The following is a 71531-nucleotide window of genomic DNA, read 5'->3' as shown; positions in this document are numbered from 1 at the left end:
TTTAGGTATAATCATATACAGTGAAATACACAGATATTAAGTGTAAAGGTCAATCAAATTTAACAAATGCATACAGCTGTGTAACCCAAACACCTATATGGAAAACCTTTAAAGGTTGGGGGGGTGGGTTAAGTCTCTCCACTTTCTTGCCTTTTCCCTAGTTTTTCTAGTAGTGACTCAGTGAAGGCTTGTGGAAAAGATATGATGGGTGAGAGAAAATGGTGTATGGAGATCTTAGGGTTTGTGAATCATTCATTAAACAGGCCTTTACTCAGCCTTTAAAAAATGTGCTAAAAGCTTAGCCATTTTCTTCTTAACTGCTTTGATGGCAGCTTTCCCTCCTCCAGCTGTCCTACCAAAGACAGAGCATCTGTAGATCTCTCACTTCTTGAATTGTAATTCATTAGGTTTCTTTGCATCCTCAACTCTCTTCTGTGCCCATAGCAGGGGGAAACCCACTATGAATTTGCAAGTTATCCAGATTGTTCTTAAGGTAAATATGATGCTTTCTTGTGACTTTCTATGTCCTACATCCCAACTGGACACAAAAGAGCTAGAATAAGTACTTAAATAACCTAAGACTCTAAAATCCTATACTATATTAAGTTCTTCAGATAAGTTCATTACTACTCTCCTGTCTCCGGGGAGGACGTTGATTACATTAGCTTGGCTTCGATCTCAGGGGTCTTCAATCTTTTCTTCATGAAGTTACTTTCAATATAATAGACATTTCATGCACTGTCATAGAGATTATGTCTAATGAACATTACCCTAAACAAGTCCCTCAATTGGGAATCCTCCTCGTCCTGCCAATGTCTCTCCACCATCCTACCCTGTCACAGGGGCTCCCTCCTCTCATCTTGCTTGCTCTCCGATTCACTCTGCACACTGCTGGGGGGAATCCCTAAAACAGAGCTGATAGCTAGCTTTGGAGCCCTTCAATGGCTCCCCCAGCACCGTTTACAATGCTCGTTATGCTCTGGCTCTGTGTTATACACTAGTATACAACCTCTCTATTCTAGATCCAAAGATGTTAATCCTATTTGCATCCAACAACACTCTGTTTGGAAATCATTGTTTAGTGGCAGAAAAGTTAATATGGTCAATTTGAGGTGAATCTAATGAAGTCATGGTTTTCTTGCTCCTCCTTTTCTCCCCTAGAGAGAGTTTCTCATTCTGGATTGTCAGGGGCGCATCTTGGAGCATTTCCGTTATCACCGCCCTTCTATGCTGGGAAGTCCTGCAACGTCTGAGTTTTCATCTAGCACCTAGTGGGTTTCACACCGTATCTGCTGCTGTGCCTCTTTCTTTCTCTCGGGAGGCCCCAAACCACAAATCCACAGGTTTTCAGTTCTATTCACAGAAAAATCTTTTGGTTACTTGTCTCCTAGTTGAGTCTTGGAAAGAATTTACTAGTATATGGCTTCCTACGATTCTTTTGTCTGCTCCTTGTTTGGTCATTTCTAATATACTCTCCAGTGCAGTGGTGGTATAAAAACAGAAGGAGGACAGAAGGAAGGCCAAGAGACCTATGAAAACATGCTCAAAGTCACTAATCATCTGAGAGATGCAAATCAAAACAATGCGGTACCATCTCACACCTGTCAGAATGGCTATCATCAACAAATCAACAAACAACAAGTGCTGGAGAGGATGCGGGGAAAAAAGGAACCCTGTGGAGAACAGTATGGAGTTTCCTCAAAAAATTAAAAATGGAACTTCTGTTTGACCCAGTAATCCCACTTCTAGGAATATATCCCAAGAAACTAGAAACACCAATCAAAAAGGATATATGCACCCCTATGTTCATAGCAGCACAATTCACCATAGCTAAGATTTGGAAACAGCCTAAGTGCCATCAGCAGATGGGTGGATTAAAAAACTGTGGTACATCTACACAATGGAATACTATGCTGCGGTAAAAAAAAAAGAAGGAATTCTTACCATTTGCAACAGCATGGATGGAACTGGAGAGCATTATGCTAAGCAAAATAAGCCAGTCAGAGAAAGATAAATATCACATGATCTCACTCATTTGTGGAATATAATGAACAACGTAAACTGATGAACAAAGACAGATCAAGAGACAGAGAAACATCGATCAGACTGTCAAACCTCAGAGGGAAGGTAGGGGAGGGTGGGGGTAAGGGGAAGAGATCAACCAAAGGACTTGTATGCATGCATATAAGCCTAACAAATGGACACAGACACCAGGGGGATGAGCGCATGAGTAGGGGCAGTGGGGGGAAAGTGGGGGGATAAGGACACATATGTAATACCTTAATCAATAAAGGGGAAAAAATAAAAAATAATAATAAAAAATAAAAACATCCTGCAGGGCTTGTCACCTTCCCAGGAAACCCGAAGGAGCAGCAAGGTGCAGGATTCCTTACCTCATTTCTAGTTTATACAGGGCTCTCTGTTCTTCCTTAAAGCCAGAGAGTGTTTATCTTAGAGGGGAGGGATAATTCCTTTTCATCACATATTCTTCCAAATATCTGTGTTCTGTTTCTACTGGGGCAACTCCCATTGAGGACAATTAAGTCTAACAACTTATACACAGAAAAGGGTAAGAGAAAGCAATGGGAGAGAAAGAGAAAAACAACAACAACAACAGTTAATATGTCAAAATATCAACTACTTAAGCTTGTTTTTATCCTTTTCAAGTTTAAAGTACTTGGGACCAATAGAAATAGCAAGAATAGAGATAACAGCATTCTCTGAGAAATAACACTTCTTAATATGTTTTTTATTGATTTCAGAGAGGGTGAGGGAGAGATAGAAACATCAATGATGAGAATCATTGATTGGCTGCCTCCTACACACTCCCTATTGGGAATCAAGCCCACAACCTGGGCATGTGCCCTTGGCTGGAATCGAACCCAGGACCTTTCAGTTCGCAAGCCAACGCTCTATCCACTGAGCCAAACTGGCTAGGGCTGAGAAATAACTCTTGATAAGTTGTTTATAAATGTTGCTATTGAACCTCCATCATATACCAGGGTAGGTTTTCTCCCTGAGGTCACATTCACCAATCTCCCTAATCCTGAACCTCTGATCAATAATGCACCTCAGAGGGATAGGGACCAAGAAATAGGCATATGACCTACAATGGTAGAGTCAACAGATCTAATTGATTATGTAGGATTCTCCTAAAAACTCATATTAGAAGCCACCAGTTTTTTAAAGTTAAGGACATTATTAAAATTATTGACAGTCTGCCCTGGCCAGGAGGCTCAGTTAGTTGGAGCTTCATCTCATACACCATACGGTTATGGGTTCAATTCCTGGTCAGGGTAAATACCTTGGGTTTCAGGTTTGATCCCCAGTTGGGGCATCTACAGGAGGTAACTGATCAATGTTTCTCTCTCTCTCCTCCTTTTCTCTAAAAATTAATAAACGTATATTCGAGTGAGGGTAAAAAAAATTATTGACAGTTTTACTACATTGCAAGAAATGCGTGCAACTTTTCCTGGACTTTCTTCTTTATGTTTCACTTGAAGTTATAGGGTTGTTAGGGATCAAGAGATATTCTTAAGATATGGCCTCCCCCGCCCCAAGAAAAAGATATGCCCCAAAAGGAAAGGTCTTTCTTTAAAGGATTAAAAGAAAAGATAATCACAACCCTCCATAGTAAATTTGTTCAACATTTCTCTGACAGAAAATATTTCCCTTAAATAAAAAATTGATGCAGGTGCTGAAGAATAGTTTTGACTATTATTTTCTAAATAGATTGAAGACAGTTTGTGGGGAAAACCTTAACATATTTGAAGGTCATTCCAGGAGCTTTCAGAGGTTGGTATAGTAAAATAAAACAAAACAAAATGCCTTAATAAAACAAGGCAACAGACATTTATAATATTTTAACATGTGTGAAATAAAATATTGGGATTTATGTTGTAAAACTGACTACTTAGGATAAAAGACTAAAAGAACAAGAAGAAATCTCCATCATTAATTCAAAGCATTTATTAATTGTGTAATAGTATATGGGGTTATGTTGCTTTGCAAAAAGTTCAGGGATCATTATGCATATCCATTAGCTTCTGTTGTATAGTGAACTGCTCCAAAGCCAGTGGCTTGGAAGAGAAAACATGAATTAACTCTTAAAGTCTGAGGGTTGGCACGGTAGTTCTTCTGGCCTCTGCCAGACAGGCCAGGGCTCACTCACATCTGGTGCTTAGCAGGCTGATGTGCCGAGGGTAGGGGCTCACTTATATGTGGCAGTTAGCTCTGAGTGGGCGAGGGGAATGGCCCTGGCCTCTTAACCAGCAAGCTAGCCTGGGCTCATGCACTCGGTGGAAGAAAGATTTTTAGCATCAGGAGAGGACAAGCCCCATGAATGAGACCTATTCCAGCATCCCTGTGCATCATGTTTGTTAATGATCCATTGACCAAAGCAAGTGATATATACCCAGATTCAAACCTCTCGCAGAGATGTAAAAATATATTCCTATTGTAAAAGGGCTGAAATTCTAACTAGTGTTCAAATAAAAACTCAGATTCAGTGTTGGGTTTCTCTTTTGGTCCCAATGGTGGAGTAATAGAGCATACCTTTTAATGATAAGGGGCATGCAGGGACAGATTAGAGAAATTTGTGGCCATGATACTATCTCCTCCATCATGCATCTTTGTTTATAGTAAAGAGGCAATGATTACAGCTGTATTTGAGTTGGAAAGGTCAACTTTTTATAGATTTTAAATATTTGTATCTTTTTTCTTTTAACTTGTTTTTGCTATTGAACAGAAAGTGTACAGACCTAAGGACTTACAATTCAACACATTAGCACAAAATGAAGATCCATGTGTAACTAGCACCTATGTCTGCAAATAGAACTATACCAGCACTTCAGTAATTCCATTTACCCCTTCTCTTAGCATCATCCCCTTCTCCTTCCCAATCTTAACCACTATTCTGACTACATTAGTTTTGCCTGTTTTCCTACTTCATGTAGTTGGGCTCATATAGTGTGTGTTCCTCTGGGTCTGACTTCTTTTGTTCAACATATGCACATTAGATTTATTAATGATGCTGAATATAGCTGTGGTTTTATCATTTATTTTCTGTATAGTATTTCATTGCATGGACAAGACACAAATTTACTTGTCCATTCTACTATTGATGCACATTTGGGTTGTTTCCAATTTTTAGCTATTAGAATAATGCTGTTCTGAAAATACTCATACATGTCTTTTGGTGCACATTTGTATGTATTTCTTTTGGGAAGGAAGAAGATTGAAAATGTTCAGAGTGTTCTTACTGTTCAGGGACATAGGAACCGAGCATGTAGTGTTTTGTTGTTGTTGTTGTCCAGCTTTATTGAGTACTAGTAGCCCTGCGCACAAAGCCGTGCACCAGTAGCTCGCCAGTAGCTCACTGCCGCCCTCCTGTAGCTCCCTCCGCCCCCGCACCCACCACCCCTTCATAGCTTGCTGTCCTGCCCCCTCCTGTAGCTCTCCACCACCTGCTTGTAGCTCGCTGCCCCACCCTCCTGCTGATCTGTGATCTGGTCATTAAGTGGTCAGTCGTTACGCTTCATGGCGTAACGACCATTTGCATATTACATCTTTATTACATAGGATAATTGGCAAATAAAATTGTAAGATAAAGGTACTAATATATGTATGTATACATTGTGACAAGATATCCCCCCATCAAGTTAATAAACACATCTATCACCTCACATATTTATTCTTTTCTTTTTGAGAGAACATTTATGTTCTTTTCTCTTAGCAAATTTTGATTATATAATAGTGTTATCAACTATAGCCACCATGTTGTACATTAGATCTTAAGACTTTATTCACCTTGTAACTGCAAGTTTGTACCCTTTACCCAGCCTCCCCTATTCAACATGAAGTTCCATTCTTCTGTTGGGCACCCAGGAGTCGACTTGCTGGCTCACAGGGATATGGATGTTCAACTGTCCAACAATTTTCTAAACAGATTTTACTCATTTATACTCCCACCACTTCTATGCATTTTTTTTTCCCTTTAACACAGTTATAAATATATTTTATCTTCATTTTGGTGCCTAGGTTTTAAGCTAATGCATACTTGCCTTCTACTTTCTCTTACTCTAACATAAAATACTTACATTAGGATTCCAACTAGGTTGATAGTAGCTGATCCTGCATTTAAAATTTCATAAAACCCGAAGAATCCCAAAGTATTCCAAAATATTCTGCCTAGCAATAAACTGATGTTTCCCCCTTCATTCATCAAATGCTTATGGAGCACCCGTAAGAGATTTTAGATTTGAACCTGGATATACAAAGGCGTGTAAACAACAAAACGTAAAATTGAACTTCTGACCTCCCAAAAGTATCTACAGTAGGAAATGGCTCATCAGTAACTGTCTTCTCTCTGGTGCCTCCCACGTCTCCAATCACTTTACCAGTACTTGCCTCCGGCCCAGGCTAGCAGTGCACCATGTTTCGTTAACCGCAAACACAATTTCCCTCCTCTATTTCCCCTCTTTGGATAACTATTCCTAAGAGTTTCATTTTCTCCTTTTATGGACAAAAATCATATTCAGGACAAGAGCAAAACTGTTCTCAAAACTTAAGGAATTGTGGCAATATACATTTCACATTTTTTTCCTGTATTTCAAGGAAGAGTCTCTGCATGTATTTGTGTATAATGGGATTTTCAGAGTACATTTATTTTGTGTAAGAAGATTAAAAATGTTCGCAGTGTTCTTACTGTTCAGTATTTCATATTGTAAATGATCAGGAGAATACATTAGTTGTTAAGGTAATGTGCTGAAGTATCTTCGTGGTTTTAAGAAAGTATTACTGCTCCCAAAATAGCTTCAGTTAGTCCTTTTCTCTGGTAGTACAAAACCAGTTTTTGCTTGTGAACTGAGCTGCTGCATCTGTGCAATAAAATTCAAGCTCTGAGGAGAGTGCTTTAGGGAAATTGAGATCCTCTGTTATTTTTAAAATGGAGCATTAGTAATAAAATTAACCCCACTTAAAATTAACCTTATTTAAAATCACTAGAAATAAAATTAACTTCATTTAAAATCACTGACTTAGCTGTTTCCACAAGTAAGAGCCACCAAAGGTCCTTTGTTGCATTGTTTTTCACAGGCCATTTCCATCTATCACCTAAAGAAAGGGCTGCAAGAACAATATGTGAGCGAAAGCACAGTAAGGTGGGAATAGCTGTCCTCACCACCCACATGATTCCAACCTGTCCATCCACGGGAATGACCCTGAATTAATATGGATGCTTTTTGTCCAAGTGCTGCAAATCCAAATCAAGAAGCTTAAGGAGAAAAGTGCCACTAAACTGAGAAGTCTAGCTTCAGCAAATTCAATTGAGGAACTCAAACCGAAGTTTTAGGACCCTCCTCCAACGGGGCTGTTTCCTTTGGGCTGCACTGACCCTCTCTACGGATGAGCTTTTTCCACAGTGGATGCTCCAGCTTCAGTGAACACCCTTCTTGGTCTGTGTGCCCTTCAACATGGCCCTGTGTCCCATGTTCTAGACTGAGAAACACTGAGGAAGGGCCCTGAGTGGCCCAGATTAAGTCACATGCACACTCCGGAATCCATTACCTTGCCCAGGGGGATCAGGCATTATGTATGGCCAGGCCAAGAAGGTCTTTCATTGGCAGGTTCAGAGAGAAGGAATAATCCTCAGACAAAAACAGCAAATGTTCAGCACAGCCCTCACAAGGGCTTCACGTGTATTAGTCATAACAGTAATGCTAGGGAAGGGAAGATATTGGGTTAAGCAAAACAAGGCACTGTATAAAGCATGGGACCCATAAGGACTCCTAATTCATACCAGACACACATGTTCGAGGATGGAAGTGAACTCACAGCAGATTCAATCCCATTTGCCCAATCTTTTAAGTCATGTAATACATGAAATTACTCATTAAATGGATACTTTATTCACTTTAATAACCACTTGACTGGCCCTGAAGTGTCTGATCAAAAAGTAAGGTGTTTGGATACTGAGTAATTGAATTATCTAGTATAGGATTAAAAATAATACAATACTCTCAGCTTGCTGTTTTCCATTTTGAAAATGAGTTAGTTATAATAAACAGCTACAGTGAGAACCAGAACCTACATGGAACAATTATATTAATAGGCCAATCATGCTTCAATCTGAAGAAAATCTACCTCTTAAAATGTCAATCAGAATGTCATCCCTAGGATGAGATATCAGAATATTTTGCCAAAAAGCGTTGAAATATCACTGTCCACCACACTATTAAATGATGGGTTCTTTGTTTAAAACAAAATCTTGCTCTCACAAATGCAAGAGGGCAATATAAGAAAACAATGGAGTCCAAATGAGTGGGCACAGTGATGTTCACAGAACAAGCACCATCACTGTGGTCCACTGAAGAGTATTTTCTAAGTGCTAGGTCCATGGCAGTGGTAGTCACATAGGAACAGATTTGCTCTGAGGGCGTATTTGGCAATAGACAGAGACCACTTTTGATGGTCAGGACTGGAAGATTGGTGCCACTGGAATCTAGCACGTGAGGCCAGGGATACTGCTAAACATTTTACAATGCCCGTGACAGCCCCCACAATGAAGAATGAACTGACCCAAAATGTCAGTAGTGCTGAAATTAAGAAACTCTGGTCTCTAGCAAGGGGCAGGCAAAGGCAATATTTAAGACACAACTCCTGCCCCTGATAAATGTATCATCTACATAGAGGGTAAGATAGAAAACAAAAGAGCTCACTGTGTAATATAGAGGTGCTAATAACAAGTCCTTCACCACATGTGCCTGGAATGGCATCAAGTGCTCTAGAAGGAAAAGCTACGGCTGGGTTCTCCAGCAGAGCACCCTTCAAGTTAGTTGCAAGGTGGATGTAAAGATGTGAACGATTTGGACAAGCAACCAGAAAAGAATTTTTTGTGTAGAAGATAAGAAGGAGGCAGAAATCCAGAGAGGAGGAAGAGCAAGTGTCTTTTCTTTGAGTAACCAGCCTGGCTACAGCAGGATGTGTGTGGGGAGCAAGTCTTAAGAAAACCATGCTTTCACCTGTCACTGGGATAATATGGCCAGTGGAGTCATGGCTTTGCCACGTGTTAGCTGGGCCGACACCGGTGTGCAGGCTGTAAAATTAGGATATCCCTTACCTAACAGTTAATGCTGCAAAAATTAGGTACTGCTACATAGCAGAGTTCAAAGGCTGGCAGCTTCTAGAACAAATATTAAGAGACAGGTTGAGATATATTCCTAGGAGTATATCCCAAGAAATCAGAAACACCAATCAGAAAGAACATATGCACCCCTATGTTCACTGCAGCACAATTTACAGTAGCTAAGATTTGGAAACAGCCTAAGTGCCCATCAGCAGATGAGTGGATTAAAAACTGTGGTACATCTATACAATGGAATACTATGCTGCTGTCAAAAAGAAGGAATCCTTACCATTTACAACATGAATCTCTTGAAAACTAGGCAGATATATCAACCTTCAGCTTCCTTTTCTATAGGCACAAGTGGATAGAGCTGAGCAACTCTTGCTGCCTTTAAATACTCCCATTCACTACCCACTTCGATTTGTCTCATTCGTTTTATCCACCTGGCCCCTCTAGGTATTTGAGCTTGCAATTCCTGGTCTACTGGTACTATATCTGCTTTAATGACAATGACAATAACAATAAAAACAGTAACAAAAAATAATAGCACACTGAGCACTTAGTTCCAGGCCGTTCTAAGTAAGCCACAACCCACTCACTATTTGAAGAAGTTACTACTGTTATACCCTTTTACATATTAAAGGACCTGCCCAAAAGTCGACAGCCAGCAAGTGGGATAGGTAAGATAACCCATACATAAATGTGCAGTCAGCCAAAAATATCCCAAACTTAACAATAAGATTCTATATGAACCTTTTTCTAAAAATAAGCCCCTCCACTTCAGCCACAAAGACTTATGCTTTCCTGCAGTGGATGCACACGCACACACCCGTGCGGCTCTGTGTACCTACGCGAAACTAAGGCAACTCGAGTTTCCTATCCACAAGGCATGTGGTAGTGGTAAACTAGTCCTTATCTTTATCTGCAGAAAACATAAAATGCACAGATAGGATTAACGTCAAGAAATGTATGTTCTGACTGGAGATAGGCAATGCATTCAAAGGTGTTTAAGATTTAAAAAGAAACAAGTGGGTGGGTATAAACAAAACTTGTAGAGCATATATCCAAGGCTGAGGGGACGCAAGGAGCAGGACAAGGAGAGCCAGGAAAACGATTTGGCAGTGTTTCAGGAAGGGTTTGGAGGTGTGCATATCAAGATGTGTGTGTTAAGCAAACAGAGGTTTCCCAGAGGTCACTCTGGACTATCTTCTATATCATCATTAGCGTGAAAGTTGACTTGGCTGAAGAAACATTCAGTGGAATAAACAGGAGAGAATTTGAAAGATCAGAGAGTATCTGACTTCCTTGGAAAAAGCGAGGATTAGGGGGGAAAAGCATCTGGGTCCTAAAGATGTTGATGCATGAAAGCATAAAAGTACGAGGCAGTCACGAATTAGGAAAAAAATACTTGAGTCAAGATGAAAATGGCACAAAGTATTAAAGTAAGAATGTGGCGCTTACAGGAGATTTCAGAGGTGGTACAGACGGTGAAGTCACCGTAAAGGGGAGGACCATGGGAGCAGGTGGCTAGGGATGTAGTAGACACAGAGAAACTTTAAAGGCAAGGAAGCCCAGAAACTGAAAAATTATGAGGAATGTATGCAAAATATATAGAACTCAGCTAATCTTTTAGAAATGCTAATCCTAAAAAGTGAAAACTTGGAAATATAGGCAACATATTTGTTGTCTGCATTTTAGAAGGATTCAGGTGAAATTCTGCCTGACTGGCAGGCCATGCACACGAACACATCGTATTCAGTGCTGCAGGAACACGGCACGAAGGCAGATGGTCCAGTTCTGCATCCTGCCTCCCTTCACCGAGCCGACAGGAGTCACTTACACTCAAATACTTCTGCTTGAAGGTCGTTAGGTGTCTCGTTAACTACTTTTGTTAAAAGTAAATAAAACAGTGAGGAGCAAAAAGATCCAAGTAAGTAGAATAGGGGGGGCAAAAGGATTGGAGAGAGGATATTTCTTCATTTACATGGACTTTATTTTTCCTTATACTCAAGCTTTTAAACAACAAAAATAGAAAACATTTTGAATCAGAGTATGCCTGAAAGCCACACATTAAGATGGTGGCCCCACTATTTTTGAACCCAGACATGGGCTAAAATGGATTTTATAAACTTTTAAAGAGAACAATCACAAGTAATCTACTTAGTAAGTAGGGTTAAATGTCTGTCAACAAATCTAAAATTTCAGAGGCAATATTTTATTTCAAAAGTAATAAATAATATGGTCACATAATAAATGGTGAATAACGATGGAAACTTAAAATTCTTATAAAAACTTGTAATTATTTCACAATTAGGCTGTTCACATTTCTTATGACTTTGTTTTCCAATGATGTATTAATGCAGATTAAAAATTAAAAACCATAATTCCCCAACAGTGATATAACTTCAAGGCTGAGAAAAAGCACGAGTAACAAAGAATTTCAAGTAAACATTAATCTAGCAGTCCAGAAAGAAGAGCTGTTATCAATGCGAGAAGTCCTAATTATAAATAATATAGCCATGTATTTGTCTAAAGACCAATATAGACCTAACTTTAGCAAAACACTCGTGCAAAAAAATTATATATACCTCTTTTGTTCAAGACACAATATAAAACTTGAAATAAGTCCTCTAATAAAAAAGGAGACTCCTCAAGAAGGTTCATAGCATCTCATTAACGATGCAAAAACGTTGAACTGAAATGGTTTATATATTTTGGTCAGTAAAAATTATAACAGTTCTATGACAACTGGAAATATCAGAAAAAAAATCTGTCAATGAAAAAAAATCACTGATTCAGTAAGTATTTAATCATTTTATTAACAAAATATATGCCAGAAATACATCCCTCTCTGGTGAAACTTTTCAAATAATTTTATGTGGAGAGCCTTGAGATGTATCAATTATATAAACCATATTAAAATGAAAACATTTTTAAAATGTACAATACAAACCAGTACTTTGTACAATTCTCTATAAAGTTCGATAATCAATGTAAAAAATAATTTGTTTCAACTGAATATAAGGCATGTTCAGTTTCTGTAATTAGGTAGTTACTTTTTTTGCTTTGTTGGAGACTTTTCTCTTCGCCGGTCCTGATTTTTCTTTGATTCTCTGGATTGTTCAGAGTATCTGCTAGATTTTTCCCATCGCCTCTCAGCACCATTCTGATACCTATCTTCATCGCTTCTAGAGTCTGAATGTTTTCTATTCCTTTCTCTTGACTTTGATCTGTCTTTTCTTCTAAATTTTTCACTGTCCTTATTTCGGTATCTATGCTCATTTTCAGAAAAAGAATTTTTTCTCTCTCCTCTCCTCTTTTTCAGATCACCATACTCATTTTCCAAATCTAGATGCATTTCTTGGTCTCTATCATTCATGACCCTACTGTAACTATTTCGTTCAGAAGGAACACCTCGGTCTGAAGTGTATTTTGTTACAGGATCTCTCCGATTTGGGTCCCTTGAATTTTTATCTCTGAGTTTTTCTGATCTCCTTTCTCTTTCAGTCCTTGTTTCTTGGTGCCTTTGCTCTGATCTTCTTTCTTCTTGCTTCCTATCATTTATTTGTTGTTTCCTGATCAATTTATCTACTTCTTTGCTTCTGGTGTTCCCTTGTCCCTTCTTTCTTATAGCTTTAGCTGCACATGAAAAATGAAATATAGTTAGTTTTAACTTTAATCTTAATTTCATGATTTAACAATCACATTCATTAATATAATGTAGATTTACTAATTCAGATAAACTGGATGCAAAGCTAAATTTATTGAATGAAAAGCCTAATGACAGAACATTTCACAAAATATTTGAGAGTATACAGTATGTCAGCATTAGTTACCAAAGTACTGTTTTGATCATTAGACTCAAAATAGTGAACAGGAACTTTACAGCAAATGTTGTAAAATCTTTTATGAAGTAACTAAAATAGTACATTTCCACTTAAAAATTTTATTCAAAAACAGAAATTCCAGTCCATGTGCATTACTGATACAAAATATGTCATATCTGGTACATAGTCAAAATACTAATGATCACACACACCAACAACATCACTTCCTAAATGTAAGAGGGAGAGAAATGACTGGGTTTGCCTAACAGCATGAACATATGTATTTCAAATAAAAACTTCTTCCTATAAAAACAAGTTTTGCTCTCCAGTGCCATTAGAGAAGCACCAGCTGTACCAGTAGGAGGAGCCAGGGTAAGCTATACATCCCAGGCTCCATATGAGCCACTATGGCTTGATTTCGAAAAAGGCCTTGAACAACTTATTTTACTGATGTAATCACAAATATAAGTGTTAAGTAATTATAATAAAATAACTTACCATTTTAAGCTATAAAACAAATTTAACTGCTTTATCTGTGTTACTTAGTTTGGGTACATAAATCAAAGATGCTGAGATGACCAAAACTTCTGTTGCATTCATATATGTGTACAGAAAGAAGAACACAGGGTAGAAGATCACCTACCCTCATCCTACTCCACCTAAATCTCTGTACCAACCTGTATTTCCTCGGCCAAATGCCGACCCTTGACAGGTAGTCGGTTTGCCACCAAGGATTTGTTTCTCTGGTGCCTATCAAACCACTCAGCTGAGCTGCAGCTCCCCAAGCAGAAACCATCTGGCTCTGTGCGAAATCATGTCTCTCTGACCCTGCTCTACTGCTCTCACTGCTTTGTTGACATTAAAACCTGTGCCATATAATAATGTACAATCTCTTCTCTCTTTGGTGTCTGCTTTACAATTTTACAATTTGGGGGCAGTTTGTATTGCTTTTATGCTATTTAATATTTTATTAATAAAACTGGAAGCTCTCTACTGAAATTGTATGATGAGGCAAATTAATTTTGAATCAGCAAGCTTCCTTATTGCAGAAATTCATGCTGTGTTATCATCTGTTCTCGAAACAGATATCATGAAATAACAAATTCTTTAGAATTAAAAGAGGTGAATGTTAAATGAACAATGTTTGCATATTTCAATTCAAGAAGACTTCCTGTGAGCAAATGGAATCTTGCTCTAATAATATAAAACACCGAGAGTCCCACAATTCTGGCTGCCATGTAATATGTAAAATACTTTGAAGTGTAACAAGCCAGGAAATGAGAATAAAAAGACCAAGCATCCAACCTTCTAAGGCTATAGGGAAAAGTGCTCCCTCTCTAAAATAGAGATGAAAATACAATTAGAGAAGAAAGCAGAGCTGACCCTGCAGAAAACAACACAGAACTTTTCAGAAAATAGCACATTTGAAAAAATCCTTTACTTTAGCACTTCCAGTTCCAAGTAGAATGGAGAAGGCTGTAGACCAGTTGAAGAACAACTAGAAATGCTGGATATAAATTTAAAATCTCTGCTTAAAGGAGGTAAAGATCTTGAACTTGAGATGCTATAAAGGCAGTGCCCTTAAGAAAAGGGATAGGGGTATGACCAAGGAACACAGGAATCAACTTGAAGGAACTCCTAATTGCCAAAGCTGAAATGATTTTAACAGCAAATAAAATAAAGTATTGGACTTTAACCCACAGAAAACAATAAACATCCATGAGTCCACAGTGATAAAATATAGTGTAAAATTATTAAGTAAATGGGGGAAAGGAACAACTCTTTCTTACAGAAGAAATTCAACTACTAAATGTAGAAAAGAGACAAATAGAAAAAGCATCATTTGGCAAACACCACAGTATTAAGTGTTCCAGACAAGATCCAAAGATGGATGCTAAAACTGGAGAGTGAAAGTTAGAGATTTACATAGCATCAAATTATCTCTGCAAAATCTAATTTACAGAGAAAAATCTTTCCATGAAGAAATTCAGCAGATATCACCTTAACCAAGTCATCAAAGTTAATGTCACCAATAAGATACACCAATATTATGAATTCCTCATTGAGATGCACTAAGAGCACATCATTTCTATGGTATTCTAGCCAAAAACGCACATTCTCTTTATATAGCTGTACACTTATGAGATATGCACTAAATGTGTGATACATGTCAATAACTACCATAAAGTGTCACTATTAAAAAAATTAAAATTTCTTGAAACATAAACATCAGGAAGGCTCCTGTCAACTAGATTAGACATTATGAGTGGTATTTCAGTCGCCATTCAAATAAATATTTACCAATGAAATACCTTCATTTCTATGAAAAGGCTTCCAAAAGGTAATCTGAGCATTGTAAATATTAAAATATACTATAGACTGCAACAATGGTCGATGATCTTTTATATTAATTGTGGATTTTAAACATCTGAACTCTAAAATATAAAATGAAATTATTTACTTCTCTCATGGTAAACATCACCAGCAGTATACTTGTTAGAAAAGAGCACGATGGATGATGAGTTTCAATACCTGAGGCAGAGCTCTGACTGCTGGCAGATGAGGAATCGCTGTCTTCGCTGGAAGACTCTGAACTGCTGTCACTGCTGTCCGAACCAGAAGCAGAGGAGTCGGACTCTGCCGAGGAGGATGCGGAGGAGGAAGAGGAGGGGGAGGAATTATTTGGCTCAATTTCTGGTTTCTGTGCCACAATGACCTTTGGTGTATTTTTGAGATGCTCACGCAATTCATCCCTAATTAAAAATGTAATGTTAGATTTTGCTTAGAAGGAAATTATGAGATAATTTTGTAATTGAAAATAAAATTCTAAAAAATATCCTTACGTTAAACCTCCAAGACCTATAGAAGTAAAAAAGTTGATGGCAAAACGAGTGTTTCTGGGATTATCTCGGGGTAATAACCCTTCAAAGAATGGCTGTAGAGTTCTAAAAAAGAAAAGAAAATGAACAAAAAAAGAACAGATTGCTGAAAGATAAAATTCTTTACTTAAAAGCAAAATTCTCAGTCACTTTAGAGTTTCTACGTATTAAATTAGTAAGTAAAATACAACCAAGTAAATGATTTATATCATTTATTAGGTTAGGCTACATGGTATCTAATGAAATGAGTAAGGCCACTCATTAATTTACTAAACTTGATTTTCTATAATAATACAACAAAGGAAAAAAAACACTTTTTTTACACCAACACACACAGAGTAGATATATATATCATACAAACATATATCTATGTTCATATGTACATGTTTATATATGAATGAATATACAGAACAGTAAAAAAATTCTCCATATATATATATATATATATATATATATATATATCCTATCTAATAAGAGTAATATGCAAATTGACCATACCTCTGCTACACCCACAAGCCACGCCCACCAGCCAAATCAGGAGCGAGTATGCAAATTAACCCAACCAAGATTGTTGCCGCCACGGAGCGAGCAGGAGGCTTGCATTTCCCCAGCAATGGAGGAAGCCAAGCTTCCTGCACACCCCGGCCGGCCCAGGCCTCCGCTCAAGGCTACAAAGTTCCAATTATAGAAGATAAATAAATCCCAGATACCAGGCCTCTGCTTGGGTGGCCGGGGGGCATGGCTGGCCTGCAAACCACCACAGGCCCCTCGCCTAGGCTGCCCCACACCCCAAGGGAACGCCCACCCTGATCCAGGACACCCTTCAGGGCACACCAGCTGGCCCCCACCTGTGCACCAGGCCTCTAGCCTATCTAATAAAAGAGTAATATGCAGATTGACCATCACTCCAACACACAAGATGGCTGCCCCCATGTGGTCAAAGATCCTGCCCCCATGTGGACACAAGATGGCCACCACAAGATGGCCAGCAGGGGAGGGCAGTTGGGAGGGACCAGGCCTGCAAGGGAGAGCAGTTGAGGGGGGACCAGGCCTGCAGGGGAGGGCAGTTAGGGGCAATTGGGCTGGCAGGGGAGCAGTTAGGCATAAATCAGGCTGGCAGGGGAGTGGTTCCGGGGTGATCAGGCTGGCAGGCAGAACAGTTAGGGGCAATCAGGAAGGCAGGCAGGCGAGCAGTTGGGAGCCAGCAGTCCTGGATTGTGAGAGGGAGGTTTGACTGCCCATTTAGGCCCGATCCCTAAACGGGCAGTCGGACATCCCTCGAGGGGTCCCAGACTGGAGAGGGTGCAGGCTGGGCTGAGGGACACACACCCTGTGCACAAATTTCATGCACCGGGCCTTGAGTGTATATATACATACAGACATACATACACAGAACTGTGCAAGGCACTGGGGGAAGGGAAAAAGTATCAACAAAAGGAAGAAATCATGTTTAGTCAATGACTTATTGATAACACATCCTTATTATTTCTAGGAAGGGGAACAAACAGAAAATATAACAATATAATGTGGTTTTGCACATGTGGTTTTGAGTACCATAGTGAATGACTAACCAGCAGGGTCAGGAAAAACTGTTTCATAGAAAAAGGTGACAAATAAGAATGATTGAGAGTTTGCTGGACAGAAAAAGGGAGGAATTCCCAGCTCTGAAAATGGACGTAACGAGGCGCGAATGAGCCAGTCCTGCTTTACTCTCTGGGTAATGCTGGTGTGGCTGGAGCACAGCACACTGCAGTGGGCTTCATTAGGTGAGCCGGAAAGGAGGCAGGGATCAAGAAATGAGTATACAAAGCCCAGGAAAATGGATGGAATAACACAGAAAGCATGCAAAACCAGGACAGACCTGTGGTGTACACTGGAGAGGCAGACTGAGGATAAGAGAGACTGAGAGGAGTAAGTAGAATGGGAAGAAAATAAGGAGCCACAGTGAGCACGTGGTCAGCTCTGTAAGTGAGGCTGAGAAGTGAAGGGACATGAGGACTGAGGAAGACGACTTGACTTGGCAAGCAGTCACTAGAGAACTGAAAGGCTGATTTCAGGAGTGCGAATGGAGAAGCCAATGTGAGCAGCAATGGGCAACCTGAACAAATAGCAGATGAAGCTGGAATAGAAATTACATAATAGTCCTGGGACAAGACCCTAGTGCAGTGTAATGATACATTACATATTCATCTGTATATATTCACAATTGTCGATGATAATAAAAAAGTTATCATTCTAAGGCTCAAAATTAAGGTAAAAACTCTAAATACTCATCACTAAAGAACTCCAATGAATGTACAAAAGTAATTTTCTGGGTTTTAACTAAATTAAAAGAGGCATTAATTCTGTGTTTTCTCTATTGAACTAAAAACTGCATGCTGTCCTTGGCCACACAACATGAGATTCAGAGTGGTAACTAATGAAGTAAGTCCTAGGGGCATAACTCTTGCTTTACCAACCCAGGGTTGACATGTTACTGAAGTGAAGGAAAACCCTGGAGGACAGTAAGAATAAAAAGTGCTTAATGATAAACTTACTCATCCTTTAATCTTGCATTAAGTTTAGGAAGACCCATGTATTCACACAGTTCTTGGAAAAATATTTTAACAAAAATCCTACTGGAGGATGTAGTGGTTTCTTCACTCAGCTTTATACATTCAAGAACCTGAAAATTAAATGAAAAAGACAATTTAATTTTGTTCAAAAAATTAAGACAAAGTGACCAATATTCATACTCAAAGTTTCTCTTGAAATGATGATTTAGTCTCATCTTCAATCAGAATTATCTCTGATTATCTTCTCTAGTGGGGATATGTACGATTTCTTGGCAAAGATGAAGACAACTTCTCTGTGCTAATTTTTAGAATGTTAAAATGTTACAGCAATAGAGTTAATTCTCTTTGCTGAGTCTGTGCTTTTTTACAGCAGGAATCTATTGTCTTGAGTGTATAATGGTGCAGCTGAGATTACTAGCTCCTAAGCCTCATCAAAATGTGTGTACATGAGGTTTTGAGGCAAAATGCCATAGAGTGTTAGGCTATAGTTTTGTACAGCACATGTAATATGCGACAAAGGTAAACACAGGAAGAGTGATAGCTTATCCTGAATAGTAAGACTGAGGCTTAAAAACTAAAGCTCATGTAGAGATGTTTTACAACAAACAAAAATAAAAGCAACCTCCAGTTCGTTGAGTTATGTGTTCTAGGAGCCCTGGTGCTTCAATTGTAAAATTTTAATTTCATTTTCTCAAAGAGGGGAAAAATAAATTTAAAAAAATTACGATTTGGCTTCTACGTTAGCTTACAAAATGCCTATTAATGTAGCTAGATATACTTAGTACTTAACATATTACAAAAATCTACCCAAAGTTTATAAGCTCAATGATATTGCTTCATTCTTCCATTAGATTCTGGTAGTCAATAATGCGATCCTCTCCTTTGTTTCCTCCAGGATGCAATTTCTTTCTATTGCTGGCTGAATGAACAGCAGTTATACAATAAATGCCAGCTTAATGGATGCATTTCAAATTTGTAATCAAGTGTACATTGTCTCATTAAGATACCTTTCCTGGTTCTAACTATGATTATAAGAACTCCTCCCTAACGCTTACCTAAATTCATTGTCTGCTAAAAAGAATGTCTTACTAGGACAAATATTTCTCTCATGTCCCTCAGGAAAGAAGCAGTAACTCAGCAATGCATTACTACCAAACCTGGGTGCATATTAATAGCAGTGTGCACACATGTATGTGTACAAAGATAAAAATCTATAATCATTTCCATGAAAATACTCACAGCTATCCCTATTAAAAAGCACCGATATGTCTGAACTTTAATATCATCCAGAATGGTTACATTCATATATTTATGCACTTAGCTTTTTTATTCCATGTTATATGAACATAATCTCAAAGATAGCTATTATAATAAAAGTTTGCTACACATTTCATTTTAAAGTACATTTTTCTACATAGGAAAAGTATGGCTGTATTATACTTAATACACATTTGAGAATAACAGGAGATTAGGAAGGAAGTAAAAACACTGAGCCCCATGTACTTACACTCCATGGAAGTGAATCAGTGTATAGAAGATGAGCAAACATCTTAGCAACATTTCTCAACTTGTTTGTTTCCAAGCGATGGATGGTATCATACTGTTCTTTGAATATACTTTCAAAGGATTCCATGTACTCTTTTTTTAGCATGCAAAATCGCTATTAATTAAAAAAATTGAGAATCAATACCATTATGAGCATATTAAATCCTTCTAAATTTACTGAATCAAAAATAAATATTTTGTACATCTTTTTGTGCTATATGATGAGATGCTCAAACAAGAAGTTAATATATATTATCCTTATCTATCTGGGATTTATATGTTACAAAATTATACACAGCATAACTGTACAAATTATACAAAATTATACAAATCATAGACATATACATTTGTATACAATACAAATATATTTCTCTCTAGGTAGAGTTTGGATTAAAAAATTATTTTAGCTCATGTTCTGTTTGTTCTGCCTATAAACATGCATATGACTTCAGAAGCTGCTTTCAGACTTTGAAAAGACAGCATTTAATTGTCCTCTTCGAGAAATTTTTGTAAAACATGTAGAATTTCCGAAAGTTCAAAGGAAGAGTGATATGCAATGGTAAAGGATTACAAAAATGAAAGGGGAGAGGCTGGGTGCAGAGAGTGAAAAACCTGAAGAAGGGAAGACCAATTTACTTTCAGCAAAGACATGTTATATTAGATCTGACCATAAAGCAGACATTTTAATTCACAATATTCTTTATTTAATTAAATGTATTGCGGTGACACTGGATCATAAAACCATACAGGTTTCAGGTGTACAATTCAATAAAACATCATTCGCACAGTGCACTATGTGCCCATCGCACTAAGCAAAGTCTCTTTCCTTCTCCATTTTCCCCTCCTTTTCCCACCTCCACCTATCATCTCCAACCCCCTTTCCCTTAAGACACTGTTGTCTTAAGAATAGCCTTAGTGATTCCATTAAATTCCAATAAGAAAAAGAAAGTTAGAACTCACCCCAGCTAATAAGCCGAAAAATTTCTCATATGTTCTTTGTTGAGCACAGCAATCAAGTATCATGTTGCAGAGTTCTTTCTATTTGGAAAACAAATAACAATAATGATTCAAAACACAATGAATTCATGTTGTATGATAACTTATCAATATAACAGAGACAGCTAAAATTTTAAGTAAGATTTTAAAAACACAAAATTCTAAGACTGCGAATTTTAGCGATTAAGAAAAAAAAATCTATGCTAAGAGTTTTTTTAAAGCCTTCATTCTGGCAGACAGTTTCCATGTATCGTTCATGCTAATTAGACTGCTTATAAAATTCTAAATTTATATAAGTGTGAATCACCTTAACAGAACTTAGTACGTGTCCTGCTGGCGTGGCTCAGTGGTTGAGCATTCACCTATGAACCAGGAGGTCATGGTTTGATTCCCAGTCAGGGCACATGCCCAGGTTGTGGGCTCAAGTCCCAGTGTGGGGCATGCAGGAGGCAGCCAATCAATGATTCTCTCTCATCATTGATGTTTCTATCTCTCTGTCCTACCTTCCTCTCTGAAATAAAAATGTATTTTTTAAGAGAACCCAGTATGTATATGAAACAGACATACAAAAAAAATATTGAATAAACTGTATTCTAAAAAGATTCCATACAGAATTCTTTTAAATATGGGTCACCAATATATGACATCTCACTAATACATCTAACAATTAAGCTGTACACCTTTCAAAGTTTGAAATTCCATTATTAGGAAATATATTTAGTTTAGTATGGAAAAGGTAGAACATTATGAGTCTTTACAGAAGCGTAAATAGACAAAAGTTTCAATATTTACTTAAATGACACACTGGTTGATAAAGAAAAAAATATATTTAAAAGAACAAATAAAAAGATCTCTATGGCTGAATTTTCTAGCCTCAAAACAAATGTTATTCATACAGATCTATCTACAGCTTAATCTATACAAATAGATGGAATCATTTCGTAACTGCTGGAATAATATATTGTTCAATCAGCTATTTATATGCCTTGAAAACTCCTCTGTGAAAATTCTGTTAAGCTAATAAATCCAAGAATAAATCCAGGATCAGGAAATATCATTCTAAATTATTTATAATTAACAAATATTATTTATTAATTCCTAAAATAATCCTAATGAAATATGTATTGATTATAGCAATTTTATAGATGAAGACACTCAGGCAACATGGACAAATCAATGGAGACAAAATAAAAAAAAGGCATAAATTCATTTTCTGACCACTGCTGTAGAACTGACTCATTTTTTTCTACAAAACACTTCTCATTGGAAAGTTGAAAATTATACTTTTCAAACACAGTAACTGCAATATATTTACTTTCTATAAGCAGAAAGCAAGCTTATAAAATATAATGTATAACCTTTTCAGTTCATTTTTACTTTTACTTATCTTTATATTTTCAGTGAGCAATTTTGACATTTTCTCATATTTAATAACATGAGCTGCAACCTAAGTAGATATTGTAAACACTTTAAAAATTAGGTCAATATGTACTTACTACATATATTTATGTGCAAGGGAGAGGAAGGGGACCCCAGAGAAGCACAGAATGCACTCTAGAATGTGCTGTCCAGGAGGGTAGCCTGCAGCCACATGCAGCTATTTAATTTTAAATTATTTGATATTACATAAAGTTAACATTTTAGTTCTTTGGTCACACTAGCCACACTTGAAGTTCTCAAAAGTCATTTGTGAGTAGCAGCTGCTCACTGGACACAGGAGAATACGAATATTTTCAGCACTGCACAAAGTTCTTTGGGAAAGCTCTGTTCTAGAAGTTGATAATCTATAAATAAAACAAGCTACTCAAAGGCCTCACTTCACAATACAGGGTATTTTAGATATCTTTATACTGCCAGATTATTATTTTTTAAAAGATTAGTCACAAGTTACCTCAACTAAATGTTTATAAATGTATAAGTTTTGAAAAGATGTACTTTGTCAAAATTCATAATAGTACTGAAAACTGAAAGATGTTTTTCTGACTTCTGCCTTAGTATGTTAATTTTATATATTAAAAGGCATTTTCAGCTTTTCTACCAACATTGTATTTTACAATAACATAAGAGTTAATCAGGTTGTAAACATTGTAATATGGTAATATGCTGATAGCATTGCTAATAAAGCCGGCACTAGTTATAAAACAAATTACTTTCCTCCCTAGATTAAATGCAATTACAAGAGTTATTCCCTGTGGCTTATAATAATTAAATATTTTAACATTTTAATTAAATATTATAGCAGTTTTAGGAGAGTCTTTGAGTGCCTAAAAATAGATGCGCTAAGACATTCATCCAAATGTTATCAAAATATGTTGTGGTTAGTCCTAATATTATCCTCAGGATTAATATTAATAACATTCATAATGACTTAATTATATCCTCAAATAATGTGACAAGATCACACAGTAATTTCAGTTTCAAGTATAATTTTAAAGGCTAATTCACAAATTTATTTCCTTCCAATGACAACAATCAAGTGAATCTAGAGTATGAATAGGTACACTATTATTAATATAGTAGAGGCCCGGTGCACGAAATTTGTGCACTGGTAGGGTCCCTAGGCCTGGCCAGTGATTAGGGTCAATCAGGGCCTTCCTTTGTTCCGCACCGCCCCCTGGTGGTCGGCGCACTACATGGCGAGTGATAGAACTCCCAGTTGGTCAAACTCCCGAAGGGACAATTTGCATATTAGCCTTTTATTATATAGGATTAATAAACAAACTTTAAAAGAAAAAAATAATATTTTTAATTTGTAAAGAATAATTTAGTCTCAAAATTCCATGTCATTTCAAGAATAAATCTACATTTTAGAACAAAGGTTGGCAAAATTTTTCTGTAAAAGGTCAGATAGTAAATATTTAGGTTTTTGAGGCCATTCAGTTGGTCTCTGCTGTAACTAGTCAGTTCTACTGTTATAGGGCAAAAGAAGCCATACACAACCAAAGAACATGGCTGTATCCAATAAAAATGGGCAATGGCCTAGGCCACAGTCTGCCAATCCCTGTCACAGATCATATTTAAAGCCTTATTAAGACATACTCTCTCCCATTTTTGGGGGGGAGGCAAGCTAATTTTTGGAGGCCTTCCTTTGGCAAGACTGAAAAAAAAAAAAAGCCTTAAGGCAAAGGACTTACAGCTAATGGTAACTTAGCTCAGATAATCAAGATCTTTTAAAAGAACTAGAAACCAAACAGTCTGTTAGACTCCAACACCTGTGCTGGGTCTAGCACATGTAAAGCAAGGTGTGAAAAACAAAACCGCAAAGCCTTGGTTCAGGTTCCAAGAATCCATCTGTAATACTGTCAACAATAAATATACACTTGAATGGCCAGATTATTATGATCTCTGAACGCATAATAACCTGGCCACTTAGTGTATATCCTATATAATAAAAGACTAATATGCAAATTGTCCCCTCAACTAGGAGTTCGACCAGCAGGTAGGCCGGCCGGCCAACCGCCCATGTTCCCTCCCCCTGGCCAGGCTGGCCGGACCCCACCCATGCACGAATTCATGCACTGGGCCTCTAGTATATATACACACTGAGTGGCCAGATTATTATGCGTTCAGAGATCATAATAATCTGGCCACTTAGTGCATAAATAAAGTCTAGATGGAATGGGAATAACATATACAAAAGCTCAATTAGAAAAAAGTAGCCAAGATAATTTATTTAGTCCAGTCTTTATTATCCTTAGCATTAGAGTTCCATGATACTTTGAACAATGAGGTATGCTCAGTTATAAGACTATATAAGTCCTATGGGCTAAAGGGGGTCTAATATGTACTTTATAGATCTTAAATTCCTGACACTTTGCAGAGTGCCTGACATATAGTATATGCTGAATACACTTTGTTGAATGAGTGAAAAAACTGATAGATTCTCTATAATTAAATAAAGTAACAATATGTATGATGATCTTTATAATTTCTATATGAAAATAATGTTTTAGTACATAAAGCAGATAGACCAGGTAATTTATTAAAGAACAAATTTCCTATTGTATTTAAGCCACATTTTGATTTACAGGTAACCACTCAGAAATTTACGTAAAGTGCAGTGATTCAGAGACCGCCTCCTTTTCCCACATCGTATTCACGCAACCAATTTAATTCACTAGGAATAGCATATATGAAACGCGCCAGGACTCCTAAGTTTCGAGTTATTTTAAATTTTTTGAGTTACTTTATATTTTGATTTACTGTAAATTTTAGAAAAATCTAAATTTAAATAATAAAGATTTAGTACTAAGTTATAATTTCAATTCATGAAACCTATTAATTGTCCTAAACATTTTTATAACCAATATATTTCCTAATAGAAAAAAAAATTAACTTACTGTTTGGCTTTCAGGAAACTCCATTTTCAGCAATTTGTGAGCACATTCTTCAAAATCTAAACTGCAGAGATAAAATGCTCACAACAGTCAGGTTAAAAACTTGCAGCATAGTTAAATCGTAGTACTCTTACATATAGAAGAATCTTACTTTAATAGTTGTCTTTAATACTTTTTATTATAATTTCTTATTATATTGTACATATAAAAAAGACATAGCTCTTAACTCTACAAAGGCAGTACTGATAACATACTACAATATGGATAAATCTTAAATTATGCTAAGTGAGAAAGGTCAAACACAAAGGACCCCATATAGTATGATTCCATTTATATAAAATGTCCTGAATAGGAAATCCATAGACAAAGGAAAGTAGACTTAAATTTTTATTACACTACTAAATTATTTCCACTTCTCTCTAATCCCAGTCAGAAAATGGCAGAAGATGCTCCAGGAGCCCAGCATGACATCTACTGCTTAATCACCATTTTTACAAGTTATCTTGATTCATACCCAAACACAGGGCTTCTACATCCATATGCTTCACCTAAGAGAATTATCAAACTCAATGTGAACTTGATACAGGAGTAATGCTAATATATTTGGACTTTTTGTAGAATTTTCAAACCCTAATTCTTTTGATAACAGTGGTATCTGAATTTCTCAGCTTCTGTTACTTACTGTGTTTCATAAGTACAATCCTATATAATAAAAGGCTAAATATGAAAATTGACCGAACGACAGAACCACTGCTCGCTATGACAAGCACTGACCACCAGGGGTCAGACACTAAATGCAGAAGCTGCTCCCTGGTGGTCAGTGTGCTCCCACAGGGGGAGCGCCGCTCAGCCAGAAGCTGGGTTCATGGCTGGCAAGTGCAGCGGCAGTGGTGAGATCTTCTCCTGCCTCCGCGGCAGCACTAAGGATGCCTGCCTGACGGCTTAAGCCCAAGGGCTCGTCCTGGATTTCGAGAGGGTGCAGGCTGGCCTGAGGGACCCCCATGAGTGCACGAATTTCGTGCACTGGGCCTCTAGTAGGATAATAACCCAAGATGACACAATGTAGTAGAATTTTTTAAGAAAACTAAATTGAAAATAATTTACTTTAGGAAAATTTATTTATCAGGACGGAACTTTTATAACAGATAATATTAAACAATATTTAGCACTAAGGTTAAAATATTAAAGTACAGTTGACAAACTTTAATAACATAGAAATACTAAAAAGTATTTAAAAAGATATGACATTTTCTTTTCTAATATATTATTTCTAAAATATGCTTACCTATTTATCCAGTAAAGATATTCTATAATTTTTCCCTCACCTAACATTATATCAGACCACTTGCCCATATCAATAACAATGCTCCATTAGCCTACTTTTCTTTTCTTTTTTTATCCTCACCTGAGAATGTTTATCAATTTGAGCGAGAGAGGAAGGAGAGAAACATAGATGTGAGAGAGAAACATCAATTCATATGTGCCCTGGCCAGGGATTGAACCCACAGCCTAGGTATGTGCCCGGATGGGGAATTGAACCCATAACTTTTTGGTGCATGGGACAACACTCCAACCAACTGAGCAACCCGGGCAGGGGTAGCCTGATGTTCAATGGTGGCATAAACTGGACATTTTGATTATTTGTGTCGAACAGTAAGATTGTCTCCTTTTTTTTTTTGCACTGAACAATTCTGTATATAATTTTCTATCAATATGCATGCCTTGAGGAAATATAATAATGAAAAAGAAGGGACAAATGGAATGGACACTAAGACCTTGATTCATGTTACTGAAAGGCTTCCCATAAAGAATTTAAATTTAAATTCCCACTAATAATGTTTATATATATATATATATATATATATATATCACTAAAATCATCATTAGTACTGAATACTGTTGCTTTAATGAAATAAACCACTTCAGTTGTTTTAATGAGCGACAACATCACTTATTGGTGATATGTCTTATGACTAATATTTTTTATGTTTTACAATCCATTATATGAATCTCCCAACCATATCCTTTAAATACCTTTCTATCAGTCTTTGTGTTTCCTAAAATCTGTATGAACTTTTAAGTATACTAACCTTTGTCATATATAAATTATTGTGGCTAGGCATTTAGAGGCTGAGAACTCTTTAACAAACACCAATACATAAGGCAGTAGTTATTGTGATGGATATCACTACACAATAGTGGCTGTCACTGTGTCTGAAAGCTTTAAATTTTAAGTCTTTTCTGTGATTCAGAGATTATTAAGGTTAGGTCAACTTAAAAAAAAGTTGCTTTTAAATAACCTTTCAGAGAGCTCCACTGTAACTCTTCAAAGTTAATGTTAACAGCAATATTAAAACAATAAATCTGTTGTTTACAACTTACTACTGTTGATTTTCTAAAAAAGTATATACAAATAAAAGGTCAAACTCTAAAACAGTTATCTATAACAAAAATTCTCATCTTCCACTTTAATTCTGAATGAAAAAAATATTTAATAGTTTTTTTTTTCTTACATGCGAAAGGCAAAGCAATAGGTAAGGATAAATCAAAAAATTCCTAACCAATGTTTGCTATTTAACTTTTCTTTTTAGAAGGTGAATCTAAGCCAAAAAGTTTTCAGACAGAATAAAAACAAGATGACTCCTACTTATGAATCATTATTGCTATTACATCATACTAAATGGAAATATACACAACCTAGTAACAAAGCAAAATAGAGAAAAAATTCCTCCTCCAGAGTAAAATGTAAACACTGCCCACTAAATCAAGATTGACGCACAAACAAAACAACAGATGTACTAAACATTTTACATTTTCATTTACTTTTCTTCAAAACTAAACTCACAGCCTTCAAAGGGAATAGGTTTTGTTTTCATGACATAATAATAGTTCTTACTTAACACTGATCCTAAGGGCCCTAAAAACCTTCCTAAACCTAATTTCTATTTCTATACATTTCTATTTGCACAACAAAACCCATGTCCAAGAGTTAACATAATAGTGCTTCTCTTTTTTTTATTTATTTCTAATTCTTTAGAACCAGAATTAGAAAACAGAAAAATATAAAATATTAAATTTCCACTACACAATTAATACTGTGCTAATTCTATAATATATAGTTGTTTTCAGGTTTTTATTAGTGATATCTAACTATAAGAAACGACATAACTAGCCTGGCTGGTGTGGCTAAGTGGTTGGGCATCGACCTATGAACCAGGGCGTCACGGTTCAATTCTGGTGGGGGCACATGCCTGCATTTCAGGCTTGATCCCCAGTGTGGGGTGTGCAGGAGGCAGCCAATCAATTATTCTCTCTCATCATTCATGTTTCTATCTCACCCCCTCTCCCTTCCTTTCTGAAATCAATAAAAATATATTTTTAAAAAAGGAAATGATGTAACTAAAACAAATAAAAACCCATTTAATTCTGTAACACAGTTAGATCTTCCAAATAAATAAAGATAATTTGCTTTTGAAGCAAAGAACCAAGAGTATGGACCTATCAATTTGGGCTTGGGATAGAGTTTGAGAATCACTAACATAGTATAAAGTTTTCTGTCATCACTTTCTAAAAATCCCATCTCCTTGTTCATTTCCTTTCCAAAGTAAGAATCAACTGAGGTACAGTTATCTTACCTTGACTGAATAGCAAGATAAATTGTACGACGAAATGAGACTAGATTAATTTCTGTTTTGTCATGAATAGTCACCTTTTGTCCTGAAAGAAACAAGAAAGTTAGGCAAATATGCAAATAAATGTGAACTGAAAATGTATTTCTGTATAACTTTCTAAATATATTTAGAATCTATGAGTTTAATAATAACAATATTTTTTCTACAGTATAAATTAGTATTTGTAGAATTCAAAGTAACTATTTCATGTCTATTATCATATCTTGAAATACTTTAGTAAGTTTTGTTAGCTCAAAGAAGTTCAGAACCAAGCCAGAAAAGCTACTTTTGTTTCTGTCACTTGCTCATTTAGACACTATGAAAGGCTGCACCTATAATATTGCTTAGTAAAATATTATTTCGAGCTCTAAAAAGTATCTTCATAATTTGGAAGAACTATAACTTAGGGTAGAAGTACAATTTTAGGAGAATAAAAGGCTAATATGTAAATCGACCAAATGGCAGAACGACCGGTCGCTATGACACGCACTGACCACCAGGGGGCAGACACTCAAGGCAGGAGCTGCCCCCTAGTGGTCAGTGCGCTCCCACAGGGGGAGCGCTGCTCAGCCAGAAGCTGGGCTCACGGCTGGTGAGCACAGCAGCAGTGGTGGGAGCTTCTTCTGCCTCTGCGGCAGCACTAAGGATGTCCGACTGACGGCTTAGTCGGACCTACCCTGAGGGCTCACGGACTGTGAGAGGGTGCAGGCCAGGCTGAGGGACCGACCCCCTCCACCCTCCAAGTGCATGACTTTCATGCACCGGGCCTCTAGTTTTAACCTAAAACAAAGAAATTTTGAACTAAAATATAGTACATGGATAGCAAGATGTTTTAAACAAAGAAGACAATAGAACAAAATTAAACTTAATTTATAAAAAAGCAGTTACACTTTAAGACAAGACAGAACTAAAATACATTATGCCTTAAAAGGGAAAGAGATACTTTTACCATTTTCAAATATGTAATACAAGTAAATAATGACCAGTGTAGGCATGTTCTGAAGTTTTAACTGAGACTCAACCAAAGTAGTGAGCTAATTTTTTCTGTGAAATACAATGTAATCAAAGCTGAAGGGGAAGAATATCATGCCTATTTTTGTATAAATGTAGATTTTGGCCTCCCAACTTTATTTTGTCAAAATGAACAGCAAATATGGAGTCATTCTCATCTGTCACATTAATGCTAGGGTTACATAAATCATATGCACTCAACATGAATGTACCTTATTCATAGTTTATAATCAAAGACAGAAAATGTCAAATTAAAATTAAGCTGATGTTAAAAATGAATTTCCTTGTTTAATACTTGTAGAGTAAGTTTTTTTTAACCTTGGCAATACCAACATTTTGAGCTGGGTAATACTTTGTTGAAGGAGGGGCAGTTTGTGACTTGTAGGATGTTTAATAGCATTCTTAGCCTTTACCCAGTAGATGCCAGTAACAAGACCCTCCCAACTCAAACACATTGAGAACCACTGTTTCAGAGAATTACATTAGAATTAATTCAACTTCAGAGTATTTTATAGTACTATTTAAGTAAGCTATACTTTTACCTTCTTCGTCTTCTTCTCCCTCTTCCTCCTCTTCTTCCTCCTCCTCTTCACTACTTCCACCATCTTGATCTGTGTTTGAGTCACTATCTCCTTCATCAAGAATTTCTAAAAGACCAAAGTAAATTTAGGAAAATATTAACAAGGAAGTGATACCCATGCAGTTCATTCTTCAAAGACAATTCTCAGAAATCTGTTATGGTGTGACAGTTTATCAACCAATGCAGATAATCACCGAGGCCTCCTGTTATCGCCTGGTGGTCAGAGAACATTATAACTAATTTGACTAGAAAGAGCCAAGTGTCATTCTTCTGACAGACAGAAAGTGACCATGAAACAAGGGGGGGATGAAAAAGAAAAGTAAATTAAAGTTTCCAAAAGAGCAAGAGCATACTGAAGTCAAAATATTCCTACTTCAGCATCAGAAAGAAGACAGTCTATTACAAAAAGCTAATCCTTGATATAGAAAACAAGAATTTAAGCTAAGAATCTTTTATGAAAGACAAAAAAAGGAGAGAGAAGAAACCATTGGTTAATTTAGCATTCATCTATACTAATAAAAGGGTAATATGCTAATTAGACCAGGAGACCTTCCGGACGTCCTTCTGGACAAAGCCATGGTGGCGGGGCCGAGGCAGAGGCAGTTAGGGGTGATCAGGCCAGCAGGGGGGGCAGTTTGGGGTGATCAGGCTGGCAGGCAGGTTAGCGGTTAGGAGCCAGTGGTCCTGGATTGTGAGAGGGATGTCCAACTGCCAGTTTAGGCCCGATCCCACAGGGGAGTCGGACATCCCCCGAGGGGTCCCAGATTGGAGAGGGTGCAGGCCAGGCTTGGGGGCACCCCCTCTCCCCGGCCTCCCCCCCAAGTGCATGAATTTCGTGCACCGGCCACTAGTTTTAAATAAACACCAATGAAATTATTAAAATGTATACCTATTAAATAGAACATTACACTCAATCCAAAGACTTTCTATATATAAAACAAAACCCAAAGTTTAAAAAGCCTTTAGGAAAACTGGTAAGATAAGCACTTCATTGGATTATCACCTCTTAAAGTACAACTCACACTCAGAACTGGGTGAAAAGTGATGTAAATAAGAGACTATATAAAACAAGTAACAAAAACTAAAATTATATTTTGTTCAATCAGGTGTGTGCTCTATTAGTCTGATAAAAGATTTTACAAACCTGGCCAACATTTCATTTTCTTCATTTCTATTATGATCAGAGAATTTTTAATAAAATGTTTTGGAGCTGATTCATTTTTAGGAAACTTTTAATGTCTTTCTATTTACTAAGCAGTATATATAACTCAGAAGCCACATATAATATTGAATGTTAGTAGAGAACTTCATGCTATCAGGAATAAATCATTTTACAAGCAGGGAGACTTGTCTTTCACACCTTAGCCAATGAACAAATATCCTCAAGAATATTTCTAACAAATGTTAGAAATAAACTGAAGTGTATAGTTTATTATTATATAATATGGTTTTAGACAGACTTTTAAAAGAGGAAACTATTTAGTATTCAATAGAAGGAAGACAGGCACTCCTGCTGTTTTCCCAAATGCTGCAAGACCTAAAACACAAGTACACCTGAGTCACTCTAAGGTGCTAATTACTAAAGCTGTGCCCACTTCCTGCTGTGACCATTTTTTTATGCCAGCTCTAGAAGGATATTTTATGAAAGAATGAAGGTCAAATGAATTGTCTAGTCGTTTACATCATCCTCTTCTCATCTGTTCACTTTAGAATCTACTTACTGAGAGCACTTAGGCAATGGCAATTAGATTTCATTAACTGGATAAAGCAGTGGTTTCAAAGTATAGTCTGTAAGTCTTGGGGGTGGGGGGTGCACGATAGGGGTGGGGAATCACTGACACCTGTCAGGTGGTCTGTGAGGTTAAAACTATTTTCATAAAATTACTAAGACATCATCCGCCTTTCTCTGTGCTGACATCTGCAATGATGGCCCAAAGCAACAGGGGTTAAAACTGCTGCAACCTGAGCACAAATCAAAGCATCCAACGGCACTAGCAGTGGTGTTCTTTGCTGTTGCCACATTCTTGTAGTAGGGGAAAGCCCGTTTCTCTTAATGTCCCTGACGAAGAAGTAGAATATGACTGATTTTATTAAATCTCAGCCCTTGGTAGGTCTTTATAATAATCTGAGTAACAAAACATGAAGTTCAAATACAGGACCGCTGTAAAAGACAGATGTAAGATGATGGTTATCTCAAGGAAAAGCACTTATGCAATCATTTGAGTTTTAAGATGAATCAGCTTTTTTCATTTTTCCTTCAAAGAATGGCTCACAACCTGTAGTTCTCCTCCTAGGAGCTTTCAGAGCAGTGAGTACTTTTCAGGTAAAATCACAATTCAGGAAAATCTATAAAGTTATCATATAATTATAATATTTAAGTGTGTAATATAATACTAATATAAACATAATTACATAAGTAGCCCTGAATATTAGCATTAGGAAATAAATGATAGAAATGTGAAACAAAATAGTATTATTGTCTAAATACTAGTTCTGTGACAATACAAAGCACTGTAGTTATCTTCACACAAACAGAGAACATTTACTCTTTCATCAAATAAGTAACATCTTCCAGGTCACTTAGCTAGTAATGGCAGACAAAATACAAACCAAATTCTGTCCAAAGTATATTCTTACAATGTATTAATTGTGTACAAATAATAATTATCTATTTATTAAGCACTGATATCTAGCACTGTGATTGATGTTATCAGAAGGTTATCAACCTGCTTTCAAGAAATAATAAAATATAGCACTTAATTGAATAATAAATTGCATGTCATTTAAAGTAGTAATTCTTAGGTGGTAGTGAAGTCAAATAAAGTGTCCTAGTAATACATGAATATTCTTAAGAGGGATAAAACTTAAGCGTTACACAATTGAAACACAGGGCAAAAGGAGAGAAAAAATAATGTAAATAATTTAGAATGAAGTAGTACATTGGACAAGCATTAAACAGAAAAATAACTGCATACAAAAACTGAAGAATATGGCTTCAATAAAAGTAGAGATTTAATTAGGTGCGGTCAGTGATCTATATATATCTTTCTATCAGTATTATATAACTGCAAAAATTGCTTCAACTTATCCTAAATAAAATCATTTAATAACATTCTACGTACCCTTCTTAATAGCTTTGTACTTCTCTTCATTCTCCATAAAATTAGGATCCATCTTGAAAACATCTTAAAAAAAAATTAAAAAGTTTAAGTAAGTTTTTATTTCCTGTGCTTACATTTGTTGGTGCCCCACTTCCCAACCATCACCCCCTGACTTACTAAGAACATCTTCTGGATTATAGTCATCTTCCAGAGGAAGCATATGGGTGAACTGATCATCTTCTTCCACTAAGTCAAGTCCTTCTAGAATAACAGGGTGGTCCTTGAACCCATCTTTCCTTACAGCAAACATCACTTCAATCATATACTGCACTCTTTTGTCAATTTCAGACTCATGAAGAATGTTTCGAAGGCGTTCAAATATAGCTAAGGTTAAGCAGAAAGAAAAGACAATAAAATAAGCAATAAATACTATAATACTCAAACAAAAGCTCGATATCAAAACAAAGATATACACTACCATTGATTCCTCTTGGTGACACCTGTGTTAATTTGAGGCCACATTCCTTGAGAAAACCAATAGCTACTTCAACACTATCATCTGTTGGTCTTTCCAGGAGCAAAGTGAGCATCTCTAAGCATAAAACTTCATGTGCCTTAAATAGAATAAAGACATATGGAATAGAGAAAATGCTTTTACACATATAAGCCTAGTAATTTTAAAAGCTACTAAATCTTTTTTTTGCAGTGATAATATTGTATATATGATTAGCAAAGTTTTATAATGTATATAAAAATACTGCATATATAAAATACAATTATTCTTTTGCTTTCATTATGCATCTGTTAAGAATTCCCAAATGATTATTACAAAAATCCTAGTGTATTGTACTGAATAAAACTATTTAACTTATCTCCAGGAGAAATATTCTTATATGTTATATAAAAAAATACAATATATATTATCTACAGGAAATACAATAATTAACCTCAAAATATAAGTTAAAAATTTTTAACCTGAGATATTTTCATAGTCACTATATTAAGAATAGTGATTCTCTATAACCACAAATATTTATATCCATTGTCCAATTCATTTTATCAGCAACTATTAGATAGAAAATAATTCTTAAATTACATACATAATTATTTTATCAGAAAATATCTTAGTTTCTGGTATGAAATTATACTTTTAAATATATCCTTTATTTTTTAAACTAAATCAAACTACTTACACTGGCCATATTAAAAAATTAACACTTATAAACAATGCCAGGTAGAGTGGGAATAAAATTCTATTGGGAAGCTTTGTTGTGAAAAACAACTAGAAATGTTCAAAAACACTATACATAAGCCTTTCTGAAGTCAGATACTTATTTAAGATGGGGAGGGAAGTCTAAATTTCAACTCAATACATTATTTTTTTTTGCATTGAGCACAAGATAAAAAATACATACTACTTTTTTTGCGAGGGGGCAAACAGTCTTATAAATTACAAGAAAATATCACCCTGTACCACAGTTGGGAAGAACTAAAATATTTATCATTTTAACTATTCCTGACAATGCCAAAGTATCTCTAATATAAAGTAAGATATACATTATAAAACTGAAACATATAGCTGTGCTGACATAGACATGTGAAGTTTTTATAGTCTTAAACAGCATGTTATTATTGTTATAATATAGCTAATTAGATTACAATCTAAAAGGTTTTTAAGAGTAAACACTGTCAAGAATTTCACATAGGAATTAAAATAATATTTATGTTACAGAAATAAAAGTGTGATTTTAAAATTGTTCTTATAGATATTATTAAATACATATTGAAAAAAACCTTTGAATGTGAACAAGAACAATTTTACTATCTCCTTCAAGTTGAAACAGAATCAAAACTCTCATATAGTGATTGAATACAAAATAAACACAAAACTGAATAGGTAACATTATTTATATTTAAAATTACTTAATCTACTATCCTATATAATAAAAGCCTATTATGCAAATTGTCCCCTCTGAGGGTCGTTTGACCAGAAGTTTGACTGGGAGACCAGGAGTTCGACTGCTTGCTATGACATGTGCTGACCACCAGGGGGCAGCGCAAAACATGGCAGGCGTAGACGATGCGGCACTGGCAGCGGGCAGCAGTGGAGGTGTTGCTGGCCCCAATGGGCCCTGATGAGAGTGGGACTGCGGCAGAAAGGTGGAGCAGGTGAGCAGGTGGTACCAGGCCAAAGGCCGGTGCAAGCGGGGGCCTGATCGCCCCACAGACAGAGATCGGTAGCGGGGGGGCGTGCTCGGCCCCAATAGATCGTCCCACATGCAGGATGGTGGAGCAGGTGAGGGGGCAGCGCCAGGCCAAGGCGGGATGCCAGGTGGGGCTGCAGGGCTGGGGACATGAGCTGGGGTCCAGTCTCTGCAGGCCACCCTGAGGGACACCACCAGTGCACGAATTCGTGCACCAGGCATCTAGTATTTTATAAACTGATTCTATGAATATATGACTATATATACTATATATATACTAGTTGCAGGGATCAGTAATTTTTATTATCAGATATTATTAGGTTCTCATGAACACCACACCCAGGGGAAAAGAGTGGAGGAGATACCAACTTTATTGCTTTATAAAAACAAATCCAATTACTTTATCTGAAAAAATGACTTGTAGTTAAGTGACCATGAACAGAATTAAGAGATCAATTTGATAAAACAATGTCTAGTTATTCTTCATATTAAATAATATTAAAGGCATTTATTATAGTTTTAACATTAAAATATTATCCAAGATACTTTTCCAAAGACTATAAAATTAAAACAAAAACAGAGATATGTCATTGAAGTGCATCAAGTCTGTGTGGTCTAATGTCACTAAAAGGTACCGAGTTTTGAAGATAATTACTTACCACATTTTGGTTAATAAGATGTGCCACAAATTTTGAAGCAGTCAGACAAAGTTGCTGCAAAGTGAAGGTAGAGAAAAAGTTAATCTATAAACTAAAACCAATTTTCATTTATCTATAGAATCTACAGCTTACAGACTCTTTAAAATATGTAATACACAGGATAATTTTTATATCAAAGTTAAAGGATAAGAACTAATAGATGTGAAAGAGTGCCATTTCTGGCAAAATAGATAAAATTTCTGTGGCTCATCATTAGTAGCCAGAGATATTTAATAGAACTAAAAAAAGTTCTCATGAAATACGCAGTTTTAAAAAAGAATTCCTATATAGAAATCAACATTGCTCACTATTGTTGATACTGATTAATCTGTCCGTATGTGGCAGTCTACTTACAAGCCCATCATATATACCTTATCATTTCTTCGATAGCCTTTCCGAAAATTAAGAATTAACCTCTTGAGGATTAATTCTCCGATTTGTGGAAATTTTGAGTTAATAATAGCCACTAATGCTGCATAAACATGGGTGAAGATTGGAGAAGCACTCTGTGCTTGCAAAACAGATCTGGACAGCAGGCCTCTGTTTAAAAAAAAGAAAAAGCATCAACAATAATCACCAATTTGATTATAAGAATAAAAAACTCATTTGAAATCCAGTAATATTACTCCTCTGTAAATAATCACAAATGCTAAATCAGGATTAAATTCATATCACTTTATCTAGGAGAAAAGTTTGTCTTTCTAACAAAAACTGCTTTTGAGAAAATAAACTTTGTGCTTTTATAAAACAGATTTTACTACAATTTTTTCATGAAAAATTTTCTCTCAAAATATAATTCCTCTTTTCCAATTTCTGTTTGTTACATCTAATTATAAATTTGAGTTTTTTTAAACTTCTTAGAAGTAATTAAACATTTGCAAAATAGTGTAAGAAAAAAGGACCTGCTTCAAAAGTACTAAACTTAAAATAAGATATCCACTACTGGACCGTTATTTTATATAATATTAAATAATATTAAAGGCATTTATTATAGTTTTAACATTAAAATATGTGATTAAAGACAAATTTGGGTATTTCCCATCATTAAGCCTATTTTCAGTAAATTAAAAATGAAGATTTGGAAGCAATGCAAGAATAATGCTAAAGCAATGACAGAAATATAAAAGGTTCTACGTTAACTCATTTTTAAAATAAGCATGTTTCTATATGCATTTGACAAGGAGAAAGATGCAAAGTGGGCTGAATAGTTATTTTTAGCAATATAATGACAATTATTAGACTGCCAAAAGGCAGGAAAACATTGTCTTAATAGTTATCAGGTTAAGGTATGACAATTAAATCATTAGAGTAGAAAGTGAGAAGAGAACTCAGCTAATAAACGGTAAGATCTTAAGCAACCCACGTAAGTTCTCAAAAAATGAAAGAGCACTACCTACTTCTGAGACAGTGGCTACCTTAGGTCACCTTTCTTTATCCTCACAACATGCTACACCTTAGTTTATATCCCCAATGTTGTTTGGAAAGGAATCAGGGTCATGTGAAAATAGACTGCAGATTTAAATAATAAATAGAATGAATATAGGATATCTGTTTCCTGACCCTTTTCAACATCACCAACTACTTAAAACCGCACAGAAAATGCTAAGTCATTCTCTTCTGCTTTTCTAAAATTTATTACTGATCTTCCTCACTTCTTTCACATTCTCACTTTGCTTTCATTAGAAATTAAACTGGTTTGAAGATATTCACTATTCTTCATGAGTTTAAGTTATTAGAAGTATTCAGTACATAAATGTCTGCAAAAACCATCATATCACATCAAAGCTTCTTAAAAGCAAAAACTCCATACAACCTCTAATTGTTAAGTACAGATTATTTGTTAATAATTACAATTTAAAAAAAACCTGCATTTTAAATATTCTCAATTACCTTTGAAATAAGGTAGCATAATAAATCAATGATTATGGTTCATGTAGGTTATGTTCCTTTGAAAAACCACTATGAAATACTACAAATAGATGCTTACCTCCCTCTAACTATGTTTTCTTGAAGGAGTTCTTGAATAATAATGCCTATATTAGAAATGTTGACTTTGTTGATAAGACCATTAATTGACTTCTTTAGGGCTTCCCAGCTCATCCGCTGGTATGCTAAGCTAAAAAGAATAGATTTTAATAAAGATTAAAACTCCGGCAACAATCACAATAACAAGAGGTTATTTGAACATAAAAAAATACTTAGTGCCTTTATTTTTAACATTATTTTCATAAAATGACCCCAAATGCAGTAAAATATTACTAAATAAACAAAGATTATATCCTAAGGTATTTGATTTTTATGTACATATAATGCTTACACAGACTGCTTCCCTTTAATAACATACGGTTATTAAGGATATATAAGGATAATCTTGTTCTTATCCATGTATATCGCAATTTACAACATTTAATTCATTAGTCAGATTCAATACATGCTTATTTTACATTATAACACTTTATTCAAACTTGTCTTTAAAATTTTTTTAGATGGAAGCTATTATTTATTTTAAATTATAATCTGAAATACCATATAAACCATAAAAAGGAAATTTTTATTATGTTCCATCTAGTAAAAGCATGAGAAAACAAAATTGTTTTAAACTATCCTATATAATAAAAGCCCAGCGACTGAACAGTGGAATGACCAACCTGTCGCTATGATGTGCACTGACCACCAGGGGGCAGACGCTCAATGCAGGAGCTGGCCCCTGGTGGTCAGTGCGCTACCACAGTGGGAGTGCCACTTGGCTGACTGAGATGAGTGGCTGTTCCTGCATTGGGAGCAGCAGCTCAGAGGGCAGGTCCACAGCCACTCGACCGAGTGGCACTCTTACAGCTGGCCAATCCCTGCAGGCCACGCCCCCCACCAGTGCACAATCCCCTGCACCAGGCCTCTAGTAAATAAATAATAATTATAGGAAAAAGTAAAGTCATGAAATCGTGGGCTGAAAGACTGTTATACATATTTTAAAGAACATCTCTACATTTATGTAATAATCCCACAGCTATACCAGCTGAATGCCAGATAGCTATACTCTTTTTTAACTAAAATCGTAGGTAAATTTTTTAGCCTTAAAGGTTCTTTGGTTGAACGTGATACTGTCTAAAACCTTTTAAAGCTTTAAGATTCTATGGTTTTTATAATTATTTCTTTGTGGAATGTCATTTCAGATGCAGTTTTAATTTTTTTTCTTACATATAAATTTTTGAGGAAGCTGATAAGACTTCTTGGGATAATATTTACAAATGTATAAGATTAGAAAGGATAGCAATCATACTAAAATATAGTTTTTAAAACATGAAAAGAGCCCTGACTGCTTTGGCTCAGTGGATAGAGCGTCGGCCTGCGGACTGAAGGGTCCCAGGTTCGATTCCGGTCAAGGGCATGTACCATGGTTGTGGGCACATCCCCAGCAGGGGGTGTGCAGGAGGCAGCTGATCGATGTTTCTCTCTCATCTATGTTTTTAACTCTCTATCCCTTTCCCTTCCCCTCTGTAAAATATCAATATATTAAAAAAAAAGATGAAAAGAACAAAAGTTTGATATAGTACTCTCTGTGCTTCTTAACACATTAAATAACAAGAACTGGTAGTAGGCCTAATAACTTCTTTAATTTCCAAATACCATGGCCATAAAGAATTATTATGGGATATTTGCAACAAATAGTCTATTAATACTATGGTCTGTTGCCTACATTCCCATAGGAAAATATGATAAATTTTAGTTAGAGATTAGTAAAAATAAAGATGCATTTCCCCCCTTTTATGTTCATGAATTGCCTGAATTCTATTCATGGATCTCTTGAAGGTGTGTAGGTTAAGATTCCCTATTCTGGAGTGAGGGAATGCATGAAATTCATGCAAGAGTAGGCCTTCATTCCCCTGGCTGCTGGCACTGGCTTCCCTCTGGCACCTGGAACCTGGGCTTCCCGCTGGCCGCCGGCAGGCACCTGGGACCCAGGCTTCCCTCAGGCCACTGGCAGGCACCCGGGACCTGGGCTTCCCTCGCAGCACAGCTTCAGCTGGAAGGACGTCCGGTCTAATTAGCATATTGTGCTTTTATTATTATAGATAATAAGGAGGGGTGGGGAGAATATTTTATTACTGATACTGTCCTCAGCAAACACTGAGGATACAAAGCAGACTGAATTTTAGTTAATTTTATTATTGTTCCTAAATTTGCTATAGATCATGTACCTCTTAGTGCCTGCTCTCTCACTGTTCCTCAACCCCAACCTTTTGGTATGCTACTATCTCTAAAGAAATAAATCTATGGCTTAATAACCAACTGAACCAATAAAATATTACTGATAAATAATCACTTCTATTAAACTGATCAAAAGACTGTATCAAGTAAAATTATACTTCTTAATTAGGAAGCCTACAATTCACCTGATTAAGTACCTACTGAAAGCAAAGACTACAGATTTCCTTTAGAGACTTAAATTTCTTTGTCCCCTTTATAGCCTCTGAACAGACTTCAAATATACACTGAGTGGCCAGATTATTATGATCTCTGAATGCATAATAATCTGGCCACTCAGTGTATATCCTATATAATAAAAGGCTAATATGCAAATTGTCCCCTTGACCAGGAGTTCGATCAGCAGGGAGGCCGGCCAACTGCCCATGTTCCCTCCCTCTGGCCAGGCTGGCCGGATCCCATCCATGCACGAATTCATGCACCGAGTCTCTAATATAAATATATAAATACACACACACACACACACTGAGTGGCCAGATTATTATGCATTCAGAGACCATAATTATCTGGCCACTCAGTTTAAAGCTCCCACGAACCACAGAGGCCATCTCCAAATCCCTCCTCAGCATAACACTCCAAGCATCACTACCAAGTTTTGGGACATGACATATGAAGAGAAACGTACTTACCAGTTTTAAATTTAATGTCATCTACTGTCCCTTTCTAGCACATAACTTTTTCAATTTTAATTTATCTCAAGTCTTTACACTTACACAAATGACATTTCTACTTCAAGCTCATTTTTGAAACACATTTAGATTTCATTTATACAAGGTTATCAAGAACTTCCAAGTTGCCATTAAAATACCTACAAAAGATGTAGGAACACTCTTTCTTGACAAATCTAGAATCTGTTTTTCTTAAAGTATAGCTATCTTCTAGCCCAATCTTTTTACTAACTACCTAGCAACTGAGTGGGCATTTCAATCTTGCACCATACTTTTCCTAGATGTTATCCCATCCCATTAGAGAAAACTTAACTGCACTTTCGTATACAGCTCCTCAACATCCCAATTGTTTTGAAAAGGGAAGGAAAGGTATTTTGAGTGTGAATAGTCATATATAAATTTTGAATGTCTGCCTTAGTGTAGCAAAACATTATAATCCAAGATGTTATGGTCTGAGAAAAGGAAGGAATAGAAAACTGTAAACTTAGTTCCATGGGTTAGTACTAGGGTTGGCAAATTACAATCATGAGCCAAATGTGGCCCACTGCCTGTTTGTGTAAATAAAGCTTTATTGGAACAAAGCTACTCATTTGTTTACATATTATTTATGGCTGTATTCCCAAGAGTCAAGTGGCTGCAACAAAGATAGAATAACGGACAAAGCCTTAAATATTTGCTACCTGACCTTTACCAGAAAAAGTATGCCAACTCCTGGTTTGGTAAAACTGAAGGTTCATTTTAGGTAAAAAATATGAATACTCTTGATTATCCAGAAAGAGACACTACTAATAGGTAAGCGTGCAACTATGAAAGAAATAATCTAAAATAGCTAAGTGTTATTTCCTTAAATTTTAAAATTCATACATGCAAAGAAATAAAGAAGTGCTGAGCTAATGTGTCAGGGCAGGGCAAATAGTATGCAGAGTTCCAATGGAGGTTAGAGTGAAGAAGGAAAGAAGTCTAATTTGAGGGCTCTATCATTGTGGATTCTCAACAGCCAAGGTTAATTAGGCCATAGTTGATTTTTGTTTTTCAATGAGAATATCATTGCCTTGTATACTTAGTAATATGAACATGCCTGTTTTTATCTGTGATCTGTTCTTGCATCATCCTGAGCTTTGCAGGAGGAATATATGCTCCACCAGTACGAGTAAGAAGAGGGTCCAGCTCATCTTTCTTCTTCTTCGCAGTAGGCTCATCCTGAGCAGAGGAACTTTGGGTTACCGATGGTTCTGGGCTTCTTCTCCCAGGAGATGAAGATTTCCGGTACCTTTTCCGATCCACATCTCTTTCTCTTTCTCTTTCTCTGCGTTTATCTCGGTCCCTACTTCTGTAACGTTACATTTTTGAAAATGAAGAAAAGACAATATAAAATACAATCTTAAATGTATTTCTGCATACCAAATGAGTGAGACCATAAGTGGGCCCCATAAATTCAGAGAAGGAAAAGTGGTTTGGAATGGTGAGAAAGTACTTCACAAGAAAATGTAATTTAAATTATGTCATCAAGGCTTGACAGAATTTATATTAAGGGCAAGAAGGCGAGGGGAGAGGAAAGGGTGACTAGCTTTCTACAAGAAGTAGAAGACAGAATAACTACTGGAAAACTGAGCAAGGGTGCTCAGGCCAGAATGAAAAGAACAGTCAGGAAACAATAAAGAATCATATATAACAGTAGTTGGAAGTATGTGTTCAAGTCAGGCTGAAATTTTCAAAGACAAGCAATACACTTTAAATTTTTTATACTGGAGGAATCATTAATAGTTTCAGAGTGGGATAGTGACATAAAAAGAGTGTTTTAAGAAGACAAATTGGCTTGTGATACACGATATAAACTATATAAAGGAGAAACCAGAGTTTATCATCAATAATGACAATTTAGGAGTAAGACTATCATAAAAATGTAATATTTGAAATTGTTTCTTGATACAACTGGTATTTTTATTAAAAACTTCAGAATATCAGAAGTTTCTGTTTGAGACAATTTTTAAAGAAAATCAACCACTTTGTAGCCACAATTACTCTTCCTATTAATGCAGGTGAGTATCCTTTCTTAAGCTAACACTTTTAAAATAATTAGAATATTGATCTCTGAAACTATCAAGAATAACAGGAAAGGGTAAATCCTTGATTTTTGCTATCTTTCCCCAGAGAAGAGCTTGTCCACTTATCTGTTTTTTATATATACAGAGACTGCCTTGGAAACTCAGGTCATTCTACTCACACTTTGTGCAACCATGAGTTATATGAATACAGTAAATAAAAACTGTTTTATATTATCTTATATGAAAACAAGGGCTGCACTACCAGGAAACCGCTGAATAGATTTTACCTAAATCTAAAGGGCATATGAGATTACTTTCTTAATATACAGTAATACAACCTAGAGACAGAGAAAAGCAGTCAGTTTTGAAACTGAAGTTAGAAACCCCAATTAGTCACAAAGCCAGGTGCTCTGAAATCTAGGCACTGATTTGCAATTGAGTTGCTTCTTGTTATGAACATAACATGTTCTAAGAGAGTAGCTAACAGCAATGATTATGATTCTTCTGAGAACCAACAACGAAAACTACTAGCTGGCTGATAAAATCGTGTCCTTACAATTATAGTGCTGGTTCCTTTAGAGTGCATGAGCAACACAATCTTCCTTGAATCCAGATAGAAGTATTTCTCTTCAAATGCTTTTGGACTATTAACCATTATATTCTACATTAATACTTCAGAGTGACTCTGTGGGTCAAATGAGACTTTTTGTACATAAAATGGACCAAACACAGACTTACAGTGAAGTAATACAGTCAGGGATGATGGAAAAGTCATGGGCTCTAGAGTGAGAATTGAGTTCAAATCCCAGTTTCATCATCTACCAGACAGGTAACTGTCACTTCAGGTAAATTACTCAATCACTTCAAACCAGTCCTCTTTTCTAAATTGTGAAAAATAGTATCTAGCTTGTATTTGAGAAAGTATTCAAAATTCCTAGCACACTAAATATGATGATAGTAGTTGTTCTTATTAAGGTGTCATTAAGGTGACAGCAGATGGGATTGGCTTTTGGAGGTTCATTTAATCTGACATTTGAAGACTGGATATATATATATATATATATATATATATATATATATAAATATATATATATACACATACACACACACACACACACACACACACACATACATACACAGACACATACATACATATATATATATTAGAAAGTAAGAGAAGTGAAAAGGAAATTTGGGCTGCAGATATCAAATAATGCATTTAAGCACCAAACTGCAGTTTTGATCAAAATTCTAGTAGGGATACAGTTTTGGTAGTCATGGATTAGATAATGACAGAGGTATCAAAAACAATAAGAACTTAGTGAACAATAAAACATGGTAGACAAGTTGTTGAAACTAGATGACTAATAAAATGGGTAGTCAAGTTCTCCAAGACTAAGAATAACTTTTATTTAGATTAAAACCACAGTTTGGTAACTTCATTTTTAATGTTCATTTGCCATTATGCAGGAAAGTAAATGTAGATCACTTTAGGTCATATAATATAAACAACTTCCTTTCATTCAGTAAAGAATCTCAAAACACAGGAGCCAACTCCTCTTGCAGTACAGTATAATGAATAAGAGCTTCGGCTCTAGAGTCAGACAGATTTGAGACTAACACGCTTCTAGAACACACACAAATGATTTAACTTCTCTAAGCCTGTTTCTTGATCTATAAACAGACATAACAGCATCTACCATCATACACTTACTGCAAAAGAACTAATTCCCATGAAGTCCTTATTAGAAGATCATCCATTTAATGCTATTGTTTTTATTATAAAAAATAAAAAAAAGTTAAACAAATACACTCTTTCCAGTTAAAATTTCCAATACTAACCGCGACTCCATGCTGCCATCATAAGAACGTCCTCTTCTTGAACGCTCATTGTCTGACCTGCTGTACTCAAAGTAATCTCTATCCGGGGGGGATCTTTCTTGTTCTGCATATCTAACACAGCAAATAAGAAAACCAAAGTTGAAAACAGCTATGTTATACTTAGGAAAGCGGTACATTGTAATGTAAAGCAACTCTATGACTAAAAAATGTCTTATCAAACTGTTTTTAACAGACAGCTCATTTTTTGACATCCATTCATTCAGTCTTGATTATAAAAGCTTTGTTGTGCACAACAAAACAACTGCTGGAATTCCCTTAACCAAAGTTGTCATCCTGATTCACACTGTCCTTAGCAAGATATGTATCTGGATATCATATATAGTCAGCATGAAAAACACTCATCCTGCAAATGACTTCTTTTGCTTAGTCTATATCTACTCATTTTATCAAAACACTGAATAAATGAGACCAATGTCATCAGTTGGTGTCTATAAAGACCAGTTTAACTTCACTCCAAAAGACTTTATTAGCTACTAGAGGCCCGGAGCACGAAATTCGTATACTCAGGGCAGGGGAGGTCCTTCAGCCCGGCCTGCACCATCTCGCAGTCCAGGAGCCCTCGGGGAATGTCCGACTGTCATGGAGATGGGAGGGGCTCCTGCCACCACCGCTGCACTTGCCAGCCGTGAGCCCGGCTTCTGGCTGAGCGGGCTCCCCCTGTGGGAGGGCACTGACCACCAGGGGGCAGCTCCTGTGTTGAGTGGGATAGGGCCGAAACCGGCTCTCCAACATCCCCCGTGGGGTCCCAGATTGTGAGAGCACGCAGGCCAGGCCGAGGGACCACACTGGTGCACTACTGGGGCTGGGGAAGAGACGTGGGAAGTTGGCCAGGCAGGGAGGGATCACGGGAGGGTTCCAGAGCATGTCCAGCCCGTCTTGCTCAGTTCCGGATCAGCCAGACCCCAGCAGCAAGCTAACCTACCGTTCAGAGCGTCTACCCCCTGGTGGTCAGAGCACATCACAGCGACTGGTCGACCGGTTGACTGTCTGCCCCCTGGTGGTTAGTGCACATCATAGCGAGTGGTTGAGCAGCCTTAGCATATCATTAGCATATTACCCTTTGATTGGTTGAATGGCCGACCAGTCGACTGGACACTTAGCATATTAGGCTTTTATTATATAGTATTATTCTTGAAACTGTATTTTTGGATAGCAGTGACAATGGATTAAAATTACTAGCAAACAAGGATGAATAGTATAAAATCTGCTATTTGAATCTTAAAAATCAATAAAATCAGAGAACCTTAAGAGAAGTTAAATACATATCCACAAAATACACACAGTAACATAATCAATATTTTATATACACATCTAAGTCTGTGTGTAGAGAGATTATTTTTTTAAATATAGAGAGTAGATGACTGATGAAAGATAGTAAGTAGTTGCAAACCATAGCAATTAACTTGCCCATGAAGGAAGATTTTTATCAGAGAAGTACAGCAAGGAGAGGAAGAGATTAGAGCAGTGGTTGGCAAACTCATTAGTCAACAGAGACAAATATCAACAGTACAACGAATGAAATTTGAGAGCCAAATTTTTTAAACTTAAACTTCTTCTAACACCACTTCTTCAAAATAGACTCGCCCAGGCCGTGGTATTTTGTGGAAGAGCCACACTCAAGGGGCCAAAGAGCCGCGTGTGGCTCGCGAGCTGCAGTTTGCCAACCATGGGATTAGACAAATGAAAGAAAGTTTAGAGGGTGCTTTCCCTTCATAAATTATTTTTAATAGTCATGGTTTACTAAGTGAAATAACTTAAGTCCATATGAATGCATGATGAATATAATGGTAATATTTCTGGATCTTTGATCTTAACATGATTATGTTAAGATCTATAAACAATACTAGTATTTTAAAGACTATAAAAAACTCTGTAAATGTAAAGGATAGTAGTAACAGCAAAAGCAGCACCTCAAAATAATGTAATTTCAACTCAATTTTCCACTTTATAAACTCATTCTACTTAGTACTGGAGATATTAAAGTTCTTCCCTCTTACCTAAAAAATTACTTAAAATCTAGATTTATTTACTAGAAAGACCTAGGTCACTCAAGAATGATTAGTCCTCAAGTCCACTCAATATTCTTTATAAAACCATAAAAAAGAAGTTGTCCACACTAAAATTAGGAAACTAAGAGTTAAGTAATTTCTTAAACTTATAAAACATTTAAATTGAATTCAGAACACATAAAACTGTTTACCTGTCTTCTGGAGAGAAGGTCCTCTGATATGAACTGTTGTTTTCCCTTCTGTCATGAACTGAAGAATGCTTTCAAAAAGAAAAAAAAGAAGGGAGGAAGCATTTAGAAAATTATGTTATCACATAGCCAATGAAATACATATCTCAGAAAATTGGAAATGCTTTAGAAATTACTTCAAAATATTTTTAAAAACTCTGTTTTCACTATGGAGCAAATACCCTTTAAACCAAAAAATTCAAGATAGATGAAAATATTTCTCACATGCCACCTTGTTGATATTTTATTCCTATATATAAGTTATAAATATATAGGATACCATTTTTATAAAAGCTTCTCCTGGTGAAAAATAAGATCAAAGCTTTCTTATGGTGAAAAACATGACTAAGGGACAGAGGTTTTCTAGCAATAGCTCACTTTTGTGGTTATGCCCAAGACTTACTACTGCACTGACCTTCTTATTTCCTTTGGCTTATAATAATCACAACTTTAGTCCATGTTAATGAATCTAGATAAAATAAATGGCTAGAAGAAACAAACTCTAGTATATTTACAAAATTCATTCATTTGTGTTTTCAGCAAACATTATTTGAGTGTCTGATATGTATGGCACTACATTAGGCTATAAGGATTTGAAAGATATAGCTCATGTGTCAAATCCTATGAAAAATAACTGACAGCCCTGTCCGGTTTGGCTCAGTGGATGGAGCGTCGGCCTGCGGACTGAAAGGTCCCAGGTTTGATTCCGGTCAAGGGCATGTACCTTGGTTGCGGGCACATCCTCAGTAGGAGGTGTGCAGGAGGCAGCTGATAGATGTTTCTCTCTCATCGATGTTTCTAACTCTCTATTCCTCTCTCTTCCTCTGTGTAAAAAAAAGTCAATAAAATATATTATATAAAAAAAATTTATTATAGAGGCAACACATGCCAATTATATAAAAATAAAATCACAAAAACCTGTCTGGAATAAAAAGAGAAATTTAAAAAAAAAAAGAAAAATAACAGACATACAAATAACTTTAATAAACATGAGATTGAAGAGACATGTCACGTGACAGAGATATGAACCATCCAGTTTGAGAACATATATACTAATTTAAAAATCCAAATATGCTTAAGAAGCCAAAATATTTATCTCTATAAATAGGTAAATTTTTATACCATTGATCAACATCCATATTGATAAGGTTTTTAAAAAGAACTAAAATAATTTTAATTAACCTAACTATAAGAAAAGAAAAACAGTATGTTTTTTAAAGTATCTTAATCTAGAAATCTAAGAAAAGTAAATCAAATAATGAGTAACTTGTTCTGCATACTTACATGCTTGCCTTCTTAATGGGAAAAAGATATATATAAAAATAGAAAATTACTGCATAGAAATGTAAACAAGTGATTATCTAATTAACAAGAGTTGGACTCTAACATTATCACAAGTAAATTTCCAGTCTCATTAACTAATGAGGAAGCATTTAAACCAGATTAATCTATGTAACTAAATAAACATGTGATCAAAACATGTAATTTACAGTAGCCATAGTTAGGCTGTTATTTTATACTCAGTGCAACCATCTTAAAACCCTGTTTCTAATGTATATAAGAAAGTTTTTAAATTATTTCACTTAGCAACACAATGAAGTAGAAATGTTCAACATCTATAATAAAAGGGTAATATGCTAATTAGACCGGATGTTTCGGACATCATTCTGGACGTCCTTCCTGATGAAGCCAGGGCCAGAGGGAAGCCAGCCGGGTCCTGGGTGTCTGCAGGTGGCCTGAGGGAAGCCAGCCCGGGGCCCGGGTGCCTCCGAGTGGCCCGAGGGATGCCAGCCCAGGTTCCAGGTGCCTGTGGGCAGCCGGAAGGAAGCAGCCCGGGTCCCGGGTGCTGGAGGGAAGCGGGTGCCAGCAGCCGGGGGAAAGAAGGCCTACTCTTGCATGAATTTTCATGCATTGGGCCTCTAGTATATATATATATATATATATATATATAGGTTTGAAAACCTGACATCAAGATCTTAAGCCAAATATGGAACACAAGACTCATTCAAGTCATGGTAACATCAAACATAATATTTACTAATATTATATGACATAGGCCTTCCTGCATAGATACTCTGGAGAATACAAAAGAAAACCGCTCAAGGAATTTATGATCTTGTAGGAGATGGTTATAAAGACTTCAACAATTAAACGTATCAGATTATATGTTCCAGAGAGAGAGAGAGAGAGAGAGAGAGAGAGAGAGAGAGAGAGAAGGAGGAGAAGAAGGAGAAGGAGGAGGAGGAGGGAGGAAAAAAAGAGGAGAGAGGAAAAGAGACACTAAAACTGCAAAGTTTACTTTTTCCTTTACAAGGCACTGTAATTATTTTGATTACATTAGGGAGATGGCCTCAATTCTGTGCTAATGATTTTTAACACATCTCCATAACATCTGTTGTGAGAAAGAGGGAGAAACCAAAAATATTGAAGTCGTGAATCAGGATTTCGTAAATATGATCACGTTCATGGCTGACTGGCACACATAGTAAGTGCTAACAGGAGATCTTGAGTAGGGCACAACCACCATGGTACAGAGTACTGAGGGATGACAGTGAGTTAGGGGGACCTGAACTAGGCGTTAGTAGGTGAACAGGATTTCACTATGTGAAATCATTTTGGGTAAGATCCAAATAATAATAACCAGAATTTCCCAATTTCATCATAGAGTTTAGATTATAAGTCAGAGCAATAGTTGAAAATAACATATTGTCAAAATTACCTTTAAAAATTCTCTGTTCATTTAGCAAAACAAATATGGTACACCACGCAGCCACTTGTAGTCTCTAACAATGTAGAGAGAGCAGTACAAGGAGGTGAGTGAAGCAGGGAGCCTGAGTCCAAAGCTCTGGGTATTCATTAGGCTCAGGGAGCAAGTCAAGAGCAAGGGACAAGAAGGGCTGGAGGTAGGGAGCTTGCTTCTGGCTAGCTAAGGAAGCTACAGTAAAGCTCAAGGGGAAAACAAAAGATCCTCAGCTCAAGCCTCTTGAGCCTAACAGAACACCAAGGGAAGATCTGAGCTTCCCCTGAGGCAAGATTGGCCCCAACCCAGCCAGTGGACCTGTGCTGGCTTGCAGGATAGAGGGAAGCAGACTAAACTGAGAACTGACTGGGAGGGTCCAAACCATGGTTCAAGGGCTATCACAGAGGACCCATCAGTAACACAAGAGGGAAGGGTGGAGAGGCATAGTCTAAGGAGCAGGAAGAAGATTCTGCACTTCTCCCTCTGTAGAAAAGGTATCAGTCTAAAGCTGAGTGCTCTAATCTAACATGGCTCAGTCAAGGGTCAGTTCCATACGAGGTCTTTTCCCTTATGTCCCCAGCTCCTAACACAATCTGCCACTTACCTGGTCCACAAATGTTTAATTGCCATTGGACCAAAGAGTACAAGTTCCAAAGAGGCACATTTCAGAACAATCTACAAAGGTATCTACTAACAGATGGGGCAAGCTTTGGAGATGAACCTCCTGCCAAAGGAGACATGTAAGCACAGGCTGGATGTCTACCTAGCAGGGAGGCTAGAGAATGTCCTTCTCACCGTTGACAGAATTTAGAGGTGATGGCAGCAGAGCCTAACTCAGTCTAAAAGTCTATCAACTCAGTTTATTAAGCACTTACCACATACCAGGGCTTATACCCAATGCCTGCTGTTAAGGACACAGTCTACTGGATCTCTTTAAAGAAGGTTTATGGGTACAGAGCTCATGGAGGAGAGGAAGGGAGAAGTGGCTAGATTTATAATCCAATAAAAATACACCTTCCCCTTTAATACTCTGAGACCCAGGAAGTGATATGCCTGCTAGTAGATCCCTCCAAATGAAAAGAAAAGGAAGTGGAATACTTTGCTCTCCCACTAAGTCCATCCGCATCAGAGAATCCGTTTTCTTTTTTAAAATATATTTTCACTGATTTCAGAGAGGAAGGGAGAGGGAGATAGAAACATCAATCATGAGGGAGAATCATTGATTGGCTGCTTCCTGCATGCCTCCCACTAGGGATCAAGTCACAACCCGGGCATGTGCCCTGACCAGGAATTGAACCATGACTTCCTGGTTCATAGGTCAATGCTTAACCACAGAGCAACACCATCTGGGCAGAGAAACAGTTTTAAAAGCAGTTGGAGTTACTGACCCATTACTCATCTCCTCCTATGCTTCCTTTTTCATAACCTGTTCCAGCCAGACTGGAACACCACTTGCTGTTCCCTCTGCCTGGCACACGCTTCCACCAGACACCTGCATGGCTAACTTCCTCATATCCTATAAGTCCCTGCTTAAATGGCTACCTTTTCAATGGGCCTTCCCTATTAAAAAATGCAACCTCCAATGCTACTGCTCAATCTTACCCTATTTCTTTTCTTCATAGCATAGTTGAGCACTTAACACTCTAACAGACCATGTAATTTACTTATGTTTTAAGTTTATGATTTATTTTGTCTCTTCCCACTAAAATGCAAACTCCATGAGAGCAAGGATTTGTTTTGTTCAACTTTTTACCCAAAGAACTTAGAACAATCACTGAGACACAGTAAGAATCCAGTGAATATTTGTTGAATGAATAATGTCTAAAGAACAGCACAGGATATAGAACTCATATATATAATGAACTATGCAACAAAAGGCTCACTTGTAGACAGATATGCAGGAACTATGACCATTTGGGCATCATAGTTCATTTCATGTGCATTAAGTATTTCCTGCCCTGTTATTTTTTTTTTCATGTGCCCAATGACATGCACTTTCTTGATTCATGCATACACACCCTGTATGTTCTATCAACTGTCTTTTTGAACACTTTTCTTGATTCATGCATACACACCCTGTATGTTCTCCCAACTGTCCTTTTGAACACTATTACTCCCACCTGACGAAGTATATACATTTGAAATTGTGTTAGATGTATGCACGATGTCACTTTACTGTCTGAATTATATACATGCATGTTTGTTTAAAGGATAGGTAATTTACTACATGTTTGTTTTTTTTATTATGAGTTTCAAACACTTACTTTTATCTGTGCCACACTACTTTTCATTTTCTGTTGCCAGTTGATCCTATTAATCAGACTCCTTCAGCTGGTCCAAATAACAAGTACCAAATGGTATGAATTCTCTAACAGTTTACTTTTTCTGTCTGCAAGGATCACCTATAAAATATACCAAAGAAAGCTTTGTTAACTTTGACCAAATTATTTTTCGTAGTCAGTAGGCATAGATATAACCAGTAATAATAAAAAATCCTTAAATAGCTCCACATAATAATGTATAAAGAACACATATTGCCCTAACCAGTTTGGCTCAGTGGCTAGAGCGTCAGTCTGCAGACTGAAGGGTCCCAGGTTCGATTCCGGTCAAGGGCATGTAACTTGGTTGCAGGCACATCCCCAGTAGGGGGTGTGCAGGAGGCAGCTGATCGATGTTTCTCTCTCATCAATGTTTCTGACTCTCTATCCCTCTCCCTTCCTCTCTGTAAAAATCAATAAAATATATTTAAAAAAAAAGAATACATATTATTAGCAAAGATTCTGAACAAGAGAGCAAATAATAAAAAGGGCATATTAATTGCAATAAGGTATTTTATTCTTATGACTGAGAAGAAAAAAGTTAATTTAAAAACTAATGGCAGATAACTTTATTCAACTTGTTCTCAATGGAGACATATCTACATCAAAAAATAGCATTGTGGCATTATAAAAAAAAAAAAAACCAAGTGAACAGAGGAAACAATTATAAAATATCCAATGTTCTTGTAATAATGATCAGTCAGAGATAAATATACTCTGCATGGAAATATAAGGTGCTATAATAATGGCTAGCATAATCAAGTCTCAAAGGCAAAGGGCTTCAGATATATGCACTTATGAGAATTAAATATTTGTTCAGAATAAACATAGTCATCAACATTAAATGCTAAAATTAAATTTCACTATCCATCTGTTAAACACATTTTAGAAATTTTTGAAAAATGCTAAATTTATAGTTATGTTTCCAAGTATTTTACTGGAGTTACATATATAAGTGATTTAGGGTTTATGAGAATTGCATATTTAAATGATTTTTAGTATGGTGCATAGCACAGAATTACAAAAGCAATATGAAATAGAAAAAAATTTTGAAGGTAAAGAATCTAGAGAAATAACTCTTCTCAGTACCAAAAAAACTGAATACAACTAGGAAAAATATTAATTTTAATGCAAAAAATTATCTAGTACAATTTCCTATTTTTAAAGATAAGATCAAAGTCAGATAAGTTATGATATATGAAGGAGACATATCTACATAAACTTAAATCATAAACTTAAAACGTAAGTAAACATTTAATGCCCTAAGCTATAATAATGGTGGACCATAAGTAAAAACCTAGCCTGAGGACAGGAAATTAAGAATTCTTTTCATTAGACCAGGTACACAACCTTGACACTATAAAGTGACATAGAGCTGCTACCATTTAATACAGATATAGAGTTGCTACCATTTAATACAAATGGGGATGTACACAATCACTAAGTCAAGGAAAGTTTCTATTACAATGGTTAGCATGGTATCAATGTTAGTAAGTGCAAAATAAACTTATAAACTTATCAACATATAAAATATAATTTCAATCTAAAGCACATAACTATTGTGCAAAATTTAGCATTTTCCTTTGATATTCCTCTTGGGTCTTAAACCTGGTCTCTCTTCTCAACCTACCAACACATAAAAAATAAAATAAAAAAGCAACTTTCTATGTATTTTATTTCAAATTTACCTTATTTAAATTTAATTAGTTTACTTTCTGATCAGTGTCATTTCCTCTTTCTACCCTTCAATCATCATCACCAAATAAAATTCTGGCAATCAAGTATACCATGTCCCAAAATGTAAGTATGAAATTGACAATATTGTAAGGTAGACTGGTACTGCAGTTCTAACAACAACAAAATGTTTAAAGTACTATCACCATCCAGACTTATATAAATTTCCCTCTAGGGAAATTCTTAAGAGTTCAACATGTACATGCTTGATACTTGGTCTAATTGGAAATTCTTGCAACGAGAGCAATTTATCCAGAGTTTATAGCTCTCACTGCTCTTTTTAGCAACACTATGAGGATTTTATGATGAATTATTAAATTTTTCTCTCCTTGTCACAAGTAAGCAACTCAGCAAAATCACACCTGCTTTCCTTAGCAAGGAGGAGATTTTAAGGAGACGAAGTTTAAAAATGATGACAATTTTACATCAGAAAGCAAAATATTTAGTAACATTTGTAAGAAGGGCTTGAAGTGAAAATGAAGAAACTATAAATTCCACAATTATCTCAAAAATTCAGAAAATGCAAAAATATTCAACCAATGGCCAAAATGCACTGTTTTCTCTATTATTTAAGAACATTTCTACCATCATCCCTTATGAGTCCTCAACCCAGGTTAGAGGACTCATAAGGGGAATTGTTAAAAGGGGCATGGATTCCCTTTAGTTTGCTCTTCTGCATTCTACACAGTAACAGCAGACTGGACAAATTTCAGACATTTTAACAGTTAAAAAAATAAAAATAAATAAATCCATAAATCATAGTTGTCCAGTGGGAAGAATGGTAATATTAATCAATATTCAAAATAAAACATAGTTTAAATTTGTTCTAAATGCAAAAAAATATAATTAGGGGGAGAGGATGGGGTCCTGAGGAAAATCCTCAAATAGGATCCAAGCCCCTGCCCCTTCCAAACAGTGATTTTCCTTCTGAGGGAACAGACAGTAGCAGCAGATTGGCCACAGTTCTTAAGCATTAATGACAAGATTGCTAGGGCCTGTCCCTGTCAGTACTGAAGGAAAACCCCTTTGTTTAAGAAACCCATTCTATTTTTTTTCTTGCTATTTTTTAAGTATATGTACACTAGAGGCCCAGTGCACGAAATTTGTGCACGGATAGGGTCTAGCTGCCAGCTGGGGCCTCCCTTCCCTGGCTGCTGGCTGCCAGCCAGGGCCTTCCTTCGTTCTGCACCTCCCCCTGGTCATAGCGAGCGATTGAACTCCCGGTCTCCTGGTCAAACTCCCGAGAGCACAATTTGTATATTAGGCTTATATATATATATAGATATTAGAGAAAGTCTACCCATGATATACCACATAAAGGAAAGTGATGTAATTTGATTTTAGCATAGTTCCCAATTTCAGGAAGATAAAAATGCCAACACACTCCTATCCCTTTCAGAAAAAGTCACCAGGTACAGGGTGACAAGCCCTTATCTGCAATTCTGAAATCTGAAAATAGATTTTTCTTTTTAAGCTTGTTGTAAACTCAACTGGCAGCAACTCTTGACATGCACCAACTTTAGACTTCATGAGACTCTCATTTGATGTGCTGCAGAAATATTAATGTGCTTGACTGGAGGACTTTGCCAGGACCCCAAGAGAGGGATTACTTAACATATCTGCACTAAAACCTGCACTAAAATTTCTTCTCGAAAATCTGAAAAATTCTGAATGTCAAAACATTCTGACTTCAAGAATTACAAATAAAAAGTTGCAGACCTGTACTCCCTATTGTTTTTTCTTAGTCATTGCACACTCATAACCATTTCAATGACTGAATATTCCTATGTTCAAGTACAGGGCTGGAAGCTATGCAGACAGTATATGGATACTGTTGGGATTTTGTAAGTGATGAGGAATCCTATATAATAAAGAGGGAATATGCTAATTGACTGTCACGCCTCACAAAGATGGTGGCGCCCACAACCAATAAGGAGAGAATATGCTAATTGCCACGCCCTCGAAGATGGAGGCGCCCACAGCCACAGATGGTGGCGCCAAGTCCCCTCAGCCCCGCCGGGACGGCAGGCGCGTGGCATGGCTGCACGCCTGCCTCCGGAGTCCCCCAGTCCCCTCAGCTCCCCAGCCAATCACGGCCAGCCCGAGGAACAGGCAAGCCTCGTATGGAGGCTGCCCAGCCGCCCAGGGCCGGCCAAGGCTCAGGTAACCAGGGCCGGCTGAGGCTTGCGCTGCTGGCAGTGACAGCAGCAGAGGTGTGATGGGGACGTCACCTTTCCGATTGCTGGGTCGCCTCCCAACCCTGAGGGCTCCTGGACTGTGAGAGGGGGCAGGCCAGTCTGAGGGACCCCCCCCTCCAGTGCATGAATTTTCATGCACCGGGCCTCTAGTAAACAATATAAAAGCCTTTGACTTGTCTCTGGTCTGTGACTCTATATATAGAGGAGTCCACACCAATTTGGGGACATCTCATGACAGATTCTGACAAGTTAAAACAACAACAACAAAAAACAGAATCTAAAAGTTCTTACCTTTTAATGAACTCAGTGATAACAATATTCATACTAAAAAGAACTCATTATAAACTAGGAATAGTTATTCATTCATTTCCTACATCACCAAGCCAGTCCGTACTAGCTGGTATTTAAGTAACGAAAGAAATCAAAGTTAGTGATGTGATCATTTTGACATGCTACTTAAAATGTTTTAATAGTTTATTAACTTTTAGAGAGAGAGGAAAGGAGAGGGGGAGAGGGGGAGAAACATCTATGTGAGAACAAAACATTGATTGACTGCTCCTGCAGGCCTCCTGCCAGGAATTGAACCGGCAACCTTTCAGTGTACTGGACGATGAAGCTCAACCAACTAAGCTACATTGACCTGGACACTACTTAAAAGTTTAAAAAAATTATTTTGCAGTTACATTGGAACATCCTCTAATGTGCTCCTTTTCACCAGAATATAGGCTCTATGAGAGCAGGAATTTGTTAATTTTTGTTGCAAAATTTCTATCAGCTATTTCTTGATTTGTAGTATTGATTTCCCATTGAGGTTTTTAAATATTCTACATGTTGAACTTATTATTGCATTTATGAGGCAAGTTCCCTTTACCCTATCCACTCTCTAGTCCCATACTCTTTATCTTTCCTTAAACAGCCATTTTTTTTTTATACATCTACACTTGATGCCTCCAATTCTTATCCACCCATTAACTTCACCCATTAACTCCACTTACCCACCAAAATTTGGTTTTCTATTCTCACTACAAAGTTACATTAATGACCTCTTTGTTGCTCAACCCAGGGACAATCTCTTTTATCTGACATCCTATCTAATAAAAGAGTAATATGCAAATTGACCGTACCTCCGCTATACCCACAAGCCACACCCACGAGCCAATCAGGAACGAATATACAAATAAGCCCAACCAAGATGGCTGCGGCCACAGAGAGCAGGAGGGAGGCTTGGGTTTCCTTGGCAATGGAGGAAGCCAAGTTTTCCGCCTGCCCTTGCTGGCCCAGGCCTCCGTTCAACGCTACAAAGTTTCAATTATAGAAGATAAATAAAGCCCAACAGAAATGGCGACAGCCACAGAGGTGGAGAGAGCAGGAGGCTAGGGTTGCCCGCGGTGATGGAGGAAGCCAAGCTTCTGCAGCCCTGGCCTGCTCTGGCCTCCGCTTAAGGCTACAAAGTTTCAATTATAGAAGATACATAAATCCCAAGAGAAATGGCTGCTGCCACGGAGCTAGCAGAAGGCTTGGCTCCACTCCAGGCTACAAAGTTTCAATTGTAGAAGATAAATAACTCCCAGATACCAGGGCCTCTGCTTGGGTCACCAGGGGGCGTGGCCGGCCTGAAAACCACCACAGGCCCCTCGCCCAGGCCACCCCACACCCCAAGGGAACCCCCACCTTGATCCGGGACACCCTTCAGAGCAAACCAGCTGGCCCGCACCCATGCACCAGACCTCTATCCTATCTAATAAAAGAATAATATGCAGATTGACCATCACTCCAACACACAAGATGGCTGCCCCCATGCAGTCAAAGATCTTGCCCCCATGTGGACACAAGATGGCCACCACAAGATGGCCAGCAGGGGAGGGCAGTTGTGGGCGATCAGGCCAGCAGGGGAGGGCAGTTGGGAGGGACCAGGCCTGCAGGGGAGAGCAGTTGGGGGGGACCAGGCCTGCAGGGGAGGGCAGTTAGGGGTGACCAGACCTGCAGGGGAAGGAAGTTAGGGGCAAACAGGCTGGCAGGGGAGCAGTTAGGCATCAATCAGGTTGGCAGGGGAGTGGTTAGGGGGTGATCAGGCAGGCAAGCAGAAACGGTTAGGGGCAATCAGGAAGGCAAGCAGGTGAGCAGTTGGGAGCCAGCAGTCCTGGATTGTGAAAGGGATGTCCGACTGCCCGTTTAGTGGGATCGGGCCTAAACGGGCAGTCGGACATCCCTCAAAGGTTCCCAGAAGGAGAGGGTGCAGGCTGGGCTGAGGGACAGCCCCCCCCCCCCATGCACGAATTTTGTGCACCGGGCCTCTAGTTCCTCTATAATTTGGTACTGCTAAGCTCCTCTTACTGAAGTTCTTGCTTACAGGGACACTGGGTTCACCTGGTTTTCCTCCTATCTCTATTATATTCTGTCCACCCCTCTAACATTTACTTTTCTGTAGAGGTTAATCTTTGCTCATGGATTTTTGTCTGTTTTGTTCATTGCCATATTCCCAATATAGAAAGCTCTCAATACATACTTGTTAAATGAATAGTCATTATCTTTTCTCCACAGTCCCACTGGAAGAACATTTTAACCTCCACACCTTCAATTAACATTTATAAAAACCACTCTTGCCCTGGCCCATGTGGCTCAGTTGGTTGAGGATCATCCCATACACCAAAAGGTTGCTGGTTCGATTCCCAGTCAGGGCACATACCCAGCTTTCGGGTTCAATCCCCAGTTGGGATGTGCACAGCTTTCAAAGTAGGCTTTCTAAGTATTTAATTCAAGAGCCATTTAGCAAACCACATTCCAAGAAAATTTGGAGGCAGTAGCCTCCAGAGATTTATGAAGTAACCCCTAGACCAGGGGTGGGCAAACTTTTTGACTCGAGGGCCACAATGGGTTCTTAAACTGGACCGGAGGGCCGGAACAAAAGCATGGATGGAGTGTTTGTGTGAACTAATATAAATTCAAAGTAAAGGAGCGGAGGGGAGAGCAAGAGAACCGGATAGAACAGCCGGATCCGGCCCACGGGCCGTAGTTTGCCCACGGCTGCCCTAGACACATAGCACTATGTTCCACTACAGAGCCTCCTGTCACCAGCTGTCCTGATAAAAAGCTGTCCTAATAAACTAATTCAGGAATGGAAGAACAGTCAAGGTAGCTTTTCAGGTGGAAGTGCTGAATTCCGCTTAGCCTAATACATTTATGAATTAGGCTCCTAGTCAAGTTAAACATAAATCTCCAAAGGGTCTCTCCTTCCCATTAGCTAACCTATTCTATATGACAGGAGCACATGTCCCTAGGCCAAAACAGCCCATATGATCTGTTTGGTATTTCTTCACTGGGAAAGACTAATTAGCCTGGCTACAAATGGCAAAGGCTTGCTTTAATCCATTGCTTCCTCCTGATGTATTATTATTTTTGAAGAGAATGCTTTGAAACTTTGCCCTTTGTTGTAGGCATTGAAATGTCTCTTCCAATGTCCACTTGGGAACTACATATACTGAGATAAAATATTTAGGCTATAGATTTAGTAAGTCTGGAGGCCTTCTTGTTCCACCACCCTTCCATGCTAAGATTCTCAGACTTGAACTGAAAAGTAGAGAAATACAAGAAAGCCCACAAAGTCATCAGTGGGATCAGCTCTATTACCAATAATCATTTTTTCTTAAACTAGCTCTAGGGTAGCCATGACTTATACCAAGTTAGGGATACACCACGTAGTACAAAATTTAGACTAAATAAAATTGGGCAATAAACAGAGAATAATGTTCAAGTTAAGGCATGGGCTTTATAAATACACCATGTTTCACTGTGCACTACAGCCACTGTAGACCACTTGGCAGTGCACAGTCACCGGTTAGGAGAGTTAACCTTTCCCAATTCAAAAGCTCAGAAAACTGACAGAGCTCTGGCTGGTTTAGGAAAGACAGTCAAGTAGTCCAGGAAGTGTCAGAATTTCAGAAATGATAGGACTAAACTAGTCAAAGTGGGCAAGCACAGGCAGCGTAACAGGGATATACTGGGTGGCTATAGATGAAATACTTTGAAACATTTCATAGGGAAGGCAGCAAACCTAATTCTGGGAGTGGGGTGGACCATAGCAGATCCCTAGGAGATGAGCTAGAACAGTGGCTCTCAAACTGGCATGAGAATCACATGGATGGTTTGGTAAAAAAGAGATTGAAATATCTCCCCCCACCCTACCCCCCCCCCTCCATTCCCCAGTTTCTAAATCAGCAGGTCTGGGCTAAAGCCCAATAATTTACATTACTAACAAGTTCCAAGAAGATGCTAGTGCTGCTGATTCAGGAGACCACGTTTTCTGAACCTCTGGGCCAATGTTCTTGGCTTCTGAAGTTTCAGAGCTCCAGTCAAATGAAGTGGGAAAGGCTACATAAAAGTGGCATGGGCACATAAAAGAGAAAGGGCAACATTCAAAACCAAAGAACAAGAACCGGGACAGAGAATTCATCAACTATATTATAGTAGTAACAATAATATAACAGCTAAAACTGCACTGTGCACAATGCCTTCCTTATATGAATTATTTTTCCTTTATCCTCAGAACAACCCACTGAGGTAGGTATTACCATTAACCACAACTATCAGATACGGATGCTGAGACTAAAGATGTTAGGTAACCTGCCCCAAGAGACAGACTTAATACCTGCTAAAGACAGACTGAAATCTGGCTTTCTTCTTGTCCCCCAGCACCAACACAAGTAAGTCTCTTCCTCCTACAGATGCTGCCTGTAACAATGCTTCTTTTGATCAAGATCACACTTTCAATGGTAATTCTAAATTTGCTTTCCATAGTAGGATGGTAATTGAGGTTAACTCTCAAGTTCACAGACAATCCTAAAATAAGACAAGTTAAAGAGGCAGGTTAACTGGTCTTCAGAAGCCCAAGTTTGCTTGTTTATCTATTTGCTATTTCTAGTCTGGATACCTACAAATGTAAAAGAAATTCTTCCACACTTGTAATCACCAAAGTCTTGCATCTGAAATAGTCTTTCCCCAATTTTTTCCTTCTTTTATCTCAAGAAATTGTTGTGAGGATTATGTGCAAATAGGTTAAGTGGTGCTGCAGTTAGACTCAGTGAAATTGACAACTGTTTTCCTGTTATATGCAAGTTTATTGTAGGATCCTGGGCTCCCTGGAAAGGTGGTGACTGGAGAGCCAAGTTTGGAGCTATCACGTACTGGAGGTTGATCAACTTATGGAAGGAAAAAGGATGACAGAGGAAGTGCAACACATACTGAGGAACAAAGAGGCCCCTAAGAGTAAACACTGAGAACAATCATCACTTACGGGGCATACGTATGAACAAGAAACGACTAATGACATTTTAGAGGAGGAGTCAGGAACATTACGACGGAGAGAAGCACAGGAGTGGAACTTTCGCTATTTTTTAATTAACTACACTTCATTAATTCCACTTCCACGGACTGCCGCCCGAGAGAGAGGGGCCTCCAGCCCAAACGACTCGAGAGGCTCTCAGTGATTCGCGCCGAAACACACCCCACACGGAAGGAGAGAACCAGCGCTGGTGCAGGGTTTCGGCAACAAAGACACTGCGGAGACAGGGTACCCACAACCTCGCTAGGAAGCTGGGTCCATCCGCGCAGGCGGACGGGGAGTCACGTTCGCCCCTTACCCACCCGCTCAGACTCCGCCCGGCCGGTTCTCACTCTCCAACCTCGCGGGCCAGGCCGCCGCACGGCGGGAAGACGGCCGCGCGCGCCCCGGCGCCGCCTACAGCCACCCCAGCAAACCCGCACCCACCCCAGGGCCCACTTCTTTTCCAACCCGGTCCGGCAACCCACCACCCCCACTCTGGCTCGCCACCGGTGGCGAGTCTACCGAGTTAGATAATTACCTGGAACTCCACCGCGCCGCCATTACACCGGAAGTACGTCACTTCCCCTTCCCGGCCACGGCAGGAGGAGGAAAGAGGAACGTGAGGCACATAAAAACTTGAGGCTACATTGGCTTCGATACGTTATCCTAGTGGTTTAATTTAAAAACCATATCAGAGCAGTCTATCCGGTCACGCTGTTCCCTTACCCAGAAGGCGACAAAAGAGAAGCTGACACAAACTACAAAATCCAGCATCCACCGCCTGTGTGGGTGGAAATGACGTAAGCAGTTGTAATCTAGGCTCTGGAGGCCGCAATGTACGACGGGAATTGTAGTTCTTCTGGATAAGCGCCGGAGAGTACATTCAGGTGGCTCATGGGAAACATCTAGGGAATTGGACGTGGCAAAATCCGCTTTAAAACTATTTCTTCGCAGTTGCAAAAAGTAAACCCTAGTAGTCATTTCCCGTGGAAATATTAAAAAGAGCAGACACCTTTTTTCAGACATTTTCGGTCATTAGAATCTAAGCAAAAAAATGTTACTAAGTGGTTACATGCGTACTAAATTCCAAGATTTTAAGCCTAAATGAACAGGAAAATATTGGACCATAAACGAAGTGTAGTAATGAGGAGAAGCTAATCCTGCAGAGAGAAGATGATGCCTCTGTTTTAGGTCCTTCAGGAAGCTAGCGGTGGGCAGAGTTAAGAATGTGGAAAGGTGAAAGGAAAAGGCAGGAAACTGGATGGGGCAGGGTGGAGTCCCACACCGGGATAAACGGGTAGGCCCTCGTAACACACTCCTGCTTAGCCGTTGACTAGGAGCCACCACAAGAAGAATGTGGCCTCAACATTAGAGGTGGACTTCAAAGTGTTAACAGGTGAAGGCTGTCATCGAAGGACATTCCTCCCAGGAATGGCAAAGGGCCTTTCTGTTGAAGAGGTATCTGAGCGGCACATCTCTGTGTCCGTCACAGTTCACTTCTTGCTCCATGGAGATTCACTCTCTATACACATTCCGGTGACAGAGCTGTCTCTAGGTGTCTACAAGTCACCCTGGCAGAGAATTTGCTCCACCCGCTTGGGTCCTTTCCAGAGTGTTTAATCCTATATTCAAAGAGAGTTCCCCAAAGTCAATAAACTCACCCTGTGCAGTGTTATGTTCCAGTGCTCTCGGCCAGTGAAGAGTTTTAGCAATTGCACTACCGTACTGGGCCAAGGACTCATTGTGCCCCATATGTCACCAGGGATGGTGTGTTTTTGTATGTGTTTTTGTTGTTGTTGTTGTTGTTGTGTGTGTGTGTGTGTGTGTGTGTGTGTGTGTGTGTGTGTGTGTGTGCTAGTCAGGCAGTGAGGGATTCAGTCTCAAAATCCCAATTTACAGCTTTTTTGGGTCAATCCTGGTACCATTGGGTCCTCTGAGAAGTGAACAGAGATAGAGACAGAAGTAACACCTGTGAAAGGAAAAGGCAGGCAGCAAGATTGAGCAGGAGTAGTCAACAGGTAACAATGCAGATCTGACAAAGTCTCTGGAAGCCCAACAGAAGGGTCCAGCATGAGGATTGCCTAGTAGAAGTGTCTTGTTCTTGGCAAACGTCTAGGTCCTTGTAGCACCTCTTGCTTGGTCATCAGCAGGGGTCACCCCAAGAAGAGCATAACCAGAACTCAAAAGCTGAGGCCAACTTGAAGGAGTTAATAGCCAGAGGCCACAAGCCCTTCCTTGGAGAAAAGTCCGAACATCTGAAGGGTGCATTTCTATATCTGCCACAATAGTATTAGCACTACAGAGATACTAGAAGTACTTAGGTTTGTGTGGTATGCTGCATATTTCTTCACTACCTCACCGCTATTGTAAGAATTGCATGGGAAAAATTCAGACCAGAGCCTTCCCTAAGTGAAGTTCAGTTAAAATTTTCAGAAATTGTAGATTTTACAAGAAAACCCTGGAAATTTGTCACTGCCCTCACTATCCATAATAGATTTTAAGTTCATGGGAAACATTGATTAAACCTTTATGAAATAGCTCTTAGGGTATTTTTCTTTCTGATGTTATTGGGACTGTAATAAATTGACCACAGCAATTCAGTCTCATTATTAAGCAGGTTTCTACTTCTCTCTGAAGCTTGTCTGAGACTCTATTTTAGGCAAAAGGCTAGTGATTGTGTCTTCAGCAAAAAAAAAAAAAAAAAAAAAAAAAGTCTCAGAGCTCTGTGGAAAAGACTGCACTAGGTGCTCTGAACTATGGGTGTTTTAAAAAACAGTCTTTTTTGTTCTTGTTGCAGAGTAATGCTTCACTGTACATATATATCACATTTTTATCCATGGATGGACTTGAACTATGGATGGACTTCTAAGTTGCTCCCATATCTTTACTGTTGTAGATAATGCTGCAATAAGCATAGGGTGCATATACACTAGGTGTCCAGATTATTATGATCGCTGAACACATAATAATCTGGCCACTCAGTGTATATCCTATATAATAAAAGGCTAATATGCAAATTGTCCCCTCGACCAGGAGTTCAACCAGCAGGCAGGCCAGCCAACTGCTCGTGTCCCCTCCCCCTGGTCAGGCTGGCCAGAGGACCCCACCCATGCACGAATTCATGCACCAGGCCTCTAAAATACACACACACACACACTATCTAATAAAAGAGTAATATGCAAATTAACCATCACTCTGCTACACCCACAAGCCACGCCCACAAGCCAATCAGGAGTGAATATGCAAATAAACCCAACCAAAATGGCTACGGCCACAGAGAGCAGGAAGGAGGCTTGGGTTTCCCTGGCAATGGAGGAAGCCAAGCTTTCCGCCTGCCCTTGCCGGCCTAGGCCCCCACTCAAGGCTACAAAGTTTCAATTATAGAAGATACATAAACCCAAATAGAAATGGCGGCAGCCACAGAGCTGGAAAGAGCAGGAGGCTAGGGTTGCCCCCAGTGATTGAGGAAGCCAAGCTTTCCACACACCCTGGCTGGCTCAGGCCTCCGCTTAAGGCTACAAAGTTTCAATTATAGAAGATACATAAATCCCCCAAAAAATGGCTGCCGCCAGGGAGCAAGCAGAAGGCTTGGCTCTGCTCCAGGCTACAAAGTTTCAATTGTAGAAGATAAATAAACCCCAGATACCAGGGCCTCCGCTTGGGTCACCAGGGGGTGTGGCCGGCCTGCAAACCACCACAGGCCCCTTGCACAGGCCGCCCCACGCCCCAAGGGAACACCCACCCTGATCCGGGACACCCTTCAGGGCAAACCAACTGGCCCCCACCCGTGCACCAGGCCTCTATCCTATCTAATAAAAGAGTAATATGCAGATTGTCAATCACTCCAACATACAATATGGCTGCCCCCATGTAGTCAAAGATCCTGCCCCCATGTGTACACAAGATGGCCACCACAAGATGGTCAGCAAGGGAGGGCAGTTGGGAGGGACCAGGCCTGCAAGGGAGGGCAGTTGGGGAGAACCCAGGCCTGGAGGAGAGGGCAGTTGGGGGAAACCAGGCCTGCAGGGAAGGGCAGTTGGGGGGAACCCAGGCCTGGAGGAGAGGGCAGTTGGGGGAAACCAGGCCTGCAGGGGAGGGCAGATAGGGGTGACCAGGCCTGCAGGGGAGGGCAGTTGGGGGGGACCCAGGCCTGCAGGGGAGAGCAGTTGGGGGGAACCAGGCCTGCAGGGGAGGGCAGTTAGGGGCAAACAGGCTGGCAGGGGAGCAGTTAGGCATCAATCAGGCTGGCAGGGGAGTGGTTAGGGGGTGATCAGGCTGGCAGGCAGAAGTGGTTAGGGGCAATCAGGAAGGCATGCAGGCAAACAGTTGGGAGCCAGCAGTCCTGGATTGTGAGAGGGATGTCCGGCTGCACGTTTAGGCCCGATCCCACTGGCATCAGGCTTAAACGGGCAGTCGGACATCCCTCGAGGGGTCCCAGATTGGAGAGGGTGCAGGCTGGGCTCAGGGACACCCCCTCCCCCGTCCACTAATTTCGTGCACCGGGCCTCTAGTGCACACACACACACACACACACTCTCTCTGAGTGGACAGATTATTATGCATTCAGAGGTCATAATAATCTGGCCACTCAGTGTATATCTCTTATATTTAGAGTTTTCTTTTTTTTTAAAATATATTTTATTGATATTTTACAGAGAGGAAGGGAGAGGGATAGAGAGTTAGAAACATCGATGAGAGAGAAACATCGATCAGCTGCCTCCTGCACACCTCCTACTGGAGATGTGCCCGCAACCAAGGTACATGCCCTTGACCGGAATCGAACCCGGGACCCTTCAGTCCACAGGCCGACGCTCTATCCACTGAGCCAAACCGGTTTTGGCTATTTAGTGTTTTCTTTTCTTTCTTTCTTTTTTTTTTCTTTTTTTGTATATAGCCAGAAGTAAAATTGCTGGGTCAGATGGTAGTCCTATTTTTAATTTTTTGAGGAACTTTCATATTCCCTTCCATAATGTCTGCACCAATTTACAATCTCGTAGGGCTCCCTTTTTTCATATTCTTGTCAACACTTGTTATTTGTTGTTTTTTGTTAATAGCCATTCTGACAGGTGTGAGATGATATCTCATTTTGGTTTTGATTTGCATTTCCCCGTTGATTAGTGATGTTGAGCATCTTTTTCATGTCTATTGGCTATCTGTATGTCCTCTTTAGAGAAATGTCTATTCAGGTCCTCTGCCTATTTTTTAAATTGCAGCATTTGTTTTTTTATTTTGAGTGGTATGAATTCCTTGTATATTTTGGATAGTAATCCCTTATTGGATATACCATTTGCAAATACCTTCTCCTATTCCGTAGGTCAGCCATGGGCAAACTACGGCCCATGGGCCGGATCCGGCCCGTTAGGCTGTTCTATCTGGCCCGCAGAGCCGAAAGAGTGGAGAGTTCTCTTGCTCTCCCCTCCGCTCCTTCACCAGCAGCAGTGTTAACATGGCAACGTCGGGAAACTCGGCCGAAGCTCCTTCTTCTGAGTGGGCAGATTTATATCCGCCCATTCAGTAGAAGGAACAACCTCTCAATCTTCCAGAGGCTCCTTGTAATGCCCGCAGACGCGTCTCCTGACATCACCCTGGGAATGCGTAGACACGTTATTGTGGTGATGTAGGGAGACACGCCCCTGGAGAGCACAGTATCAGAGCCTTTCTGAGGTAAGATTAAGAGCTCTACTCAAACACAATTTTTTCCTGTTCCCACATTCTGTACATCACAATGACTTGTTAATAAAACAACAAAGACTTTCAGCTTTTAGGGCTTGTATCCACTGCAGTTTTTTTCCCACTGCGGACGCGTGCAGCAGGGAAAAAGACACACAGAGGACATGTCACACTAGCCATGCTACGGCTGCATTTTTTTGCTGATACGGATGTGGTATCAGTAATGCTACTGTGGCCACTAACCGCATGTGTTAGCGGCAAAACAAATGCATTTTGCGCTGCATTTGCTTCTCCCCCTTGCACCTGTAAAAATGCGTGCTACGTGGCATTTGTGTTAACATGCACCTCTGCACATTAGCATCAACATAAACATGATGGAAACCTGTGTACCCTGCATTAACCCTAGCTGCGCTGCATTGCAGTACTGCACCACACTGCATCGGCAGCACGGCTAGTGTGAACGAACCCTAATTCAGTGGGTTGAACAAAAAGATTGTATAGAAATGTGATGAACTAAAGATTTTATTATAAAATTGCTTAATTTCAGGGTTTCAGAAGTAATTGGACAAATGAAAAACTGAAAATCAAATGTTCATATCTAATACTTGGATGAAACCCTTTCCTGGTAATGACAGCCTGAAGTCTTGTACTTATGGACATCACCAGATGCTGGGTTTTCTCCTTTGTAATGCTCTGCCAGGCTGTCACAGTAGGGGTATATATATAAATATCCTGCCATTTCTAGCTTTTAATAAGAAAAACTGTTGCAATGGGCATTTAAAAGTGGCACTTGGTTGTTTTTATAGAGTCCAGTGGATGCAATCTGACATTGATAATGGGCTCTTTCACACTATGTGCACTGCAGCTGTTTTTTGCCAGTAACAGAAGTGCTAGTGGTAACTACTGGTTGCCCATGTTTTGCACTGCCCTAGCACCTCCCATACAAGTGTGTCTGGAAGACACAGCAATGTGCAGCTATGTGTGTTACCATAAACAAAGGGCCTGTGTGAAAGATACACAGGTTTCCTATGGAGGAAAGGGGTTGTTCTCTATGGTCAGGGTGTGTCTCTGTCCCATGTCTGAACTTTTTCAGATGATTTTGTTATGTATGTATTTTTTAGAAGACCAAAAATGTTATAGTAGAGCAAATTTAATCACTTGTTTTTATACTTTACTGTCTTATTTTAGTAAAGAATTTAATAAGAGAACGGTACTGTTGGTTTTAGCCCAATATTAAACATGAGTGGACCAAAGAAAAGGAAAGTGGACAGTGAATGCTGAGTGTTTAAGTGGGAGTGGACAACAAAATATTTTTTCACCGAAGTCCGATCAATGCCGGTATGTCTGATATGCCAGGAAACACTTGCAGTCTTCAAAGAGTACAATCTCAGCCGTCACTTTGCCACAAAGCATGGCAACTATGCCAGCAAGCAGTCACCTCAAGAACGGGAGGCTACTGCACAGAGTTTGATGGCTAAATTACAGGCTCAGCAAAATGTCTTTCACAGACAAACTGCAATTCAAGAGACAACTACCAAAGCAAGTTTTATGCTATCATTCAAATTAGCAAAAGCTAGCAAACCTCTCTCTGAAGGCAAGATTTTGAAAGAATGTATGATAGAGACAGCAGGTCTCTTGTGTCCAGAGAGCAAAGGCAAGTTTGAAAAACTCAGCTTATCGCACAGGACAGTGACTAGTTGAGTGGAACTGATTGATGAAGACTTGGCCAGCAAGTTAAATAGTAAGGCAGAGTTCTTTAAGTTTTATTCACTAGCATTGGATGAAAGTAATGACGTAAAGGACACTGCTCAGCTCTTAATTTTTATCCGAGGGATGAGTGACAATTTTGAAATTACAGAGGAGTTTTTAGCCATGGAGCCACTGAAAGGAAAAACACGGGGAGAGGACTTGTATGACCGGGTGTCTACTGTCATCGAGAAAATGAAGGTACCATGGAGTAAACTTGCTAATGTCACAACAGATGGATCTCCAAATTTAACTGGAAAAAATGTTGGACTGCTAAAAAGAATTCAGGATAAAGTGAAAGAGGAGAACCCTTAACCAAGATGTTATTTTTCTTCACTGTATTATTCACCAGGAATCATTGTGCAAGTCTATATTACAACTTAATCATGTTGTTAATCCAGTCGTAAAGCTTGTTAATTTCATTCGAGCAAAGGGACTTCAGCACCGTCAGTTTATTAAGTTTCTGGAGGAAACTGATGCGGATCACCACGACTTACTTTACCACTCTCGTGTCCGCTGGTTGAGTTTGGGCAAAGTTTTCCAACGAGTGTGGGAGCTCAAAGTAGAGATTGGTGCAGTTTTGAAATTAAAAGGGAAGTCTGACGAATTTACTGAGCTGAATGACAAGAATTGGCTGTGTGACTTTGCATTTGCTGTAGATATATTTTCACATTTGAATGAGCTAAATGTGAAGCTACAGGGAAAAGATCAGTATGTACATGACATGTACACAAATGTGAAAGCCTTTAAATCGAAGCTGATTTTCTTTTCCAGACAAATTTCAGACAAAGTCTTCACTCATTTTGCCCCACTAGCCACACAGAAGGAGACCATCCAAAACGTGAAGAAATACAGCAAATCACTGGATGACCTGCATGCAGAATTCTGTCGGTTTTCTGATGTTGAAAAAATTGATCAGTCACTTCAACTGGTGGCCTGTCCTTTGTCACAAAACCCTGAAACAGCACCAGAAGAGGTGCAACTGGAACTCATTGATCTTCAGTCTGACTTTGTCCTAAAGGAGAAATTCAGCTCTCTTGAACTAAGAGATTTTTATGCTTCACTTAATGAAGCCACTTTTCCAAACATCCGGAGGATGGCACAGAAGATACTGGTGCTGTTTGGGTCACCCTATGTTTGTGAGCAGACATTTAGCGTCATGAACATCAACAAAGCCCCTCACAGATCCAGCTTAACTGACGAACACCTCAGATCTATCCTGAGAATAGCCACAACAAAACTAACTCCAGACTTTGATGCATTAGCTAAGAAAGGAGACCAACAACACTGTTCCCACTGAAGTTGATGTTTTAAAGACCAAAAGCCTTTCAACCCAGTCTACATTGCCATCTATATCTACATCCCAGGCATAATTTGGAAGTTGCACTAAAGAAAATGTTTAATTTACTGTTTACACACTTTGTTCTTTTCTATTTGTTTTAGTTTTAAATTATTTTATTATATTTAAGTTTAATTTGAAAAGCTTTTGTACCTTTCCTTTGTTAGGCAATTTTATTTTGCCTTTGCCCATCTTCAATATAAGGTATGTTATTGTGCTATGATTCCTCCATTTTTTGAAGTTTCAAATTATAATAGTTAGTGTTTGCATTCTTCTTGTTAAAATGTTTGAAATGAATAAAACTATTGAAATAAAAAAAAAGACCGTACCCTTTTATGTAATGATGTTTACTTTGAATTTATATTAGTTCACACAAACACTCCATCCATGCTTTTGTTCTGGCCCTCCGGTCCAGTTTAAGAACCCATTGTGGCCCTCGAGTCAAAAAGTTTGCCCACCCCGCTGTAGGTTTGTCACTATTTTGTTGATAGTTTCTTTCACTGCGCAGAAGCTTTTTAGTTTCATGTAGTCCTGTTTGCATAGAGACAGAAAACAAACTGAGGATTGCCAGAGGGGATGCTGGTGGGGGGGGATGGGTGCAAAAGGTGAAGGGAATAAGAGGTACGAGCTTCCAGTTATAAAATAAATAAGCCATGGGGATGCAGTGTATAGCACAGGGAATGTAGTCAATGGTATTATAACTTTGCACGTGGACGGCTGCTAGACTTACTGTGGTGATCACATCATAAGGCGTACAAAGGTTGAATCGCTATGTTGTACACTTGAAACTGATATACTATTGTATGCCAACTGTGCTTTATTAG

General features: G+C 38.3%; 1 protein-coding gene across 1 annotated transcript; it reads right to left on the bottom strand.

Moving 5' to 3' along the window:
- Window positions 1–11101: 11101 nt before the first annotated feature.
- CWC22 (CWC22 spliceosome associated protein homolog) lies at window positions 11102–62758 on the bottom strand. The gene is made up of 20 exons (XM_080671386.1): window positions 62491–62758; window positions 52647–52784; window positions 47607–47674; window positions 45347–45457; window positions 42538–42789; window positions 38516–38644; window positions 36900–37068; window positions 36490–36543; window positions 34105–34240; window positions 33804–34010; window positions 33648–33710; window positions 30488–30592; window positions 28899–28980; window positions 25267–25327; window positions 20891–20968; window positions 19893–20045; window positions 18368–18495; window positions 15795–15896; window positions 15484–15704; window positions 11102–12763 (listed from the first exon to the last, which is right to left on the bottom strand). The coding sequence occupies exons 2-20, from the start codon at window positions 52671–52673 to the stop codon at window positions 12177–12179; spliced, it is 2733 nt and encodes a 910-aa protein (XP_080527512.1). The 5' UTR covers window positions 52674–52784; window positions 62491–62758; the 3' UTR covers window positions 11102–12176.
- Between the last annotated feature and the right edge of the window lie 8773 nt (window positions 62759–71531).

Source organism: Plecotus auritus (genome assembly GCF_963455305.1).
Source record: "Plecotus auritus genome assembly, chromosome: 5".
NCBI classification, from domain to species: Eukaryota; Metazoa; Chordata; class Mammalia; order Chiroptera; family Vespertilionidae; genus Plecotus; species Plecotus auritus.
This window is presented reverse-complemented; position numbering and strand designations above follow the sequence as displayed.

Bases quoted from the DNA above. Each gene is read 5' to 3' on its own strand.
- CWC22 (XM_080671386.1), bottom strand. From the start codon at position 52,673: ATGAAAAGTAGTGTGGCACAGATAAAA. The intron at 15,897-18,367 runs GTAAGTTTATCA...TTTCTTTTTTAG, and splicing joins AATGCAAGATTAAAGGATGA to AACTCTACAGCCATTCTTTG. The intron at 15,705-15,794 runs GTAAGGATATTT...ATTTTTAATTAG, and splicing joins ATAGGTCTTGGAGGTTTAAC to GGATGAATTGCGTGAGCATC.